Here is a 64042-nt window from a genome sequence, read left to right as displayed (position 1 = left end):
CCCAGCCCACTGGAATGTTAACCCCATGAGGCCAAGGGTTTGGCAGACGTGATTGCTGGGCAGGAGGTGCCCAGGAGCTGGCTGCGGGGCTCTCCTGGGTGGCTGCCTTCCGGCTTTCTCTGCTCTTTTTCCCAGAGTGAGGACAGATCCGGCTGTTAGGTATTGTTTTTTTCCCTTTGTTTTCCCAAATCCTGTTGGGATTTTGAACAGGGCAGCTGCTTGGGACAGTGGAGAACTGGGGGCTCATCCGGGGGACTGAGGACATTCCGCCAGGTGTGCTGGGCTGTGGCAGGAAAAGGAAAGGCAGCTGGGTATCGGGCACCTGCGTTCGCCGGGCTTCCCGAGTGCTGAGAGCCCCGTTCTCACCTCCCCCTCAGGGTCAGAGGTCACACCACCTCCGACCTGGCCAGGAAGAAGTGTGCTCATACAGGTTGGGGTTTATTACAGTGCCTGGTGCGCATGAGTCCCGAGTAAAAGCCTACCGTTAGGATTGAGTAGGTTGAGCTTCGCAATAATCCCAGTGAGGCCAGCATTATTATCTACCCATTTTACAGAAGAGAACACGGAACCCTAGAGTAGAAGAGGGATTTGCCTAAGGTTACACAGCCTGGAGTGCGAGGCCTGAACTGAAGCAGGACAGGCGTAGCCACCAGGCTGTCCCAGAGCCTAACCCATTTCCTCCCTCCCAGTGTCCCAGGGCAGTGTGCAGCGTGCAGCGTGCAGTGTGCAGCGTGCAGTGTGCAGCGTGCAGTGTGCAGGGACAGCAGCCCCCTCGTTCTCTGTCTCCTCACTGCACTAGCGAGAACATTAAACCTCCTCGTGGGACATGAAGATGATGATGGGAAGCTGATGATGCATTTAATCTTCCTGATGGAAAGAATGAATGAATGTAATGTAAGTGCCTTCCCTGTATAGACTTAAATAGACACAGGTCTTAAAGTTACACTAGGGTCTCTCTGTACAAAAGAAGAAACAGAATTACCTATCCACAGAAGAAATGTAGATTGGATGAAAAGAAGAATTCTAGAAAGCCTGGGAGATGGCCTGCCAACCTCTCTCTGCACCTTCATTTTAGCACCCCTTCTGACCCCAGGGCCTTTGCATATGCTGCTTTCTCTTGTTCAGAGCACTATTGTCTGCCCACCCTCACCCTTACCCCACCTTTCACCAGCTTTCCGTTACTGTGGCTGCTAACAAGTTACTCCAAAACTTAGTGGCTTAAGACCAAAATAACGGATTTATTATCTCTTAGGGTTTCTGTAGATCAGGAATTTGTGAGCAGCTCAGCTGGATGCATGAGGTCGCAGGCTGAGCTAGGGTCATCTGCAAGCTTCTTCATCTCACCTGCCAGCACCTGGCCATCCCCCATCACCCTCCCCCGCCCGCCCCCCGCCCATGGTTCTTCAGGCGGGTCTCCAGCATGGTGGCTGCAGGCAGCCAGGCTTCTCCCATGGCCACTCGGGGCTACAAAGGTGCCGTCCCCAGGGAGCCAGGTGGGCGTTAGATCACCTTTTATGAGCCAGCCTTAGAAGTCACTCAGTGGAACTTCTACTGCATTCCATTGGCCGGGGTCTCCCCAGGTCCGAGGCAGGGACGGGGACCCACCTCTCTACGGTCGGGCGTTATTGTCACAGGAAGCACGTGCTGGAGGGCGGCGTGCCGCTGTGACCCTCTGGGAAGTGGTGCTGGCAGGAGAAGCTCTTTGCATCTCTCACTGTTTTAGTCTGAATACTGCTGACACTTGCTCACACAGGCCCTTGGCCCTGTTCAAGTTTTAAAACACACCCTCCCCCCCCGCCCCAGTCTTTGCCCTTTATTTGAACCCTTCTCAAGGTTAACTACTTGTGTGATGACTCATCTCTCTTCTTTTGTCCCCAGCATGTGATATGCAGTTTGTTCTCAGGAAATACCTGCCAGAGGAATGAATGAATGCATGTGTGAATGAATGAATGAATGAATGCAATGCTTGAGCCAGGCCCTCCCTGCCTGGAGATGGGGACCAGGAGGGGTGCTGTGGAGTCACTAGGGGCTACACCAGTGGTCGGCAAACTGCGGTCGCGAGCCACATGCGGCTCTTTGGCCCCTTGAGTGTGGCTCTTCCACAAAATACCACGTGCGGGCGTGCACGTACAGTGTGATTGAAACTTCGTGGCCCATGTGCAGAAGTCAGTTTTAGGCTCTCAAAAGAAATTTCAGTCGTTGTACTGTGGATATTTGGCTCTGTTGACTAATGAGTTTGCCGACCACGGGGCTACACTAACAGGGCAAGCCTGGCGGACACAGACACGAGTGTGTCCGCTTTGGGCCCAGTTTCCTCCTCCTCCATTGGAGAGCGTGAATAGGCTCTATCCTCATCTCTCCCTCCCCACTCCCCCCTCCCCCGCCCCCAAGATCACACAGAGGTGAGCTGTAGAGAAGTTCATGAATTGTCAGGCTGCCGAGGACCTTTAAACACAGGCCTCTCGGCCAGTGTCCAGGCGGTTTGGGCATAAGTCCAGTCTGGAGAGGAGCTACTGAGAGGGACCTCCCAGCTCCCAGGGACACAGGGACCAGCATCACCACGAGAAGCAGCATGTGGCAAGGTGGCCGCTGGTCCGAGGAGCTGGTGGCAGGGCCCAGAGAAGGGACGGAAAGACACCATCTGGGGTCAGGCGGCAAGTTCAGGGAGCCCACGTGCCAGTGCCCAAAGGCAACATCCAATCAGCGTGCTCTGTGGGGGACCTTATCCCGACCTCGTGCCGAGCCCCACACCCAGAGTCATTTCTGTTTCCTGGACACAACCCTCAGGGCCTCAGACACGGCTCCCATGCCCTGCTCCCCTCCTGTGCCCCAAGCAAGCTTCTCCCGGGCTCTTCCAGCGCTGGTCATTGTGCAGCCTTCCCCAGGCACCTGAGGCAGGAACCTGGGAACGGGAGGAGGGTCAGCTTCTTGGGACCCAAAGGGATGGAGGGGTGGGGGGTCCTGGGAACCTGGGGGAGAGTGGCCAGAAGGGAGATGGGTGCTGATGGGCATAAAACACCTGCCCACCTGCGTCCCCATCCTGGCCACTCACCTAGTGAACCGGCTTCCCGCCCCGGCCCCGTGGAGCCCTGGCATGAGCAGGATGCCACGGGCCCTCACCTCGCATTTAGCTCGTGAGGAAGCGTACCCCGAGAAGGAGGCAGCACACCGGAATCTATGTTCCTGGGAGAACTGAGCTTTCTGCTCCTGGGAACACAGGCAGGGAAAACGGATCATTCCTGGCCAGTCGCTTGTTAATTGGGGGCTCCTCCAGTATTGGGGTCCAAAGAAGAGTTTGAAGTCACCCCGACTCCTGGCCGCATCTCCAGAGCCCAGCACTTCCCCACCCGCCTCCCTTCCCAGCTCCCTGCATTTCAGCACCCAGGGTGATACGTAAGGGTTGCAAGCCTGGCAGCTTAAAGCACACCCAACGCCTCTTGTCCTGTGCTGTTCACGTCCCTGCGGACGTGACCTGGGCATCTCTTAGGGCCCCTGATGGTGAGGTCCTGGCACGAAGCCCTGGGGCTGCTGACAACCCTGGAGATGATCTGTCAGTGTCCCCAAGAGTCGAGGGGTGAATCTGTGGAGCAAGAATCGTTGGTCCACCCCCAAGACAACAGTCTGTCAACTGTCCCCACCTCTAATCTCCACCACCCCAAACCCAAGCCACAACACAATTGATCCATCAGAAGGGACACAAAGGTGAGTTTTGAGGTCACCCCTGTGACCCAGGCCTAACGATTAAGAGCCCCAGACTTCTGGCACTGAATCTTGATTCCACTCTAGTAGGTTAGACTCGGTTTTCTTATCTATAAAACGGAGAGAACGGTCTCTCACTAGCAAGGCGTGGGGGAGGTTCTCTCAGTTACCAGAGCTAATTAACAAAGTACCCCAACACCTAACAGTTTAAAACAATGGCGACACCTATTTTGGCCAGGTTCAGTGGGGACAGCTTGACTCTGCTCCATTTGGCATCAGCTGGTGTAGCTTGAAGGCTAGTGCCCAGAACCATCCAAAAGCTCATCCATTCACATATCGGAGACCTGGGCTCAGGGTGTCAGCCAGAATGACTACATGCAGCCTCTTCATGTGGCCAGGGCTTCCTCACAGTATGGTGGCTGCATTGCAAGGGTGAGCATCTCCTGGGATAGTGGCAACATTCCAAGGGCAAAAGCATCTGCAGAGTCAGGTAGAAGGCATATGACCTTTTGTGACCTAACCTCACAAATCATGCGGGGTCAACTCTCTTATATTCTACTCATACGTGTGGTCACAGAGTCCCACCCAAGTTCAGGGAGAGGAGGAATATACTGGTACTTCTGTCAGTGGAGACCGGTGAGGTCTCAGAAGAGCATGTGAGATGGGAGATATTGTTGGAAAATATAATCGCCAAAGGAGGGGAGAATGAGAAAATGCTACGTAAGTGTTTAGCATGTAAGTGAGTGCTCAATAGTTGGTAGCTATCATTGTATCATCTGTATTGTTGGAAAGAGCGAGCATCTCTTTACGTAAAAGATGTCCTTCTGGCCCTCTGACAGCTGAAGGTGAAGCAGAAAGTGGAGTTGTTTCCGTTGATGCTGCCATAGAAATTGGCCCAGAGGTACTCTGGGGCTCGTCCAAAGTCACCCAACATACCAGCAGCCAGTCCATTATCAGCCAGCCTGGCCTCGGACACTGCTGTTGCCAATACTTGCTGCCCCTGGGGGGTACGTACCTTAGCCTCAGTTTCCCCTCTGAATAATGGGACTATCCGCCCTAGAAGCTCTGCCACCCTAGAAGCTGAGGGGATCCGGGTGGAGGGCATCTACCCTCTAGTGTTGCTCGGCCTGGGCCACCAGCCACGCCGGTTCTATCCCAGGCCTGGGAGCTCGGCTGCCTCTGAGCCCGAGCCTGGCACTCGTTCCGGGACGTGCAGCCTGAGCCTGCCAGGTCAGAGCACAGATCTATTTTGGAACCTGGGACCCCGTGGAGGCTCAGAGGAGCCTGTGACCCAGAGAACCAGCATGGCCCTCTGGATTTTGTTTGTTTTCATTAAACAAGCACAGCATGTCCCTCATAGAAAAGTCAGAAAAAAATATATTCGTAGGAGGGAAAAAATAGATGTTGCCTGTGCTCTCACCAGCCTGAGGCACAAACTAAAGCTAACGGTTTGGACTATTTTCCTCCTAATCACGTCCCTCGACATAAAGATGCATATGTTTTTGGATGGATTTTCTAGCAGAAACAAAACAAAACAAAACACAAAGAACCATTCTCTAAACTTTTAAAATTTTACATATTTTGAATTTACCCTTTTTTTTAAAAAAAAAGGGAATTAGAAAATTGTATAGAATAATATAAGCTTATTATACCCATCACTCCAAATGAGCACATGTCATTTTGCATGTTAACATTTTGCAAAGTTGTCCCAGATTTTTAAAGAAGTTAAATATTATTACAGGTAAGGTTGGTATCCCTCACATCATCCTTCCCAGTCTCATTTTCTCTCCCTCCTTGCCCATAGGCCCATATATATGTATCAATAAATAACGTACATTTTTACATGTATCCATAAATAATGTACATCAAGTATATTCAAAACTTAAATATGGGGTGTCCCAAAAAATGTATACACACACTTTGAATAACTATAAAGGCAGGGTGTATTAAAATACATTTCATTTTCAAAATTGAGCTACCAGCTGTTAAAGTTTATATACATTTTTCGGGGACACCCTATATATGCTACTAAGCTGTAAGCAATGTCCACTCGTGCAGTATGTTTTCCAGATCTACCCAAGTTCCACATGTAGATCTTGTGACCAGGGTCATGTTCTTTTCACTGCTGAGCATTGCCTCAATACCACTCTTCATTCAGCCCAGGAAGGATGGACGATTGTTCTGTAATTCCTAACGAGGCGGCTGTGGCTGTCTTATACCTGCACCCTGTGCCCATGACCTGAGGTTTCTCTAGGGTACTTATGGAGGAGCGCTTCTCCTGGGATGTGGGGTATATTCAGTGCCAGCCTGAGGACACGGCCACGTTGTGCATGAGCATTTTCGCTGCTCCGAATTCCTGCCACCCCTTAGTATTATCAGGCTTTACATTTGTGGCAATCTGATGGCTGTGAACTGGTGCATAAAAATGGTGTATCCCCCTCCTCAAATGGAAGCAGATTAAGTGGAAGTTACACTGACACTATCCCAGGACCAAACTGGGATTGCCACTAAAATATAGAAAAACCATCTCGAATAATCAACTGAAGACCAGCTGGAGAGAACCCTATAACCAAGGATGGAAAGTGGAGACCACATACTAGTAGAGCCTGGTAGGTAGGCAGTGTGGAGGTGCGAGAGGGCTGGCTGGACTCCTACAGACAGCAGCTGAAGTTCCGAAGAGATATCTCAGCCGGGGGTGGGAGGGTTGGGGGGGAGGGTCCCACTGAGAACTCTGGGGTCTAAACCCCAAGCTGGGCTCCCAGGCCCAGAGCACCAGAACTGAGAGCACAAGCTCAGGAGGCACAGAGAGTCCCAAGCAAGAAAAACCCAAAATCCAGACACATCATAATCAAAATGCCAGAAATTAAAGACAAAGAGAGGATCTTAAAGGCAGCAAGAGAAAAGCAATTTGTTACCTACAAAGGAGCTCCCATAAGGCTGTCAGCTGATTTTTCATTAGAAACTCGACAGGCCAGAAGGGAATGGCATGAAGTAGTCAAGGTAATGAAAAGCAAGGATCTGAAACCAAGACTACTCTATCCAGCAAGGCTATCATCCAAAGATGGTGAAACAAAGAGCTTCCCAAACAAAAAAATCAAGCTGAAGGAGTTTATCACCACCAAACCCGCATTACAAGAAATGTTAAAGGGACTGCTGTAATAATCAGAAGAAAGAGAGAGAGAAACATAGGTATAAAGAATTAAAATGACAATAAATAAGTACCTACCGTCAATACCCTTAAATGTAAATGGCTTAAATGCTCCAATCAAAAGACATAGGGTAGCTGAATGGGTTAAACAATGAATGGGTTACCAATGAGATCAAGAAAGAAATAAAAAACTTCCTGGAAACAAATGACAGTGAACACACAACAACCCCAAATCTATGAGACACAGCAAAGTAGTTCTGAGAGGGAAGCTCATAGCATTACAGGCTTACCTCAGAAAACAAGAAAAATTATTATTATTATTATTATTATATATATATATATATATATATATATATATATATATACACATTTATTGATTTCAGAGAGGAAGGGAGAGGGGGAGAGAGATAGAAACATCAATGATGAGAAGGGTTTGCAGAGAAAGTGCCCTCCGGGTTGCTGCTGGCCACAGGGCCACCGTGGGCCAAGCACTTCATTTACTCTTTCTCATGCCACCCCCCTCCCCCCGACCATGGAGGGTCCTTCTGTCTCCAGGGCAAGAGACACAGGTGCAACCGCCTGAGGCCACCCCCCTGCCAGGGCGATGGGGGTGGGTTTCAACTCAAACTTGATTGGCTCAGAAGTCTTACAAGGAGAGTGGGGGAGTCTGAGGAGGGAGAGGCTTGTCTTCGTTTAGGGTAGCGAGGAATGAGATGTGATAGGACAGATTCAGGCGAGGGATGGCCTGAATTAAATGGCCCTGTGCCCACTGCATTTAATGCGGGCTTGACGGCTTGTCCTTTACCCCTGTCTGGACAGTTCCGCTGAGCTATCCCCTCTTCACCTCTCCAGTAAAAAGCCTGGAGGATGAAGGAGCCAACATCTCCGCGGTCCAGGAAATGATGGGAGAAAGCTTAGGCCAAGAACACGTTGCCTCATCTCCACGGATCCTGGGGCGCGGGGAGTAGAGCCGCCGCCACTGCCCTCCTCTGCAGACCGCCCCCTGCTTTTCCACTGGAGATCCAGCCCTGCCCACCCCCAGTCTATGAGGCGGCAGCTGGAGCGGTCTCTTGGCAGGCCCCACCTCTGCTGGCCGCCGGGGTGTTGTTGGGAAGCTCTTCATTTCGCCATCTTTGAACGACAGCCTTGCTGGAAAGAGCAGTCTTGGGTTCAGCGGGGGGAACAGGGCCCCATCAGGTGACGCCTTCCCAAGGACTGCATGCGGACCGGCAGAGAGGTGCCGCCGTCAGGAATGCTTTCGGCTGCACGTAACAAGGAAACGAAGGCTGCGGTTCAAACAGTAGAGTCTTACTTTCCTCTTTCAGGAAACGTCTGAAGGGTGGTGTTCAGCGGCTTGGCAATGTCAGAGCTAATGTGGCGGTGATACCTGGGCCCTTCCCTCGGGACCGCGATGGTCCATCTCCCTGATCCTGCCTGTGCTCCAGCCGCTGCTGCCCCTGTTACCAGAGCAGCACAGCTTCCCCTCCCGCCCTCTGAGGGCGGCTCACATCTCACTGGCCATCGCTGTGCCATGTGCCCCGCAGCTGCAGGGGAGGCTGGGAAGGGGGACCCTGGCTGCACAGCCTCCACAGTGGGAGGAGCTGATGGGAATGGGCCCTGGATTAGCCAACCCCAAGGCCTGTGGTGGGACATGCTTTTTGCCTCAGGATGTGGTTCTTTGGAGAGGTGGGGAGAGAATGGTCATTACACGAGCAAATGATAATATATTACATTTAATTTATTTATTTTATATAATATTTAAAATAGAAAAATGTATTTTATAAAATACTTTTAAGGTATTTCTATATAAAAATATATAATTTATTTTATACAAAACAAAACACACATTGTTTGTTGCTTGCCCCCTTAGGCTGGACTTAATGAACTTCTTTCTCTTGGACAAGAGAGGCCTCGTGGTAGATTCTAACTCAGAGTTTGGAATCAGGCCACCTGGGTTCCAGTCCTGATTCTGCCGTGAGTTTGGGTTTGGCGGAGTCATTTCACCTCTCTGAATTCCTGCTGTTTAACCTGTAAAATTATTGTGTGGATTGGGCCAAATATGATATGTCCAAGGTTCTATCACAGAGTAGGCCCTCAACACACAGTAACTCCCTCCTCCTTCCTGTCATTCACTTCCATGAAGTTTGCGGAGCTGGAGGCGAATTTCCCAGCTCTGTTTTTTGGTGGCATTTGTCCAAACTTCTCTTTTCCCTGTAGACCAAGTCTGATGTGATTTATTCCCATATCCACAACCCATAGACCACAGGTGCTCAAGAAATGCTTGAATTCGATTAGATGGCACAATACTTTATCCATCCATTTAACAAATATTTATTGAGCGCCTGCTGTATGCTAGGTACATTGTACACCATGGGGATTCGGAAATGAATGCCTTAGATACAGTCCATGCCCTCAGGAGCTCACAATTGAATGGGGGAGATGGACAGCAAATAGGCAAATACATTTAAAACATGATGTCAGACAATAAAAACGCCACGAAGAAACCGCGGTGGGGAAAGGGATAGAGAGTGTGTTTTGTGGGGTGCCCGGGGAAGACCTCTGTGAGTGCAGATCCTTGAGCCTCGCTAGAATGATGAGAGGATACCCACAGAGAGAACAGTGTGGCCTGAAAAGACTTGTAGGGTAAACGATGGGTGGCCAGTCTGAGAGGACACCCCTGTGCATGTCAGCAAAGACAGAAGGTGGGGGCCCGGAGGACTGGAGAGCCAGCAGTGACCACACTGCTTGGTGCCGAGGCCAGACTCCGCTTGAGCCCTCCTCCTTGGCCACCAGATGGCAGCTCGTGATGTCAAGCCTGGAGCCGGGGTAAGAGACTAACAATAACAATAATGCTATATAATAAAACTCTAATATGCAAATCAACCGAATGGCAGAATGACCGGCTGCTATGACATGCACTGACCACCAGAGGGCAGACGCTCAACGCAGGAGCTGCCCCCTGGTGGTCAGTGCGCTCCTACAGCAGGAGCGCCGCTCAGCCAGAAGCCCCGCTCTCCCACCTCTGATTCAGGCGGGCAGTAAGGAGCGAGGGGTCCCAGACTGCAAGAGGGTACAGGCCGGGCCCCTCCAGTGCACGAATTTCGTGCAACAGGCCTCTAGTAATGATAATAATAATGGAAGCCACTGCCAGTATTCAAGAGTACTCACCACTCGCGGGGTACCGAGCTGATTGCTCATAGGCCTGATCTCCTTTGATCCTCATGGTGACGCAGCGAGGAGGGCACAGCGGGTGTCAGCCCAGCTTGCAGATGAGAACACAGAGGGTGTCTGAGGGTACGTCCAAAAGGCAGGACCTTTAGGTGAGCAGCACGTCCCTGAGACAAGCTTCCTTCCCAATGCGCGGCCTTTCACCGGGGCTCGTGCCTTCACTTCGTTACGTGCCAGGCCTGGTGTGTGGGGCTGAGGACGCAGCCGCGAACAAAATACTAGCAGGTGGCGATCCTGGACCTCAAGGAGCTGATATTCTAGTGGGAAAGCAGGCAATCAATACGTAAGGCAAGTCAACAAGAAGGGGCCAGATAAGGCTGAGGAGCATGAACTCATTGAGTCAGGAAGCTGCAGGTCTGCGATGGGAGGAGGTGGCGTCCTGAATGTCTAGGTGAGAGGAGACCCCTCACATTAGGCTGAGAGCAGGGATGAGCCGCATGACGTTCTGGGAAGGGGTCCCTGGCAGAGGAAACAGCGTGTGGGAGGGCAAGTGCAAAGGCCCGAGGCAAAATGAGCTCTGCGGAGTCAGGGAACAGACAGGAGGCCAGTGGCTGGAGCGCAGTGAGCTGCAGAGGAGGGTGACGAGCTGCAGAGGGTGCAGGGATGGGACAAGGGGCAAGTGTGGGTGGGCAATGGGGGGAAGGGTAGAGGGCACTCCTGAAAGGGCGCATCTGGCTGCCTGCTCTGGGGGTCCAGGCAGGGGCACCCAAAGGAGGAGAGAAGACAGGGGTCTCAGCCCAAATCTACCTCCCCTCTCCACCGGACTCTCTCTCTCTCTCTCTCTCTCTCTCTCTCGCTCTCTCGCTCGCTTCCTACAAGTGGAGGCTAGATCCCTGGGGAAAATAAGGCCCCAGCTTGAGTCCATAGGCCCTTGGAATGGCATGGTCGCATTCCTGGATCCTGGAGAGCCTGCGGCAGAAGAAAGGAAAGGGACAGACAGCCCCGAGAGTCAAGGCCTCACAGCCCTGCCCGGCCTCTGACTTGCTGTGTGACCTGGTGCTCATCACTGCCCACCCCCGGGCCTCCCTTTTCTCCTCCATCTGAGGGTGGGCTGGGCTGGCTGCGCTGTTTTCCAGCTGCTGCCCCTGGGCAAGCCATTGAACCTCCCATGCCTCAGTTTCCATGGGGATGGCCCAGCCCCCAGGGGTTATGGTGAGAATTAAAGGCACAGTGATCAGTGCTCAGTACCTGCTGGAACTAATGTTATTACGATTATTTTTCCATGCTAATGGGGATCCTTTCTGAGGCCCCTTTCCAGCTTTCAGATCGGCCTGGTTGTTGCCTACACCTCCCCCCCTCGGCCAGGGTTGAGGGGTCATGTTCACCTACATACTCTACCCGGTGCTCTGCCTGGGCCCGGGGTGGAGGACGGGGCTTGCCCTCCCCTCCACGAGATGGGCCCTACCCCCCTCCTGCTCCAGCCGTGCAGCTCTCCTGTCCAACACCCTTCTGAGGGGACCCAAGCTTCACTCCCCTGAAAAAGGTCATTTCCACCAGGAGGAGAAGTCGGGGCCAGACGTCGCCCCTGAGGCCTACATGGCTCCTCAGGAGGATCCGGAAGACCACGGTTGTTTTCCTGAGAGTCTGAAGCGAGCAGGAAGGGAGCAGGAAGGGACGAGGGAGGAAGTGGAGTCCCAAGCACTTGCTACCTTTTAAAGGAGGCTCTCCATCAGGTCCCAGGGGACAGGGTTCCCCACATTCTTCATGCTTCCCTGCCACCCTGGCTCCTGGCCCATCCACGCAGCGCTCGCCCCCCCCATTTCCTGCGGGCGTGACCCCTCTCCTCCACCCTGCCCCAGCTCCGCGGGAGACCAGCAACGTGGGCTGCTCTCCTCTCCGCGGGCCCTGCGTGATTAACATGCAGGAGGCGCCTCTGTCCAAAACACGTGGCGAGGCCCTAATCGCTCCCAGCCTTCTTGGCTGAGCGGCCGCGGCGGCTGGCTGCCCTCGCCCGACACTGGAAGGGAGTCAGGGATGCGGGAGCAGAGGCCAGAGCGGATCGCAAGCCAGCGTCAGACTCCTGCTGCAGTGCTCAGGCCGGGCGGGCAGGACCCGCTGTGAGTGGAGGGGGCTGGGCAGCTCAGCGCTCACTCCCCAGGCTTCAGTTTCTTCATCTGCACGTTTGGGGGTGAGCGTGGAAGATTTCATGCTTAGACCGATGCCCGGGCCCGTTGTAAACACTCGAGACATCCCCCTGTAGACGTTAACCCTCAGATTCCCACTGTCCCCTCAGCTCGGCTTCCCTGCCCCGCCTCTGCCACCTCCGTGAACTGCTCTCCAGGAGGCACTTGCCACCGTCCAGGGAAGGACCCCTGGCTGCCCCTTCGCAGCTCTACCCTGGCACCGAGCAGCCCCCAGGGGCTCAAAGCACCTTCGCCAACTTCGGGGGAGCCCCCTCCGTGTGCTAGACACTGCGCTCCCTGCTGCTCTCTCTCTCCCTGTTCTAATAAAGCCACGATCAGGCCTGCGAAAGAAGACCTAGAAGGCTATGCAGCCAAGAGTTAACATTGTGTCTGGGTCCCCTCCACGGCCCTCCCCCGCTCTTTACGCACGGAAAGCTCTAGAGGGACGCACCCTGACACGCGGCCTTGCAGCTCCCTTTGTCCTCTGCACAATGGGGTCTGGCGGGGGCGCCAGCTCGGGAGCCCTGCGTCAGGCTTTTTCATCACTGCATAGTTTGCCACCAAGCGGCTGGGCCACCCTGTCGGTGGAGCCAGAGGCCCTGACGGACCTCCGGGCTGTGGTTCTTTCTGTTCCTAACAGGGCCGCGGGGAGAGCCCTCATTCATGCCTCTTGGTCCACAGGGGCACGGTTTCTCTAAGCAGAACCCTGGCCCCGAGGCTGATGGACAGCACATGCGCTTTGTGTGGGGGGTGTGGGGGGGGAGGGCACCGTCAAACCTCCCCTCCCCAGAAGGCTGCTCTAGACCCGCATACCTGCTGCCTCCAGGCCATGTGTGAGGGTGCCTGTCACCCCCGGGCTCCGTCCTGGCAGTCCCCTCCCTCTCGGGTGGCTAGAGGGTTGAGCATCCTCTCAGGGCCGAGCTGTTGGTGTCCTCTCTCAGGCAAACAGCCCTGGTGGAGAGCAGTGTTGACCTCTGTCTCAGGGGACGCTGTCACAGGCACCGGCAGGAGTCAGGGGTCCGTGGGAGGAGGTTCAGATCCACGAAGGCGGTGCGGGAGAGCTTTGGACTCGGGGTTCTGGAGCCAGGTGGCCCGGGTTTGAATCCTGGCGATGCCCTTGCTGGCTGTGTGACTTTGGGCAAGTTACTCAACATCTCTGAGCCTCAGCTGGGTCATCAGAAGAGCCAATCTAGTAGGCGCATCTAGCCCCGACAGCTGTTGGGAAGTTTGAAAGAGTTAGGCCACACTCAGCGCCTCGGACAGTGCTGGCACACTCCCCGTGGGCGTGATTATGTGGGTACCTGCAGTGCTGAGACTGGGAGGGCCCTCAGGGGAGGCGCAGTAGCCGCCGCTGTTTACACTGAATGCGGACCGTGCCGAGTGCTTTGCACGAACTGGCTTATTGAATCCTTACAACCAAGGGAACCCGAAGCTCCGAGAGGTAAAGGGACGTGCCGGCCTGGATCTCAGGGCTGCTCCCCGACATGTGCCGTTGCTCAGGCCCCAGTGGGGAAGGTGCCGGGTGTGAGGGTGGCCTGGCCTGGCCGGGAAAGGGGATTTCCAGGGCTGGAGCCTGGTCCAGAGCAGGAGTGCTGATGAGGAACAGATGTACCGAGTCGGGGCTCCCACCCATCGCTCCTCCGCAGCCTGGGGTGGGGATGGCGATGGCTTCCAGATGGGCTCGGCTCGGAGCGGTACCTTAAGTGACTGTCTGGGTCCCCACAGGGCGGGCCAGGAGACCTCAGGAACGTCAGCCTTTCTCCCAGCCTCAGTTTCTCCACCCGAGAGATGGGCATTCTCCATCGAGCTGGCCTGGCAGAGCGGTCGTGTGGGGAAACCGAGGAACGTGAGGGAATCTCCCAAACTGCGGAGGCCTGTGCACACCGGACAGGTTCTCCCAGACCAGGCGCCCCTGTGGCAGTAGAGCTTTTTCATTTGGTTTTCCTTTTCTATTTGCGTTTACTTTCGGAATGTATCATACATACCCATAGCACAAAACCCCGAAGGTACGAACGGGCACGTGGGGAGAGTGAGTCTCCCACTTCCGCCTCCAGTCACTCCGACGCCCCTTCCCCCAGGCACCCCGGCACCCATTTCTCTCCCAGAGATACTTTATGAGCATCCAAGGAAATCCACACAGGAGTTTTCTACCCAGGGACGGCCAACTTCATCCACTATTTTGCTCTGTCCTTTTGTTATTCAACAAGACACTAGAGGTCTTTCTACATCACTCCGTAAAGAGCTCCGGAGTCTTTTAGACGCCTGAATAAGATGACATTCAAAACGTCACGAAAGTCTTCAGCAGGGACGCTGACCAGCCAGAAGGGGTCCAAGCAGTGCCTAGCCCGGGCAGCTGCTCGGTGCTGGGGGCCGGAGCCGGCTCTGGTCTTCTCGGTGTTTTCACTGGGTGGTGTGCCACCATTACTGTCTTCAGGTGAGGGCACGGAGGCAGTTTCCAAGGCGTTCCTTTTCCAGCCACGGTGGCAGCGAGTACCCATTTTGTACCTCTGTGGGAGGACATACGTAGGGCTATTTTCTAGAGGTAAAATTACATTCTACATTAATACATAAAAAAAATTATTTCAACCCATGCCTCATACCACATACAAAAATTAACTTGCAATGGACCACAGACCTAAATGCCAAGCTTCAACCTGGTAGACATGCAGACAGAAACACAGGAGAAAAATCTCTGTGATCCTGGGTCAGGCAAAGATGTTTTAAATGAGACACAAAATGAATGAACCATAAAATGGAAAATAAATTTGACTTAATCAAAATTTAAAACTTCTCTTCTAATGACACTGTTAAGAAAATTAAAACCACAGATCGGAAGAAAATATTTTCAAAAGTAATATCTGATTTAAAAAATTTGTACCCAGAATATATTTAAAGAACTTTCACAATTCAATAATGAGAAAACAACTAATGCAATAAAAATGGGCGAAATATTGAAAAAGATACTTTGCTAAAATACAGCTATTGATGGCAAATAACCACATCAAAAGATACACACTATTATGTGCAAACGCAAGTTAAAGCCACAGTGAGATACCACTACACTTATTAGAATAGCTGAAATTAAATAACTGATAATGCCAAGAGCTGGTGAGGGGAGATAGCAACTGGAACTGGAAAAAAAAAACAGTTTGGCAATTTTTATAAAATTAAATATATGATTTCCATATCACCCAGCTGGCAATCCCTAGCCTAGGTATTTGCCTAAGAGAAGTGGAAATGGTGGAAAAAAAAAACACACAAAAAAACAAACAAAAAACTGTACACAAGTGTTTATAGCAGCTTTTATCGCAATCAGCAAAAACATTCATCCTCCAACAGGTGAGTGGGTAAACAATGGACTACTACTCAGCAATGAAAAGGGACGAACTATTGATTTATACACCAAAAATATAGAGGAAACTCGAAGGCGTGATGACCAGACACAAGAGACTACCCACCGTATGATCCCCACATGTGCCTTACATGACCTGCTGGAAGAGGCAGAGCCACGTGTCAGAGAGCAACCTGATCAGTGTTTGTCAGGGTGGGCGGGAGGGGGGAGGACATCAACGGCCAAGGGGCCTGAACACGTTCCGCGTGATGGAACTGTTCCAGATCATGGCCGTGGCCCTGGCCACACGACCGTACCTATTTGTCAAAATGCAATGAACTTCACCGTTCCCAGGGGTGCATTTTATTTACTGTAGTAAATTATGTTTCAATAAACCTGATATTTAAGCCATACCTACGTTGATAAATTTGATAACTGCTTCCAGCTGCCCACAGGGATAGAGGCTGCACCCATTTATTGTTCACGCTCATAGTGTGAGAGTGAGGGCAGGACTTCGGAGGGTGAATAGGAAGTGAAGAGCGGGGGTTCGATGACCAGATTGGAGGCTGTTTGCTGAGACCTTGGGGTGGGGGCTCGATTCTGATCCGCTGCAGCCTGTGGATGTCATGGGCAGTGGCTGCTGCTTGACGGGTAACAGGATATCTCATTCCGGCCTAGAGCCGCATTGGGGTCATTCATTCATTCATTCATTCATCCCTTCAACTGTGTCCCACCCTGTGCCAGATTGGGACTGGGCACAGGGACCCAGAGAGGAGTCAGACCCAGGCCTTACCCTCATGGGGCTCCCAGTCTAGGGACAGTACAGGCCTGTCATGCAGCGCTAATGAGAGCGGCACCTAACCTACCTTAGGGGGTGTCTGGGAAGGCTTCCGGGGGGAAACAGAGTCAGAGCTGAAACCAATAAAATGATCAAGGAGACCTCATCTCCCCTGGACATTTAGGATGTTGCAGGTTTTTGTGACCACAGGTAGGCTGCAGAGAACAGCCCTGTACAAAGCACACCTGTCATTATGCATGTGGGCAAGGCGAATTAGAGGCTAAATCCCTAGAACGGATTGCTGGGTCAGGGGTCATGTGCATGATAATGTTGATAGATGTTGTCAGTTCGCCGTCCATAGAGGCTGGGCCATGTCCCTTCCCCTAGGAAGGTAGGAGAAAAAACCGGCTCACCTACAACCCACCCGAGGCCCCGTGGTTTCAAATTTGGGCTCCTTGCCCATCAGATAGGTGAGAAATGGTACTTCTGTGTGACTTTATTGTCGTTTAATTGGAGCGAGGTTGGCAGTCTTTTCCGGTGTGTGGGTCAGAGTCGTTTAGGGTTCCTTCTCCAGACGCTGAGGGGAAGACGACAGTGGAGCTCTGGACGCATTTCCTCCCGGGATGCTCACCTCCCTGGGCTGAGTGGGATGTGCCCCGTGGGTGCCTGTGCATGGAGCGCCCCCTGGTGGAGGACAAGGTTTTGAGTTCTCATTCACTACTTAATTTCTGAGTCTCAGATTCTTCTGTAAAAAGTAGGAATAATAATAAAATCTACTTCAGAGGGCTCTGGGGAGGATGGATTTAAGTTTTCAATCTTAAGTGCCTGGTATGGTTCCTGGTCAGACTTAGTGCTTAAGAAATGGTTGTTGGGCCCTAACCGGTTTGGCTCAGTGGGATAGAGCATCGGCCTGCGGACTCAAGGGTCCCAGGTTTGATTCTGGTCAAGGGCATGTACCTTGGTTGCCGGCACATCCCCAGTAGGAGGTGTGCAGGAGGCAGCTGATCGATGTTTCTCTCTCATCGATGTTTCTGGCTCTCTATCCCTCTCCCTTCCTCTCTGTAAAAAATCAATAAAATATATTTTTAAAAAGAGAAATGGTTGTTGAATGAATAAATGAAATATATGTTGTAATAAAAACTTTTATTATTTAAACCTCACAGTGACACCATGTGGGATAGTCACTATCCCCTTTCACAGATGAGGAAACTGAGGCAGAAAGAAGTACAGGATCTTGCTTGAGGGCCCCTAGCTGGCCAGAGGTGGAGATGGGATCTGTGGCCTTGCTGTCTGGCTCTTACCTGCCCCACTGCCCTAGGAGAGCAGTGCTGTTCCAGTTGTCCGTTGTTGGACACAAACCTCCCCAACCTGAGAGGCATGAAGCATCAACCATTTTTTTGTGCTCCTGGGTTCTGAGGGTCAGGGGTTCAGACAGGACAGAGTGGGGCCAGGGTCTCTCTGCCGGGGTCCTCGCTGGGAAGACTATGCCTGGGGCTGGAGCGGCTGGGGCTGGGGGCTCCCTTCGGAGATGGCTTCTTCAGTTGCAGGTCTGGCTGCACCTATTCCACCTTGTGGCTGGCAGGTTTCATGAAAGACTATCGGTGAGTCTAGGAGCCATGGAGGGGGTGTGGCTGTGGGGATGGAGGAGCCAGCAGTCCCCAGGGCTGAGTCCCTGTGTTCCAGCGTCTGACAGCCCAGGGGGGTTCTGGGGCTGGCACCCCATTAGGAGCTTCTTCTCCAGGCCTTGGCATGTGCTGTGTCCTGAGCTGGGACCCCTCCCCCATCCCATCAACGCCCCCTCCTTCTCCAGTTCTCAGCCTGGTTATCTGGTCTGAGAGGAGGAGCTCCCGGAGCCCTGTAAGCTGTGGGTGGGTGTGCTGTCCCTCCCCCTGGACCCTGTCCTCTGAGGAGGGCCTTTGTAACTGACTTGTCCACAGACTGAGAGCTACAGCGACAAGGCCTGGGGCACACCTGCTGGGCACACAGCAGGCACTTTGGTATATTTATTGGACGGATGGATAATGGAGACTGATGAATTTTGAATGACTTTCACTTGAGCCTCAGTTTCCTCTTCGAGAAGTTAGCTTGCGGGGTTTCTGTGAGGGTGGCAGGAGATGAGGGCGTGAAAAATGTCCGCACAGGAAAGCAAATGAGTCAAATGGGAGTTACTGTGATCTTTATTGAGGAGAGGAAATGAAATACTGCCCCAAAAGCACTTCACTGTCTGACACATACAAATAAGACATTGCTCTTATTAATCATTATCATGATTACTATTTTCCCCCAAATATTTTATTGATTTTTAGAGAGAGAGTGAGGGAGAGGGAGAAAGAGAAACACTGATCAGCTGCCTCCGGAGACCGAGCCTGCAACCCAGGCATATGTCCTGACCAGGAATCGAACCAGCAACCTTTGGGTGCATGGGATGATGCCCAACCAACTGAGCTACACTGGCCAGGGCGTCGTGATCACTATTATTTATGTTATTATAAGAATGCATATTTCCTGAGTCAACAGGACCACACAAGAAAGTTTGAAATGTTCCCATTGGTGAAAATGGAGACATAGAACACTGCTCCCCGTCCCTGGCTGTCTTAGCAGGAGGCCAGGAACTGCCAGTCATGATTACTGGCTGTGGGATATTGGGCTCGGGTCTTCCTCTGAATGTCACTCAGGTCACCACGGCAACGCTGGTCCTCCGGCCTGAGGCAGGAGGCAGCCTCCCCGCCCCTCCCCAGGTGTAGCTAGGAGAGAAAAGCAACACCTCCTTCCTATTTCAGAAAAACGTTGTAATTAGGGCTGTTGCTCTATTTCTGGTTCGGCTGCGCCCTCTAGTGACAGGAGGTGGGAATGAGAGGCCGGGCCTCGGTGCAGCATCAGGCAGGGATGGGGACCTTCGGAGAGGGCCCAGGTGTCCGGGCGGGAGGAGCAGGGCAGGAAACCTCCAGCTCCGGCCAAATCTTTGTCCTCTCCCACTGGAGGGGCCGCACCATCCTCTGGGCTCCGCCCGCGGCCTGGCCAGGTTCTGAGTTTATCTCTGAGCCTCACAGGTGAGAGACAGTGACTCGGGAAGCTGTCCTTCCCAGCAAAGCGCTCCAATCCTCAGAAGAATGCGGGAGAGGCTGGGAGTGTAAAGAATTAAGAGCTGGAGGGGAGGGCAGGTCTGAGCTCCAAAGGTCCCAGGAGTGGCTTAGGCACTGAAACATCTAGCTTCTCATTTGAAACGTCAGAAACAACCTTGACCACAGACCCCAGCTGGGGACAGAAAACCAGCTCCCGTGAGGGAGAGAACACGGCCCGGGGATTGCCGGAAGGGAAACTTCTACTCCTCTCTGGGTCTCTTAAAGTTGTGGGTTTTAGAAAAGTCAGCATCCTCGCATTTGCATCTTATCAGAAAACTCTGTATTTAGACCCCCGCTGGCGGTCCCGGCGAGCTGCCCTCGCACTGAGCTTGTCCTGGAATACCCATCGCAGAGTTGGCTCTCACTGTCTGCTCCCGAACTCGTCCACAGGTGGGACCCGGACATGGGAATTTTTTAAAAGCACCCAGAGGATGCTGCCAGGCCACCAGGTTTGGGCACTGGATTAAATCCAGTCACACCTTCTCTTCGTCTACCAAAGGGGGAAGCAGGCCCAGAAAAGGGAGATGATTTGGCCTTGGCCCCACAGACCGCTGACAGGCTGGGGCTCGAACCCGTGCCTCCCAGTGCTGAGGCCACCTCACCGACAGTGCAGGCGTTACATGGCTCTGTGGGATTGTCATACCTCCCTGGCCCCTTGCACGTCATACAGAGCGCAGATAGGTCCGGGGCCACTTCTGTGGTCATGGGGCTAAAGGCACCGGGGTGGTGGGACCATGGTGCTCTCTTCTGTTTCTGGCTGACCCCCTTCTCGTGGGGCCTGGCGGGTCTGAGGGCCAAAGCCCAGCCCCAGGCGCCACTGACACGCCGGGCTCCCTCAGCCCCGAGCATTCCCGTGCAAACAACCCACATGGTTCCATTTCGGCTACCCAAGCCCAAGAAGCATTTGCAAGTTCCTTTTTCCTTTTCCCTTTATTAAAAAAAAATGTTGGGGTCTTGAAACAACAAAGAGCATTTCAGAAGCACAAACTTTTGCAGAATAGAAGCTGGTGGTTTGGCCAGGTGAGGAGGGGGGAGGGGTCTAGCTGTCCCCAGGGAGGTGAGAGGGAGGGTGGGCCTTAGGGGTCAGGGGCTCCCCTTGTGCCAAGTGGAGGACGGGGAGGAGGGCCCGAGGCTGGGCACTCTCTTGGAGTGGGGGGAGTGATGGGATTTCGTCACCTTCAGCCTGCCCCAGCCTGCTGACACCCCCTTTCCCAGGTGCCCCATCCCACCCCGGGCCCCTCAGGTCAGAGTCTTCCTCTCTTAGCTGCTGAGCCCTCTGAGTTCAGATCAGCCAGTAATGCCGTTGCAAATGGGGAGTGCCCCTTCCTGGGGGTTCGGGGAACAGAGGGGGAAGGGGTGCCGTGCGGTGGAGTGACAAGCAGTGAGAGCAAACCTACTTCTGAGCTGGGCCTAGCCTGCGACTCCCCCTGGGCTTCTTGCCTGGCGTGTGGGGGTCACAGTGAAACACAGCGCTCGTGGTGGTGTGGGCGTGGGGCGTCTGCTCCTGCTCCTGAGCACCGTGCCCTTCATTCCCCTCAAAGGCCCGAAGTCCTCCAGCTGTGGACGTGCTGAGCAGGGCAGCCAACGGGTGGGAGGCACAGCCCCTGGGTTCCCTGAGGCCTAGGCAAGTCCCTTTCTCCGCAGGCCTCAGTTTCCCCAGGTGGGGGAGCAGAGTAGCCCGGATTTGCTCCAAGTTCCTTTCAGCTTCGACGGCCTCGTGTGGGCTGAGCCGGCTCCAGCTCCCTGATGGAGTGCTTGGATCCCTGAAGGACAGGGACCACAGCGCCGTGGGAAGAGGGCGGACTCTGCTGCCACGGGCGGGCACAGGGCTGCGGGTCCGGCCTGAGGCCGCACTGTGGCGCCTCCACGCTAGCTGGGCATAGGGAGCCTGTTCCGGAGCCTTCCTGGCGGAGCCGTGGCCCGGGGCGGTGGAAAAGGCCTCTAGGGGTTGGCCAGAGCAGGAGGCACGGGCAGCTGGGGTCTGGGGTCTCCGCTGGAGCAGAAGCAGGGCTCCCGGGACTCAGGAGCATGCCTGTGCTGTGTCCCTGGCCCACCCCTCCTCTGAAAAGGCGGGTCAGGACCGGGAAAGGCCTAGAAAAAGATATTTACTTTCTTTAAGGAGTAGATAGAAAGAGGTGGGCGGGGGGAGGGGGCAGGGCAAAGGCAAGGCACAGGCATTTGGTCTCTCAAAGTGTGTGTGTGTGTGTGTGTGTGTGTGTGTGTGTGTGTGAATGTGTGTGTGTGTGTGTGAGAGAGAGAGAGAGGGAGAGAGAGAGAGAGGACACAATGGAGAAATGATAAACAGGAAGAAAAATGGGAGGAAAGGAAAAGAAAGGCAGACAGATAAAAGGAAAGAGAAGAGAAGGGGAAAGAGGGAGGGAGGACAGGAAGAAAAGATGGAGAGGAAAGTGGACATGGAAGAAATACAGGAAAGAAAGGGAAGAAAAACAGAAAGGCAGCTTGACACGGAAACCAGAAACCAGGGGAAGAAAGATAAAAGGGAAAAGAAAAAAAGCAGCAGCAGCAGCAGCAGCAAGAAAGCCAAAGGGTGAGGATGAAACACGTGGCCTGGAGGAGGGTGGTCAGGCGCAGCCGCCCGCTCCTCAGGCCTGCGGCCGGCGGGGCCTCACGTCCAGCTGGCGGTCCATCTTCCTGTCCTTGCGCGGGCGCCGGTCTCTCCGGCCCTTCTTCGGGCTGGGGCTTCTCTCTGCAGCGGGAGCACAGGCTGCTGTTTCTGAGGCCAGCGGGGTCCTGGAAGACCCTCAGTCTGGAAGATGAGGGTGCCCCCTCCCCCCCACCTCCCAGCAGGGCCCAGAGTAGCATTTGGGCGCTGACCTGGCAACCACTCCTTTTGGAGTCTGGACTGTGGGAAAACGTACCCCAAACTGAACACTTCTCTCAGTTCCTTGGGGGCAGGGAGGGGTGCTCACTTGCTGGGCCCTCCCCAGGCCTGGAGATTCATACAGGGCCCCCCTAGGACTAAGGGTGGCCTGGTGGGGGTGCCCAGGAGCCTTCCATGGACACGCACTCCATGGCTTACAGGGATCTTTGCTGGAGGGAACACATTTACCCGCTCACCTTGGGGCCCCAGTGATGCCACGTGAAACAACGACAATCAAAAGAGCAGCAACAGCACAGAGCATTCAGCCAGTGGCCCCGCATGGCGGCCATGCTCCAAACGCTCTGTGTTAGACTGAGGGGAGCCGTGGGGGCAGGCACTGACAGGCAGCCCCGGGCCTGTACCTCACCCAGTGCCCCTGTGGGAGGGCTGGGCTGGGATGCAAACCCAGCCTAACTCAGAATCTTGACCCCATTGTGCCCCGACCCCTGTGGAGCTGGGGTGAGTTTTTTTTTTTAAAAATATATCTTACTGATTTTTACAGAGAGGAAGGGAGAGGGACAGAGAGTTAGAAACATCGATGAGAGAGGAACATCAATCAGCTGCCTCTTGCACACCTCCTACTGGGGGTGTGCCCGCAACCAAGGTACATGCCTTTGACCGGAATTGAACCTGGGACCCTTCAGTCCGCAGGCCGACGCTCTATCCACTGAGCCAAACCAGTCAGGGCGTGTTTCTGACACAAATATCAGATGAGTCCCACACCTCAGATGAGATGACTGAGACCCAGCGAGAGGCCTTGCTTGCTCAGTGGCACAGCCTGGGCTGCAGTTCCTGGTGTCACTTTCAAGTGGCTCCCAGCTCACGTGGCCAGGGGTGTCCCCGGGTTCAAGTCTTGGCTCCCCCATGTCCCAGGTGCCCGAGCTCCAGGTCGCTCATCCTTAAACACAACTTGGGATCCCTCTTTGCACACAGACCTACATTGGAATTCCAGGTCCATACTTCCCTAGCGGTGTGAGCCTTGGGCAAATGAGTTAACCTCTCTGGACCTCAATCTTCTCATGTGTAAAATGGGTGTAATAAGAATACCTACCTCATAGTGTCATTGTGCAGATTAAATGACTTAATGAGTCTAGAGAATTAGCATAGTGCCCAGCACATAGGAAGTGCACAGTTAACATGAGCTAATTCCATATTATTACTATTCACCATTCACATCTTACCTACCACACTCTGCAGTCCCTCTTTTCCACATTAATCGTTCTTAAGCACCCTCGGGGAATATTTCGGATATCTGTGTGGTGATCTTGGTTGTCACAAAGAAGGGGGTCTCAGAGGCATTCAGTGGACAGGGATCGGAGGTGGGACAGTCCCTCACCATAAAGAGTTGTCCCCATCCCATCCAGCTCTCACGTAGCTGAAAAATCTGCTTGCTCAGAGCCAAATTCCATCTTGCGCGTGAATGCCAAGGGTGTTTGAACACTTTCCCCATTCACTGACTAGTCCAGGGTGGCCAGGGCGGTGCTAATCAAGTGGCCAGACAGTTTTGTTGACATTATGAAGAGCTGGTCACCATTAGGGAAGTTGCATCTCTGATGGCAACACAAACGTGCCCTTGAGCCCTGACCTTGGCCATCACTTGGCCATCATTCTACTTCACTGAGCATTCTCGGGGGTGTTGGGCCCGAGCATTGCCATCATGAGGTTTCTTTTGTTAATTACATCGCGTTAGGGCACTATGCTGATCTTTTTAAATGACGGATGCAAGTGGGTTCCATTATCCATGAGTTTCATGTCAGAATATCAAAGAGCGTGTTCCAAAACCTTGTGATGAAAGGGAGGTGGCCAGTCTGAAAGTGCTGGGAAGCCTTGATGTCGAGGACAAGCTTGATCTTCCTAATGACCTGGGCCTGACCCCAGGAGGGAAGACCCTCCTTTGAAGGGACACGGGGAGGGCAGTGCTTACCCACATGAAGTCGCGGCTAATGGTGGACGCTGAGGTCCCGACACGTACTCTTTGGGAGACCAGTGTCCCAAGGCCGCTCAGGGTGACCCTGGGCCCTCCCCGCTGTAGCCCTGTGGGCCTGGCCTGGAGCTCACCTCCTGGGCAGGGCCTCCGGATGGCACATTTCCTCGACTCGGACTGCACCTGGCAGGTGGCTGCTTCCTCCTGTTCGGCGTGGCCGGCTTCTCGTACCCGGGTTTCCAGGCCCCAGGCTGAGCCGCAGGTCTTCCCGCGATGCATGCAGGGGCTCCAGCTGCCCCAGGGGCCCAGCTCACACTCCTCTGTGGGGTGGAGGGAAAGACAGACAGACAGACAGACAGACGGAGTCAGCTGGCAGGGAGTGTCCTTCAGATCCGAGGGCAAGGTGAGAGCGGTTCAGTTGCCTGAGGCCCCATCTCTACATGCCGGACTCAGGCTGCACGGGAGCAGAGGGAGACATCTGAATCGCAGCTTCTGAGAGCCTGGGACGAGGGCTCTTCTGCAGCGTGCGCAGGCCGCGTGGGCCAGAAGCCAGCGTGGCCAACTGTCTGGCTTTAAAGGGGAAGGCTTCCGCGAGGGGGTGACACAGAAGCTAAGGGGCGACCGTGGTTCATGGGGTAGAGATGGAAGCGAGCACACGCCTGGCTCCATACACGGCCCCAGGGCCTGGACAACCATGTTTGAGGGACAGAGCAGCGAGAGTGGGGGCGCAGTGAGGGTCTGGGAGGGGAGGGGCAGAAGAAGAGGCCAGAAGGTTGGCTGAATGGCCCTCAGGGCCAGGACATGGGTTTTGAACTTGATCACGTGTCTTTGATCAGCTGTAGAAGGTGGAAGCTACGCAGTGCTGTTGGAGGGAAAATGAAGTCATGGACATAAAGGTCTTAGTAGGGAGTAATTTAAAAATATATATATAAGCAGACAAATTCTTTCACATTTGGTGCTTTTCAGAGTCCTTGAGAGGTAGCAGAGAATGGGGGAGCTCTTAGGACACTGAGGCTCAGAGCAGGGAAGGGCTGGCTAAGGGAGGAGAGAAGGGTCTCGCACGAGAGAACCCAGGAGGTTTAAGATCCTGTTGGGCCCAGAACCAGGTCTCCAGACCTTAGAACAATGTCCTTCTGCTGGACGTACGCATTTGACTGGCAAAGACTGAGCGCCTACGGCCTGCCAGGGGCTGTGCTGGGTGCAGAGGCGCAGCAGGAACAAGGCGCAGCTGGGTCTGCCTCCTGGCCTTCGCTGTCCGGAGAAGTCGGGCTGGAAGGACAGGGTGCTCACGGGAGGAGCCCAGGAAGCTGTGGGAGCTCAGAGGAGGCGCAGGCCCAGCCTGGGGGACTGGGAAGGCCTCCTGAAGCAGGAGACTCGGACCCGGGTCTTACGGGGGGGGGGGGGGGGGGGGGGGAGGTTAGCCAGGCTCAGGGAGCGGCAGGAGAAAGAAGTGCTCCGGGTGGAAGGAATAACCCTGCAGATCTGCAGGACTCAGCCTGGACGCCAGCCCGGAACGGGGGAAGCTGAGGTATAAACTCAAGTGGAGAGAAACAGTGATGGGGTGGAGAGGCTGGCCGATGGGACCAGACTGCACAGGGCCTGGGCGGGCTCTCCCTGAGGACAGTGGGAGCCACAGAAGGGCCTTGAGCAGAAGGGAAGCCTGATCATATTGCCATTTTGAAATAATCTCTCTGGCTGCCCGGACGAGAGCCAGCAGGGGCTGGAGGCAGGGAGACCTGAGGCAGGCAGACAGGCAGGAGGCGGTGGCCACGATCCCAGTGATGGGCAGAGTGTGGGGAGAAGAGGGTTGGGAGGGGTAGGATGGTTGGGGACCTTTATTCTGCTTCATTTTCCCGCCAAAGTTTTGTGTGGTTTTTTTTTGCCACCTGACGTCTGTATTTATTCTTGTGCGACTCTTCTGTCTCCCAGCACAATGTTACGTGCACGAGGGCAGAGGCGTTGTCTGTTTTGTTCACTAACATGTCCCCAGCACCTCGGAAGTGCCTGGCACATAGCAGATACCCTAGTAAATATTTCCTGGCAAACGAATGAGCAGATCGGATTGGATGTAGGATGAGAGAGCAGAGTCACCAGTGATGCCCGTATCTCCAGCGTGGCCAGCATGGGCCGTGGAGCTGGTTATGGACAGAGAAAGCACCAGGCTGGGGATGGGGAAGGAGGGGAGGAGACACGCAGAGGGCAGGTGCGGATGTGGCCTGATGCTCAGGGAGGGATGTGGCCAGGGACAGTGAGCCAGGAGCCAGCAGCTTTTGGAATGACTGTGAACAGGAGCCCAGAGGGAATGTGTGGGCGGAGATATGAGATTCAGGTGAGAGCACTGGGAACAACCCGGCTCAAGTAAGGACAGATCACAGAAGAAGAGCTCATAAAGGAGCCTGAAAAGGAGCAGCGGGGAAAACAGCAGTAATCATAATGACATGTATTGAGCACTTACTGTATACTTACTAGTCACTCTATTAAGTGCTTCAAATTTTATTGATTAATTTAATCCTTATAACAATCCTCTCCCATGAAGTAGGCTGTATGTTCTATGGTAATTTTTTTTTAATGTTTGAAGAAATTGAGGGATAGAGAGCTTAAATAACTTGCTCAAGGTCACAAATGGGTAAATTTTAGAGTTAGGATTTGAACCCAGGTCTGTCTTATTTCAAAACCCGTGCTCTTCTGTACGCAGCTGCCTCCCTTGGAAATAATAATGATGCTGACGTTGGTAGCAATAATCATCACCATAATGGTGGTTTTAGCATATTAAGTGACTCCTGTGTATACCTGACTTGGTGTGTTGGGCCTGCCACCCACGTGACATTGTTTCCAGGTCTCCTGACACCCTCACCAGCCTCTGCTGCAGGGCGGAAGGGGAACGGGCAGGATGAGGAGGCCCCCACTCACCCTGGCACTCCCGCGTGCTCTGCTGGGCTGCAGTGCCCAGTGGGCAGGTGGGCAGACACTTCCCCTTGTACAGGTAAAACCGCCTCTTGCACTGGATGCAGAAGTCCTGGCTGAAGCAGCTCTCGCACGTGGTCCCACATTCTGTAATAGAGCCAGGGCCACCCCCGGTGAGGGAAGCTGCCCAGGAAGCAGGCATTCTGGGACTGCCTGAGGTGGGAGGGCCTCTGAGCATCCCCAGGCCCTGCAGCACTGGGTCAGGATTCAGTGTCTCCTTTGAAGCCCAGACTTGTCCAAGGTCAAACTGGGTTGCATTCAAGGAGAACTCCCTTTCTCATTTGAACTGAGGCTCGGCAGGGGCAGGTAACATGTCCAAGGTAGCATGGTTATTTGTGTTTAAAGCTCAAGGTTCCCTTTCTCATTGGAGCCAAGAAAAGGCAAATGACAGCAAATCTGGGCTAGGAGTGAGGACTCCCCACTCCATTTCCATCAAGGCTCAGAGATGGTCATGATTATCCCAGGCCACAGCAAAAAGAGAGTTAGGAGCTAGGATGTCTTTTCTCATTTGAGCTAGGCTCAGAGGGAGAGTAACATGCCCAGGCCACACAGCAAACTAGGGTAGAGAGGAAGGTGCCCTGCTTATACCAGAGAAGGCACTGGCTTGCCTAGGGCAGTGGTCCGCAAACTGCGGCTCTCGAGCCACATGCGGCTCTTTGGCCCCTTGAGTGTGGCTCTTACACAAAATACCACGTGCGGGCGTGCACGTACAGTGTGATTGAAACTTCGTGGCCCATGCGCAGAAGTCAGTTTTCGGCTCTCAAAAAATTTCAATCGTTGTACTGTTGATATTTGGCTCTGTTGACTAATGAGTTTGTCGACCACTGGCCTAGGGCTTTAGAGCCAGCCTGAAACCAAGCAAGTATCTGAGTCTGGGTTCAGGCCTACACCGACTTCCCCTGTGGCCATGTCGGGGTGCCAGATAGGATATGAGCCAGAGGTGCCCAGGAGCCCAACACTAGCACAGGACAGGGGAGGAGCCACGTACTTTTGCACCTGTTCACCTCCTGGCCACGGACGCCGAAATAGCCGTGGGGACAGTCATGCACACACTTGCCGTACTGGCGGATACCTTCTCGGCGGATGAACAGGAAGAGCCTCTGCTGGCAGGTGGAGCAGCCGTTCTCCTCTGAGCAGATGACACAGCCTGTGCAGTTGCCCCCCAGACCAGTGCCCACTGCCATCCAGACCAGGGTGGAGGGTGAGGGAAAGGGAGAGAGATGGTCAAACCATATATGTTGTCTCATTGGGATATTAACTAAGCACATAGCTACCAGACAAATGACTACACTTCCCAGCTTCCCTTGCGACTAGATATGGTCATGTGACCAAAAGCAGCTCTTTGGACTCTGGGAGCCCACACATCCTGCTGATAACTCCATTGCTGTTGCTTACATCTGAGACCCCTGACTGACCCAGCGGGCTCATATGGAGGTACACATACTGATGCCCTGAGTGACCCAGCGGGCTCATATGGAGGTACACATACTGATGCTCCTGAGAAGAGAAACTGCCACAAGTAAAGGTTTGGGTGTTTCCAAAACTATCGACCTGGAGGGACCTGAGGGCAGAGAGAAAGTGTGATGTTGTAAGAGGAACTTCCAGGGCAGGGAGAGGACAACTGAGAAGTGAACAGTGCCCAGCCCTCCCACACAATAGGCAAAGATCATCAGAATGACACCAAGGGCTAGCAAGGATGAGAGGAAACTTCCATCCTTTGGAGAAAAATCTAGCAGCATCTAGTAAATCTGAGGAAGTGCTTCTGCTATAGAACCTGGAGCAGTTGTTCTCAAACTCGAGCAGGCACCAGCATCTCTTAGAGGGCTTGTTAGAACACAGACCGCTGGGTTCCACCCTGCAATGTCTGACTCCATAGGTCTGAGGTGGTGCCTGAGAGTCTGCATTTCCAACAGGTACCCAGGTGATGCTAATACCGCTGGTCCAGGGACCACACTCTCAGAACCACTGACTTAGAGAAACTCGTGTGTGTGCACAAAGAGACATGTACAAAGATGTTTATTACAACATTATTTAATAGCAAACAATTGCAAAGACCTAACCATTTATCAAAATATAGAAACGCACTGTGGTATAGACATATGCCACAGCCATAAACCGCATATATGGTTTTTAACTAGTTTCATCACATCTGTATAACTAGTTAAAAATGAGGTCATGATGAACGACAGAGGTAGAGTTACAGTCTTTTCGTGGCTACTTCTCAAAGAAAGTGCTGAGAGCAAAAAAGCAAGTTGCACAATGAATCATATAGTAAGAAGCTATTTACATCAAGTTCAAAACCTGCAAAACAATATTTTGTAACATTTATTATACATACGTTTGTATTAAAAGACAGAAGGGACCGATAAACACTGAATTCAGGACGTAACACCTCTGAGGTGAGAAGTGGGAAAAGAGATTGGCAAGAAAACTGGGGACTTCACTTGCATCTGTAACATTTAATATCCTAAAATCTAAAGCAACTATGAAAATGGCAAGATTTGATAAAAGTGGCTGCCCAGTACACAAATCCTCACCATATTGTCTTTTATTCTCAACTGTAGGTTGGGAATATTTCATCATAAAGTATATTTTTTTAAAAAGAAGAGTTTAGCCTCTATTTTGTCCTGGGGGTGTGGGGAGGGGCAGAGAACTATATTCTTTCTATTTCTCCTCCTCCCATCTCCCTTCCCCCAAGCACTGGCCCATCCTCAAGCTGAGATCTTGAGCAAGGGGAGGTAACAGAAACTCTGAGAGCAGTGGAGACCTGCGCCTCTGAGCACTATGCTACCTGTCCCCCTGTCCATTCTCCCCCTCCTCCTCAGTAATGGAACCCTGATTTTTAGCAGAATTTATGTCTTCCAAGAATAAAGACTACATTTCCCAGACTCCTTTGCAGCTGTGTGTGGTCATGTGTCTAAGTTCTGGCCAATGGACTTTACGTGGGAATGTCCTGTGCCACACCCAGGAAATGCCCTTTAAAGGAAGGGCAGGGCTAGTCTTCCCTTCTTCCTTCCTCCCTCAAGGCTGAGAGAGAACGAGGTTGCTGGAACCTTAGCAAAGGCAGGTGACAGAGGGACCTGACAGAGAGACACCGTGGCTGAGCCAGACCAACCCCGGGACTGTCTACTCAGCTGCTTTTATAGGAGAGGGAGGAAAGTGTGGTCCCTCCTGTTGAGGCCTCGGTTCTGTCAGATACAGAGAACTAATGATAATGGCTGATGATGTCAGGTCTTTAGCCACACTGGTGGGCACAGAGTGATGTCAGGGGACACCGGGGTGCCCCTCCTCAGTGCCTTGGCATTGTATAAGCCCCCTGGACCTGAGATGCCACCCCACCAACAAAGGGCAAAGGGACCCTCAATTGGCTTGAGATGATCTCTGCCATTTGGCAGGAAAGGAGTTTAAATGAGAAATTATGTTCAGTTACAGAAAATCAAAATGGCATTTCCTGCAAAATGAGTTTGTGAACCGAGACTCATGCTCTGATAGGGGTGTTGTTACCCATTTTGCAGCTGAGAAAACAGAGGTGCAAAGCGGTGCAGTGACACGCCAGGGTCCCATAGAGCCGGTTGGGGCAGGGATCACGTCAGTAGGCCGTCCACTGCTCACGTGGAGCATTCGTTCAGGGCCTGGGCCTCAGCGGTGACCCACATGTGGCCCAACCATTACAGGACCTCGTGGCAGAACTGAAGCCTGCAGAGGTGACTGATAGCAGCACAGATGGGGACTAGGCAGCCCTCTGAATAACCACTGTCTCTCGGGAAGGTTGAGGGTGACTCAGCCCGGCCCCTGCAGTTTCGCCGAGGACCTGAGGCCAGAGGAATGGAACCTTCCCCAAAGTCAGGCAGCCAACAGCAAAGACGCCCCAATTAGAGCTACAGCACTAATATTTGTAGGGTGATATTTCAACTTTCTGAAGGCAAATGAACCCCACAAGGACCCTCCCCTTGACCTCAGATAGTGTCAGTCTCTGTGAGTGTGTGTGTGTGTGTGTGTGTGTGTGTGTGTGTGTGTGTACAAGAACGCACTATGGATCTCAACTAGCCTCTTTCAACCCCAGGTCTTTGAAGAGAGGTGGCTCTGCGTTGGTCCTGGCGTTTGGCTAGGGTGCCCTCTAGTGCCTCTATGCTGTAATAGCACCTCTGACGGTGAATTCTGATGGTCTTACTCAGGGTTTTCATCACATCTGTATAACTAGCTAAAAGCAGCAATGCTCTTTTCCTCCTTGCCCAAGGTCACAGTTGCGGAGAGTTAAATGCCAATTTTATGACTAACAAGTGATGACAACTACAGTTTGTATAATGCTGCTTTAGAAAGATCCAAACTTGATGGCTCTTAAATTTGACTGTGCATAAGAATCCCCAGGGAATGTAAACCCGGGAATGTACATTTCAACAAGTCTGAAATAAGAGTGCTAGGCGTTTTGGAAGTGTCCTTCTTGCTCACAACCTCCTTCCCCTCAGAAATGGCCCGGGCAGCCGCACTTGTACTGCATGAGCCTGTTCCCTGGTGGATACTGAACCAGGGACCAACAGCTCATCAGGCTGGGCTGCATCGCTTGAGAACTTTGACTTGGGGTTGACGGACAATGGTCTGGGCTGGCCTGCTGACCTAAGAACATTTGCAGGAGGGCAGAGTGCCCTGTTCTGGTGCGCGTGTGTGACGAGCTCCGGTGGGCAATCGCCTCTGTGGCCCCCCTCTGCTAACAGAGGCCCCATGCCTCTGACTCTCCAAGACTCGGAAAAGCTTGTTCTCCCAGACAGGTTCACCTCCTCAGCAGCCCGCAGCGAATGTGTCCCCGAAAAAGCCTCAATACCCAAGTGAAGAACTCCAGCCCCACACTTCAAAACAAAACAAAACAGAAAACAGCCCCCGCCCAATAATTCGAATAGATTACCAACACTTGAAAAATCAAATTTCACATTAAAAAAAACACCTAAAACTGGAATCTGGGTTTCTCTATAAAAAGTCAGAATTCCTGCCAATGCTGGGCCTGCAATGCTGCAAGGCAATCATTGGAGTTACGTAGATGGAGCGTATACACTCCAGTTTGCTGCAGTCCCCACCACTCCCTATTATACCTGGCACTGAGGGCAAAGGTCAGCTGCTATGTATTGTCATCCTGGAGCTGCTGTTTCTCTTACACCCACTTCACTCCCTCAGATTAGAAGACCCTGTAGAGCAGGGGTTCTCACACCAGGGCACACAGCAGACTCACCTGGAGGGCTTGTTAACACAGAGAGGCTGGGCTGTTAACACAGGGGAGCTGAGAGCTGTTGATTCAGTAAGTCTGGGCAGCGTGTGAGAATGTCTAATGCCAACAGGTTCCCAGATGAGGCTGATGCTGCTGGTCCTGGGACCACACTTTAAGAGTGGAGTCACGCCCTAACAGGTTTGGCTCAGTGGATAGAGCGTCGGTCTGCAGACTGAAAGGTCCCAGGTTCGATTCCGGTCAAGGGCATGTACCTTGGTTGCGGGCACATCCCCAGTAGGAGGTGTGCAGGAGGCAGCTGATCGATGTTTCTCTCTCATCGATGTTTCTGACTCTATTCCTCTCCCTTCCTCTCTGTAAAAAATCAATAAAATATATATTTTTAAAAAGAGTGGAGTCTGGTTAAGAGCTAGACTGCTTGGGTTTAAATCCCAGCTCTGCCCCTTCTCCTTGCCCAGGTAACCTTGAACTTAACCTCTTTGTGCTTCAGTTTCCTCATTTATAAAACAGGAACCGTATTGGCTGACCTAACAGATAATGCTGTGGGGACCTGAGCGAGCCCGACACTTACGAGGTCTCAGGGATATTACCACCCCACCTGCCGTGCCTCCGTGGGGGTTTGCAATCCTGGACTTGCCTTGGCAGTCAGTGCAGAGCTCTTCATGTTGATGTCAACATTTTGGGGATAGAGTTTCTTCATAATTGGGGTGTGCCCAGGGAAGTGTGTCTTGCATGAGAACATCATGTGTCATGGTGGACTGAGGATTTAACACAGCTGTCCTGAAGGACCCCCTGGGGGCTGAGAAGGACTAGGAAAGAGAGACCACTACCCCCCTCGCCACCCCCACCCCGGCCCCAAGGCTGTGCAACCTGCAGAGGGACAGGTCCTGCTCTGTCCTTGGGAAGGATCCAGAACTATGTAGGGGGGCCACATGCAGGGAGTGCTGGGCACTCCCTAACCCCTGCCTGGCATCGGGGGATGCTGTCACCAATGACCAGAGGAAATGAACAACATCTGGGCTCCCTCCTGCCTCCTCAGCCGCCACATGTGGGAGGCAGTCACTACCACTGGAGAATGGGGCTTTCCTGCCTGGGGGCAGATTGCATCATCCCCAGTAAGGGCTGGGCCCTGGAGTTACTCCTGGCTCCCAGGGCATCTGGGATTAGAGGTGTCCAGCCCACCGCACTCTTCTGAGTCCTCAGGAGGGAGCCTCGAGGGTCTCGCGTTCGCGGCATGTTTAGGTGGTCTTGACTTTGGGGCCTGAAAAACCACCACTTCCAGGCTGGGAGCTCTAAGGCAAGTGCCTTCACTACTCTGAACCTCAGTCTTCTCTTCTGCAAAATGGGAACAATAGTAGCAATCACCTCCCAGGCACTTGTGAAGATGATGTGCACTCATCCATGCAAAGTGTTCCGCACAGCTCATGGCAGATGCATAAGCACTGTTTCATTACTTGATTCATGGGGGGTCAATGGGAGGCATCCGAAGGCGCTCCCTCGAGGGCTGGGGCCCAGCTTGGCTTGCTGTCCTTCCAATATCCACAGCCTTGCACATTGTAGGTACCTACAAGCTATTTCTTAAATGAAAGAATGAATGATGGCTTAATAAATGTTCTCAAAAACTGTTCTCAGGGAGCCTGCAGTCTGGTTGGGAGGACCAGGATCAGAGAGTGCAAAGAAAGCTGATGCTGTCCGCCCAGCGGAGCTCAGAGCCGAGTGAGGGACCCAGGCAGGCAGGGCTGGGCTCAGAGACTGGAGCCAGGAGGGATGGTTTTGTGGAGGGGCAGGTGTGGAGACAGAAGCAGGACACGTTTGTGTAGGAGGAGGAAAGGATTTTAAGAGAGGCGAGTACAGGGTGGTATGTGAGTTGGTGGCAGGGAAAGAGCTTGGGCAAGGAGCAGATAGCAAATGCCTGCTAAGGCGTCAATACTTGACCCCTAAGGGGTGAATGGACAAGACCCTCAGAATATAATAATAATAATGCCCTCCACACTTGTATCTCCCACCTAGCCTAGTCAATGGCTACTCTACTCAGCCAAAAACTGTAGAGTCATCTCACCTCTTCTCTTCCCTCATATCTTACATGCAATCTACCGGAAATCAGTCAGTTCCACCTCTGAAACGTGTCCAGGATCTGACCACTTCTCTTTGCTCCCCTGTTGTCTCTTAACACCCCGCCCCGGACCCACAAGATGCATTGTGCCCCCCATTAGTCACTCATTAAGAGCAGTCACATTTGTGTTCCTGGTGGGAGCTCTGGGGGCACCGAGCAGCCCAGAATGGCCACCAGTGACCTTCAGGAAATCATCATTTTTTTAGAAAGGATTGCTGCTGGATCCCGCCTCCCTGGGCAGGCTAACGCTGGGGGCAGGGCAGCTGGCGGAGGCCAGGACCAGGGCAGGCAGTCACACCCACCGCGGACTTCCCCGGGACCCATCTCCCCAGAGCTCAGCACCTGGTATCCGTGAACACAGAATTGTCATGAAGCTGCCCTGAGTGTGAAGCTGTCAAAAAATCAGTCTGTCTTGGAAATTGTCATGAAACTGTCTTGTGTGTGAACATGTCATAAGGTTGTTAAGTATGTGAAATTGTGTAAGAAATTGCCTTAAAGTTGTCCTACGTGTGAAACTGTCATGAAACTGGGGTGTGTGAGGTTGCCATCCTTTTGAAAAAACATTGAGAGGACAGTTTTCTTCTTTTCATGTTATAGGGGTACGTTTGCTGCGTGTGTGGCCTTAAAATACTTGGTGCCTCCAATACTTCTTCTGTACCTAGTTCACAGGGTTATTTTGAGGACCAAATGCAGCATGCTCAAAACAGTGCTAGGCACATAGTAGGTGCCCAAGAGAACTCACTATCTATGTGACCCCTCACCCCCAAATGGCATCTCCCGGAGGCAGGCCTGTTTCTGTTTGCTCGTGGCTGCGGCCCCAGAGCCTGGTAGAGTAAGCAAGTGCCTGGTACACAGTAGGAGGTTCTCGATGAGACCCTGTGGGCTGGGGAAGGGACTCAGGTTCCTGCTCCTTCCAGTCTTGGCTCTTTCCACAGTGGGATGGTCTGACTGTGTGACCTTGGACAGTCAGTCATCTCTGATCATCTCTGAGCCTCCCTTAGTTGCTGTAAAGTGCCCCGAGAGCTGTGTATGAAGTGCCTGGCAAGACTGGGCGGGGGGAGGGCAATAAACGCTGGCTGCTAGTCCCTTCCCTCCCCTGGGGAGGGAGGTTATAATTCCTCGTCAGGGGTGCATTGCCTCTCGTGGCTCTTTGGGGGGCTGTACATGCCTCAGCTTTGGCTGAGTGGGAGGGCATCTGCAGCAGTTAGGATGGGGGGAGGAGGGAGACACATCCAGCCCATCTGGAGACCCACTGCCACGCCTGGGGGCAGGGGCGATGCCCGCTGTCCAAACCAGGAGGCCCCCACGAGCCGGGGGCGGAAGTGAGTGCTGGGATTTAGGAAGGTGGTGGGGGTGGGAGTGGGCCTTTTAAGAAGGACTGGAAAGCCTGTGACCCCTAAGATTAACCTGACTGAGGAAGACACCACACTTTGCAGTCTGCTCCACAAATGACCTCTTTTACTCTGTCACATCGAAGTCCTTGGCCTAAGAACTAGGAAGGACCATGGCTCCTGTCTTGGCTTGGACTTAGACTCATTGTGTGCCCTTGCCCTTGGCAGAGTCCCTCATCGCCGCATGCCTCGGTTTCCCCAACAGAAAGACAAAGGCTTGGTCTTGATAGAGGGCTTTCGAGCTTTCTTCAGCCAAGGAAGCCTCGTTCTTCCTGAGACGAGATGGGATATGGGAGCTCAACTAATAATGAGGCTTGAAAGCCTAGGCCTCTGGGTTCCCTTTGCCCGGGGCCTGGATAATCTCTAAGCCCCTCGAGTCCCACAGGCCCCCCGTGCTGACGGCAGGAGGAGAGGTGGGGGAGCCCTGGCTCTGGAAACAGACAGCCTGGGTTCAAATCCCAACCTAACCTTTCGGGGCCACAGTTCCCCCACCTGTAAAAGGGCAGTAACGGTCCTCATACATTGCTGTGAAGGCGCAGGAAATTGGCATGTGTGACATGAGCAGAACGAGGTTTGGCAGATGATGGGATAGCCGTGAGCAGTGTGGAGCTCTTACACGGCTAGGCTGCTGTGACAACCCCATAAGGTATCATGATCTCCTCTTACAGACAAGGAAGTTAAAGCACAGAGAAGGCAAGTAAGCTGCCCAGGATCCCACAGCTGGTAAGTGGCAAGGTGGGATTTAAAGTCAGGCAGTCTTATTAACGAGCAGTTACTATTATATAGTGGAGGAAGCCTGCCCCTCAAAATAGGCCCAACACAAACACTCCCCTCACCTCATAAAAGTAAGCCCTAAGGAAGATTTAGGTACACGATCAGCTCCCAGTGCAGAGGGTACCTGGGTCATACTGCCAGTTAGCCTCAGGGAAGGCAGCTGGGTCTAAAAGTCAGGGCTGGCGGAGACAGGCCTGAATCTGGCCCTCAGACCACACCCTGTTGGCATTCCAGGGACAGCCCTGGCCCCCTCAGTCAGCACCCAAGGGACCTGGAGGTCCTAAGGGGTGACAAGAGAGTCAGAAATCCAGTTTGGGCCTCCAGCCACACCAGGCACAGGGTGAGTGCATCTTCAGGGACCCTTTTCTGAGCCTGGCCTCTCCACACAGGCGCACCCCCCTCTCAAATCCTAGTAGAAGGGAGAGAGCCCTGATGTGAACTCATTCCTGCTCTGTGAGTCCTCAGCAAGTCTCTCCCTGTCTCTGGGCCTCAGTTTCTCTGTCTGTCAAATGGATGGTTAAAGACAGTGTTTATAAGGGTCTCATCCATCCATCCACTCATCCACCCATCCATCCATCCATCCATCCATCCATCCATCCATCCATCCATTCATCATCCATCTATCCATCCATCCGGCAGGTATTTCTTGAATGCCTACAATGTTTCAGGCCCTTTTCTAAACTCCAGGAATATAAGGGTGAAAGCATTTCAGAAATACGTGCAGAATGACAGTGGATTGTGAAGGTCAGTTCCCCAGGCCTTTGCGCCATGCCCAGTGCCAGGTACACCGCGTGCTCTGCGGACGTTTGTTGACTGACTGAATGGACAGGGCTCACCTTACTGCGCCATAACTTGTGACTAAGAGTGAAACAAAGCCTGGGTCCTCCCCGCCCCCAATCACCATGTTCGAAGAGAGCTGACTCATGAGGGTGGAACTGGGGCCAGACACCCGCTCTGGGACTCAGTGAGTGGGGCCAACTGTCTCTGTGCCCTCTACTGCCCCACTGCCTCCCCAGCCCATGTAAGCACATGTCTGAAGAAAATCCAAGAAGGACTGCCCTGCCCCCAGGGGCTGGGGCAGAGCAGAGTACTTCCCTGCCTCCCTAAACCCCGATGCGGTGGCAAGAGAATCCTCATAGTTTGGAGGGGACTTGATGGCCATGGAGATGGGCATCTCATCCTCTGACTGGACACACACCTGCTGATCCCCCCCCCACGGCTATGGGGGGAGAGGGGAGAATAATGAGAGATGCAGAGGGGCAGGGGCAGTCTGGGAACCCTGCACAGCCACCATTTGGTCAATTCTCTGTCCGGGTCAAGTGGACACTGAAGGAGGCAGTTGAGCTTGAACCAAACTGCAGATCCCCAACCCAAAAGAGGCTGGGGGGTGGGGGGAGACCACAGTGAGGGAGCTAGGAAGGTCCGAAGAGGTCAAGCCCATGCTCCTGCCCCATGTCACCCCCATGCCACAGTTAGGGCACCTGCCACACACGGAGGGCATGGAGGGAGGCAGAGGGGCATTTAGACCTGCCCCTGCTGCTCACTGATGGTGGGGCCCTGAGTTTTCTCTGTGCTCAGAGCTGTGAGGTCACCAGAGTATCAGAGAAGTAAGAGACAGCTGTCCCTGTCCCATCCTTTCTTCTGCTCCCAACACACAAGGGAGAGAGGGAGGGAGGGAGGGAGCAGGACACATCTCCCCACAGAGAAGATAACTGGAATCAGTGGTGGGAAAGGAGAGAGCTTTGAATGAGACACATGATTTTAAAATGTAGCACTTGACTGGGCTTTTTAGTACCAGGAAGCTCTGAGATCTGCCCAAACTTATTAAGAATTGAGTTTTAGAGACGTAATAGAAAAAAAAAGTACACATGTCATGTTTATAAGCTTCTATTATATGTTCAATCTAATCATTAAGCCAATAACACACAAACTAGGCTAAGGATTACCACCCTCAATATACAAAGAGCTCCCAGAAATCAATAGGAACAATAGGAAGAAAAAAAGACCAATGGGCTAAGTCACCACATGAAGAACTGTCCTACCTCACTAATAACTTTCAAAATGATGATTAAAACAAGAATGAATTATTACTTATGACTACCAGACAGGCAAACTATAAAAGACTGACAGCACCCAGCGCTCCCGTTGAGGAAGGAATTTGGGCAGCGTCTATTCAAGCTGAAAACCGGCAGTAATACCACTTGAGAGATGGTGCCCTGCCTGAGGCTCAGAGAGGGGCCGGCACTTGTTTAGAGCCACACAGTGGCCGCTGGGGGGCAGGCTGGGACCCTGGTCTCAGAATGGGTGCCTTTGGTCCTTCCCACCTGGCCTTGTGCACAGCCTGGCCCTTGGCCCCTGACTGGGAAGGCCAGGCCCGTGATGCCGCTGCTGCACCTGCTCTGGGGCTCAGGGTGGCTGGGGCCTTGCTGTTTTAGGGGACGCTCTCCTGTTGTCACCCCTTCCCACCACAGGCCAGGCTCCCAATCAGCCCTGCTCGGCAGCGAGATGTGGAGCGTAGAGGTGGCAGTGGGTCTCATCTGCCAAAGGGGGACCATATCCTTCTCGCCCAGTTAAAACCAAGGCTGAGAGCTGGAGCCGAGACGGGCCGCTGCGGCTGCACACGCGGGTCTGAGTTCTGGCAGATCCTCAAAGGGACCAGGACTGCAAACGGGCAGCAGCAGGCGGACGCTGGCTGAGCAGCTGCCACCCGCAGGGCTCCATGCTGCTCAGGTCCTCGTGTGGAATCATCTCACACCCACCACAGCCCGACAAAGCTGGGGCCACACCTACCCCCAACCTCATGGGTGAGAAAACTGAGGCTGAAAGGTGAAGCGTTGACCTAAGAACCCACAGTGAGGAGGCAGGGGGGAGGCAAACCTGAGCCCAAGCCCCTAACTGCTCCCGTGTGCCCTGCCAGCCCCTCCCGGCTGACTCCTGCCCATTGTCTCTCCAAAAGCAGGGAAATGCCATTGGAAGCCATACACCTCTCAGGGCCCAAGGCCCGTCAGAGAGGGCCCCGAGCCGTTTGTGAGGACAGACAGAAGCAGAGGAGTTACCCCAGACAGGAGGGCAGAGGAGGCTGTAGGACCAGCACAGCCCCTGTCCACCTGGAACCGCCCGCACTGTGGGACGAGCCCTTAGCAGCTCTCCCCAGACCTCCAGGAAAGTCTGCTTTATGCACCAATGTCCTGAGCGTCCTCTTTCTTTTCCTGGGTGTTGTTGATGCAGGAGAATGAGATGATCCACACAGTGAAGCCGTTGAGCCAAAGCAGCCCTGGGAAATGTCTGCCGTTGGCCAGGGATGCTCAGCTTTGGGGGGACTTCAAGCCAACCTCACGGGCCCCGGGGCAGGGCTCCAGCTGACCTCCCTCCTACTCTTACATTAAGACTCGCTCGGTGGGACTGCCTCCTCCACCAGTCTGGCCCCTGAGGACGGGGTCCGGCCGACGGCAAGTGTTCAACAGATGTGTGCTGACTGCAGTGCAGAGGCTCAGCACACCCAGGGGCGACAGTGAACAGGAAGTGTCCTCGGGAGGGGCCGAGCGCTACTGCCTCAGGACTATCCACACGTGTGACGGAAGAATCGCTCCCGGGAAGGTGGTCCCTGAATGTGGCGCCAAGTGTCTGCTCCAGGACATAGAATTGAGGGTTCATCCCCTCTTATGAGCCCTTCATAGAGGACGTTTTGTAAACTCAAAAAGGCCAGACCATGAGGCAGAAGGAACCCCTCCTCCTTCAAGAGATCTGACCACATAGACAGTATCATCATACGTGATTTCCGTTCTCCAGAGGACACACCAAGTTAACAGGTAAGAGTCAGACTGAAGAAAGATATCGCCCATGTCCAAATCGACTGGGGACATTAATGTGGGTAATACAAGGAAGTCCTGTAAATTGGGTAGGGGCTGGGAGGAGAGGGGTAAAGGGGAGGAAAATGGGAGATATCTGTAATGCTATCAACAATAAAAAGCATATTTTAAAAAATCCAGGAAACCCAATTAAAAAGTGGGAAAAATAAAAATACGAAAATAATTTAAAAATGAAAAACACTAAAAAGTAAAATAAAAAATTTAATATAAGCGGAATAAAACTGAATAAAATTATTTAAATTTATTAAAAATTTTAAAAATATATATTTTATTGATTTTTTTACAGAGAGGAAGGGAGAGGGATAGAGAGTTAGAAACATCGATGAGAGAGAAACATCAATCAGCTGTCTCCTGCACACCTCCTACTGGGGATGTGCCTGCAACCAAGGTACATGCCCCTGACCAGAATCGAACCTGGGACCCTTCAGTCCACAGGCCGACGCTCTATCCACTGAGCCAAACCGGTTAGGGCTAAATTTATTAAAATTTTAAAAATAAAATAGCATTTTAGAACAAAATTAGATGATAAAATTAATATAAAATGAAAAACAAATAAACTAAGAAAAAATTAAAAAGTGTAAATTTAAATAAATTACATTAAAATTAAAAATAAAAACTTTAAAATGAAATTAGCATGTTAAAATAAAAAATAAAACATTTTAAAAATGAAATAAATGTTAAATGTAAAAATCAGCAATTTGTAACAATTGAAAAGGAAAAGGAAAAGGAAAACGCAAGCAAGCAGGGTCTCGCAGGACCGGTGCTGATAATGTGCTGTGAATTAGGAGTCTGAGGGACTCCAAGCTGCCAGAAGCGGGGCAAGAGGCGGGAGGAAGAAAACATGTCTGCAAGGCGGCATCTGACTGGGTTTTTCCAGCCTGCTGCAGGCAGGGGGTAGGCTGACAGGCCCCACCATGGCTTCATCCACAAATAGCCATCACATTATTTAAACATTCATAAGGTGCCAGCACCACACACACACACACACACACACACACACACACACACACACACTTCCATCCTTGCTGCTGTCCTCTGAGGTCTGACTTCATAGAGGAGTGAACAGAAACTCAGAGAAGGTGAGTCACTATGCCACAGACACACAGCACGGAGGACCACCCTACCCTCTGAATCTGGGCTCCTCAAAGTAACCTTCCTGCAATGGGTAGGTCTGCTGAGGACTTTCAAATAGAGGCAGAGGCATATCTGACATCAGGCTGGAAATTCTGAACACTGGAAAGAGCCAAGCTCCCGGGAATCAGGACTGTTACCACCATTCACTGCGCACCTGCTGTCTCCCAGGGGGGTTACATGCAGAATCGTGATCTTTGAGACACCTATATGATGTAGATGCTATTACCGTTTCCATTATACTGGTGGAGACACCGGGACGCAGGAGGGAAGTATTTTCACCCAAGCATGGCAGTAGCAGAGCTGGGAGCGGAGCCCAGGCCTGCCAAGCCCACATCCCACCCCCCTGACTGCTTTGGACACTCGTCATGGTCACTCACTGAGCACCCCTTATGTGCCAGGAACGCACTGCATGCCCCTCTGTCACATTAGCCAACGGAGGAACAGAGGAGAGCGATGACCTGCCCGAGGCCACTCAGGTAGTGAGCGGCAGAGCCCACGGCCTTCGTGCCAGCCTGCCAGCCTCCGCTCCGCGACTTGCTAGAGACAGCTGTGCCCACTTGCCAAACCCAGCGCAGGCTCCGGAAGGGCAGTTGTGACATTCCTTCTCCGCGCGTCTCCACCCCTGCGGATGTGGGCACGGCTGTCAGGATTCAGGGAAAGTGGAGGCTTCTGGCGAAAGGGAGTGGTTTCTGCATGCGGTCTGGGTCCCCCAGGCTTGGGGATGCCTTTCTTTTGAGCTGGTGACACAGAACCCGCCACCCGCAATGGCACCATGGAGCCCCCACCACGGGCCACAAAGCGGGCCCTGTGAATCATGTGGCATTGCTACAAGAAATCATTCCACTGCGGGCGGTGGTGGCCCGGCCTGAGGCAGCAGTGCCCAAGAGGCGTTAGCTTCACCCATCCATGGGAATCAGACCATTCCCTGTGGGATCTGGAGGAATCTCCCAGGATGGGGCCGAGGGCATGTGTCTTAGATGGCGCTGACTGTTGCACAGGGCTAAGAAAGGAGGCTCTGGCCATGGAGACCTGGGGGCACCTCCCCTCCTCTCCCCACCCTGGCTGTGTGCCCTTGGCAAATTGATTGCCCTCTCTGAGCATGGAGGGCCTCGTCTGTAGAATAACAAGATCAAACGAACTCATGGGCTGTTATGTGGATGAACTGGGAGGAGGCCTGGCAGGGTGGCTATGCACCCAAGCTTTGGAATCAATTATCTAGGTTTACATTCTGGCTTTGCCAAATTCACTTGCCAAGCTGTTGGACTCAACCATACGAAATTGCTAATATGTGGCTGTATTCTACCAACAAAAATGGCCATTTCATATACTCCAATTAATGCTCCTGTCTCTTAAGGCAGTTTTCTTCTCTGTAAGATGTGGGTAACAGTCCTCTGACAAGTTGCTGTGAGGATGAATTAAGGCTGGGAGGCTACTGAGCTCAGCAGTTGGAGCTTGGGGTCTGGGACCAGGCAGGATTTGAACCTTGGCTGTGTGACCGTGTCATCTGTAAAATAAGGAGAACGGTACCCACCTCAACGGTTTATTAGGAGGATGTAATCGGTTCATATGTATAAAGTACTTAGAACAGTGCCTGACGTTGTTGAATAAAACCATACGGGTAACATCTGGCATAGAGTAAATGCTCAACCAGAAAACCAGATCCAAAAGAGACTTTTCTAAACCTTTGATGCCACTGGAAATTAAGGATTCTTAAAGAAACAATATATGTTTGAAGGAACGTATATGGGTGTAGATCTATAGGCGAGGAGCATGCTCTGGGTGTCCCACAAGCCCAGGGCCATTGTGTGTCCTGGCAATGTCCACAGCTCAAGGCTCTGAGGCCTCCGCCAGGCCCCTTTCCGGCCACAGACCCAATGGGGCACTCAGGTAACCCTGGAGGCCCTAATGAGGCTCCTGACCCCAGACTGGCCTCTGGTTATTAAGAAACCTCTGCAGGCGGCCCTCAAGCTGTGAACGGCCTCTTGGGTCCATCTGCTCATCTGACATTTATCCTTAGACCAGGGAGAAAGGCAAAGCAGAGAGGGCATGCCCAAGTCACACGGAGGGAAACTGAGGCTCTGAGAAGCTCTAAATCAGACTTTCCAACTCTGGAACAAGCTGCCGTCCTCTACCTAACCAAAGCCACCCTCACTCCGATCTCTCCTGAACCCCCACTTTCACCCCCATCTTGGGGACCTCGGCTGAACAGCTTCCCCGCTGGAGGTTCCATTTTTACAAGTGTTGGTCTCAAAGGTCTCAATTGGCCTTTTCAGCCCTAACATTCCGTTATTCATAACCCTTCTCCGGGACTCTGGAGAGAAAATGAAGGTTGAACCGTTCTGCTAACTGTAAAGTGCTGTCTAAATGAGAGGGTGGTTAACAGCAGCATTAAATGGGTTTTCTGGAAAAGGCAGGATTTGCTCCTGTGGATCTGGAACCAGGAAAGCCCAGGTCACACTCACAGGTGCTAGATGACCTCGGACAAGCCAGTTCCCCTCTCTGAACCAGCCTTCCTTCCCTGTAAGGGGAGAGGGGCAGCCAGGCCACCGGCAGGGTTAGCGTGAGGAGCACGCAGTGGCTGGTGCTCACTGGTGGCTCAGGGATGTCTGATGCAGAGCGACCTTTAGGCCCTGATGGATCCTCCTACCTTCCAAGGCTAAAATCTACCCAGCTTGGGAAGGACACGGCTGCCAGACTCAGGGCCGTTAGAAACAAGCATATGTACCGTACTAAGGATCCGCAAAACGCCTCACGGCAGTCACTGCTTATTAAGGCAATTCGGTGTCACGTTCGGAGCTCCGGGCCGGACTCTCTGGTTCCCATGTCTGTGTGATCCACTAGGCCTTAGTCTCCCATCTGCATATCGGGATCTTCCTAGATCCTGCCTCCAAGAGATGTCATGAGGACTGCGCTGATCCATTCTTGTGTGTGTGTGTGTGTGTGTGTGTGTGTGTGTGTGTGTGTGTGTAATAAATATGTTTTTATTGATTTTGGAGAGGAAAGGAGAGGGAGAGAGGGATAGAAACCTCAATGATGAGAGAGAATCATTGGTCAGCTGCCTCCTACATGCCCCCTACTGGGGATCAAGCCCAGGCATGTTCCCTGACCAGGAATCGAACCAGTGACCGCCTGGTTCATGGGTCGACGCTCAACTACTGAGCCATGCCAGCCGGGCTGGTCCATGCTTTTTGACAACGGTTAAGTTGCATTTTTATATAAGTTCACACAGTACACAGAATACACACACACACACTCATTCACACATGCCAACACCCATGTGCACACACACCCACACTCGCACACACATGTGCATGCACACTCACCACTTGCACACACATTCACATGTATACGAGAACCCTAACACATTTTCAAAATAATGATTCATCTTAACACTTGCAATGCACTCTGTTATTTTCTAAAAAGGAGGTTGGCAAACTATAGCCCATGGGCCAAATCTGGCGCTCAGCTTGTTTTCTGTATGGCCTGTAAGCTAAGAATGGCTTCATATTTTTAAAGCATCGTAAAAAACCCACCACCACAACAAAGAAGAGAATGTGGCAGATCACACATGGCTGCAAAGCTGACAATATTCAGTATCTGGCCCTTTACAAACATATTTGCCGACCCCGCATGTTTTATTTTATTCTATTCCGTTCCACTCCATTTCATTAAAAATGCTGGCTGTGCTTTGCTAAATGTTTTGCCTGACCTGCTGTTGGGTTGCCAACCTCAGTTTGAAAACCTTTTAATTAATGTGAGCCTCAGTTTTTTTTCACTAGATGGGAGGACAAAAAGATGGATGAATAAACAGTGGACTGAGAGGCAAGAAGAGGGAGGGGAACGAAATGAATAGGGTCGCCTTACCCATGTGACATCTAAGGCAAGCCAAGTCCATTGTGGAGTCTCAGATTCCTCAGCTGAGAGTGGGACCACCACGGACCTGCCTCCCAAGGCTGGGTGAGGAGCAGCGGGACCCTTCTATGTCATTCCTTCCGAGGGACCCGTTCCTAGCATCTCAAGGAGATGCTGGGCCCTCTGACAGCAGAGACCGTAGAGCGCATCTCTGCTGTCCTCGTCAACACCTAGTCCAGGGCCTGGCCCAGAGGAAGGGCTCAATAAATATTTCTTTGTGACTATGGTGACAGGCGAGTGGCATCCGAGGCCATCCATGACTGACTCTGGCCCTGTCTGCAATCTGACCTTCACTTCCTCTGGCCACAGCTCCTCGGACCCTTTCCACCTAGACACAACCTTCTCTCCTCTTGCCAGGGTCCCCAGCCCCTCCCCTGCTGCCACGCCTGCCTGACAAAACCCTAAATCTACCCCTCTGACGAGGCTCCTCTCAGGTGCCTCTGCCGGGCAGTCCTGGGCGAGTCACGAACAGGATTCACTTCTATTTCTAGGCACAGGCCTTGGAGCCTCCAAAGCTCTGCATCCCGGCTCAGCTGCTGGAAGTTCCTAGCCAGGTCACTGTCCCTTTCTGAGCCTCAGCTCCCTGTCTGAGAGATGGCAGGGCCATGGTGAGGATCCACGGCCCATACGCACAGCTCCCGCACGGGGCCAGCCTCACTAAGTGGTCTCAGGGCCTCCTTTTGAGTCTGGGTGGAGGTTGGGGGGCTCCCATCCACTGGGGAGGGAAGTGGGTTCCCCTGGGGGATGAGAGCCATGTGAGGTGAAAACAGCATCTCATTTGAGCCCCAAGTTTGGCTTCAAAACTGGCTTCAGAAGAGGAGGGCGGGTGAGCAGGGCTTGGTTTATTGAGCACCTACTCTGTGCCAAGTCTCCTGTTTCCCTTTTCTCAACCAGCCCGTTTTATGAGGAAAACCATGATCCGGAGGGGCAGAAGGACTCGCCCAAGATAGCATTCTACTGGCCCACAGGGCCATTCCCCGAGGGCTACCCCTGCAGGCATCACCCTCGCTCTGCCCTTCAGGGGTCCTGTGTCCCCGCCAGCTCTGCCCCTGACGTGCATCTTCACCCGGTTTCACCTGGACGCTAGCGTTTAGGGGGCTGCACCTTGTTCTGTGCCTAGTCGTGGCCCTGAACTGCAGACGAGAAATCTGGGTCCTCCCCCATCACGCCTTGGGCACCTGCTTGCGGGGTCTCAGCTTCTCTGTCTGTGCACGGGGCAGTGCTGCCTGCCGGCTGCCCACGGGGCTGTGCTGTTTACAGAGAATTGTTACATTCAGTCCACCTAACAAGCCTTTGGAGTGGGCGCTGGCACGGTCCTTCTACAAATGAAGGAAAAGAGGCTCAGAGGGGCCAACAAAGGTGAGTTCAACCCAGCGAGTCTCACCTCCCCCAGTCCGGGAGTATTCCACCCTGCTGTAAAGTGGGAGGGGAAGTGGTTGAGTTCATCCTGCTGTATGCCTTTGGGCACCTTCCCTCTGGGACTGTAGCGGATCTTCCCAACGTCCCACGAGGTAGGAGTAGGTACAATTGTTCCCGTTTCACAGATGTGAAGCCCTGGGTCAGAGAAGGCACGTGGCCTGTCCACGATGTCACATTAGGGCAGGAGAAGCCTTAGGATTTGAACCCAGGGCTGTCAGTATTCCAGAGCTCCTCCCTCGGCCCTTTACTGCCTCAGGTCTAGAAGGATGGAAAAGCACCATAAGAATGTGGGGGACTCTTGCCTCTGCTGAGCCCCCTCCCCAGCGTCCTTGGATGGCCCGGAAAGTCAGTCACAGCCTGTCTTCTCCTCATTGCCTAATGAATCTCTGTGTTGGGGGGCGGGGGCGGGGGTGATGCAGATCAGAGCCCCCTCACTTTGTCCAAGTGTCCCATTGCCAGGACACCCCAGCGTGTTTTAAGAGAAATATCCCCATCTGGTTGTGATTCATTTATATTTAATTAATCAAAATGTTGTTTTGTAATAGACACGAGATCCAAAAACCTTTCTCAAGCCTTTTCTTTCATTCTTTCTTGTCTTAGAAACAGAAAAACTAAGTTTCATCAAGAAACAGTGACGCTGGAGCCCGAGGAAGCCCAGGTCTGTGGGAGCCAGGCCCCGGGGGTGATGGGTCAGACTGGGCGGCTGCTGGTCAGAGTCATTCCTCCTGATCTCGCAGAGTAGGCCGAAGGCTGGAGCCAAGGACTGGGCATGGAGGGGAGGCTGGGGCGGGTCAGAGGAGGGGCATGCCTCCACACTGGCAGCTCCTCAAGGGCAGGCCCCAGGTCTGTTCACCTTGGCATCCTTGAGGGTCCCAACACAGAGCCTGGCACAGACGCTGCCCTGTAACATTTGCTGAATGAACACCCAAATGAATAAATGGATGGATGGATGGATGAATGGATGGATGGATGAATGAATGAATGAATGAATGAAGCACTGCCAATACCCAAGTGCCTTCAGGACACATTCTCCTGCCAAAGTTAGACCAGAATGTCAAAGCTAGTAAGACCCTCAGAAATCTCGTATGGAATTTTCCAAACAGCTGTCTTATGAAAAAATGGACTCTGAGGTGTAATTAGTTTGGGAAAGGTCCTACTCTCCATCCTCACCTCTTCACCATGAATGCTCTGGTAAGTCCTGCAGTCAATACGTCTATTAAACCCAGCATTTCCCAAACCTATTTGGCCAGGGATCCTCTGACTACGCTGCAGAATATGCTAAAGGAAGAGTGTTCCTACACCCCCTCCAACACCCACCCACTCCAGTACCAATGGGGAAGCCAAGGCTGTGGGTGGGAAGAGGGGATAATCCACTTACTCAAAGTCACCCCCTACAAAGGTGTCGGGAGTGGGACTGAAACCCAAAGCTGTCTCTATTGCACCTGGCTGATGGACGGAGCCACAGCCTTTCTCTGAAGATGCTGGGCTGGGTGGACATGTATGTGCCCAAATGCAACCGATCAACTACCATGGGGAGGGGTGCCGAGACCCCCCTCACCAAACCGGGGCAGCCATGCCTGACCTCCTCACTGAGCAACTGGGAATGGAATTTTTCTTCTTTCTTCTGTGTGTGTGTGTGTGTGTGTGTGTGTGTCTTTTTACAACGTAGAAACAAACATCTTAAACATCTTTTAAAACAGCTCCTCTTCAGGTGGGGACACCGAAGCTCTGAGAAGGGAAGACCAGCTCAGCTCAGGAGACACCTGTACCCTGTAGAGGCATGGGGATGCCAGCCTGCTTTGCGACTCACCTGCTGGGCAACCTTGGACAACCAGTTTCCCGCCCTGAGACTCCGGTTCCTCATGCAATAATGAGCACCCCTGCTCGGCGGTTGTGAGTAGCCAAGAACACCACGGACAGGAAATAAGAATGACTAATACTTACAAGTGCCCACTAGTAGCGTGTGCACTCGGCTACTCACTTGACGTACCCATTAACCCATTCAGTCTTATTCACACGTCAGATGATTATTCCTATTTTATAGAGGAGTCAGTGAGAACAACGTCTTTTTGGTCTTTTCTAGGACGGATGAAGAGTCTAGAGATCCTCTAAAGGATCCCCAGAAGGGTAAACTAAGGCAAAGTGACTTCCCCAAGGTCACTCAGCTAGTAACTGAGGAAGAGAGGGTTTGAGCCCAGGCAGGCTGGTTCCAGAGCCTATGCACTTAACCACCACATCAGGGCCATTCACCGAGGAGGGTCCCTCTCCCTCCCTCCCCCCGCTGAGTGAAAGCCCACCCACCTCTCTGTTCCCTGGGTCCTTCTATCCCCACGCACCAGGGCTTGGAGCCCTTGGGCCACATTTCCCTGCCCCCCACCAACCCTCCCTCCCAGTTCTCCACGGCCCCTTTCTGCTTCCTGCTCCACTCTAGCAGGGATCGTGCTCACATGTAGGGCTGTTCACTCAAACGGACTAGAAGTCCCCAGAGGGCAGACTCTGGTTCCCATGCCCTTGTAGCCTTGCTCAGCCCTGACACCACACCTGGAAAGGAAGAAGCCACCAGTCTTCCGTTCACCTGCTGGACAACTTGCCAAGTCACTTAACCTGTCTGCCACTTGGCATCCAGCTATGTCGTGAGGAGGTAGCGGGGATTCCCTTCGTATGTGAAAACCCCAGGCACAGTGGCGGCCATTTGACTGTCGATTCTCAGATTGGCACCCAGAGGTTGAAGGGCTGCCCGGCTTAGGCGGAAACTTGCTCGCTCTCCTCCGCCCATGGGCTCTGCCAACTCCAGTTCTGTGGGGACAGCCTCAAACGCCCCTCCGGAGGATGCTCTGACTCTCCCAGCAAGGGGAATGGCATAGGACCCTGCGGTGAGGGTGCCAGCTGCCCCTGGCTTTGTGCCCCCGGTTATGGTCTGAACCTTGGGCCATCTTCCTCGTGGCCCCAGGAGGTCAAGATGAAAAAAAAAAACGGAGGCTCTTGGAGGGGCTGGACTTCTTCCAGGTCATTCCCAGAAGAAACAGACCCAAACACGGGTCTGAGGTCTCCCTGAGCTCCTGCAGCTCATGCCCTCACCCCAAGGGGGGCCGCCGAAGATCCCTGACTTCTCGGGAGTGACACGGTGAGTCAGGGAGGTGACGGGATTGGGCAGCCCACAGCGCTTTGTGTCACCTCCTGGCCTATCACGGGTGTTTAGGATGCCTTCTAGGCCACCAGCTCCGTCCCCTAGTCCCAGAGCCCTGCAGCCTTGCACCTGAGGCTTCCTGTCTGTGCACCGAGCCACCCTCCTTCCTCCTGGCACTGATGCTGCTCTAGGGAGTGGGGGCACTGAGCCCTGCCCGTCCCTTCCTCTCCTCCTAGAGCCTCCTGGGTCCAGCTGGCGAAGCGGGTGCCATGGGCCTCAGTCTCCCCATCTGTAAAGTGGGACTGGCACCTACCTGGAGGAGCCAATAGCCCAGGGCACCGGGCAGATGCCCCAAGGGCCATCCCCGTGGGCCCTGCTGTGCCCGCCTGGCCACCCCGCCCGGCTGCCCCTCGTACCTTGCTTTCTCCTTCTGTTCAGGGGGAGCATGTCCGCGGCGTGGGCGACGAGCAGCAACAGGCAGAGTGGCACCCGCATCTGGGCAGCCTGGTCCGGGCGGGTGTGCGGGTCTCCTGGCACCCAGGCGGCGCCAGCGGGGACTCCCGGGAGGCCTAATTGCCGGCGGCAACCCGACGGGACGGCGGGGCGGCGCAGCGGGCGCGGGGCTTGCTCCGGGCTCTCCGGACCCGCCGTCCGTCCGCCAAAGGACCCGCCACAGGGTCGAGTGAGGGCGTCTGCGGAGCGGGGACACTGCCCGGGCGGGCGGGGAGGAGCCGGCCGGCGGGGCGGCGCGTTCACCCACTCTGGGCGGTGCGCGAGGTCGGAGGTGGGGCCGAGGGGGTCGCCCGGCCAGGGACCAAGCGGCCGGACTGTCCCGCCCTCCCCGGGGTCTGGCATCGTTTCCGCCCCCTACAGTGTCCTACTCAGGTATGTACTGTCAGCCAGACGCAGGCACACACACACACACACACACACACACACACACACACACACACACACACGCCCAGGGACCCCATCCCTCGGTTCCCAGCACCTCCTGCTACCCGCCTCCTGCCTCTGATGTTCTGTTTCTTTCTCCCCGCGCCTTCCTCTGTTCTTCTCTTTCTGTCTCTGTGGTCCTCCTCTGCTATCTCTTCCCCGGACACCCACTGCACCTTCTTAATTTCTCGCTTGCCCATCTTCTCCTTCGCCCTGGGTCCCTGTCCCTGGGTCCCCACCTGGCTGGCCCCCTGGCCCACCTCTCTGCTCTCCATCTACTGGGTGGGGTGTATGCCCTACGCCCTGCTGCCTGCCTCTGTTTCTCGCTGCTCTGGTTCTTACAAGAGTCCTAAGTCCTTTCTGGCCACTGACCCTGAATTTTTCCTGCACCGCCTGGCGGAAGCCCCTAATCTTTGACTCAAAGTAACCAGCACCTCATAAATTCTGTCGTGAAGGGGCAGGGGACCTGGACTGTTTCTCCAACCTTATCTGTGGGACTGGGAGCAGCTGGTTTGAATTTTAACCCTTTCAGGGCCAAATCCCTTCTCCCACCCAAACAAACAGCACACTTTTGCCCCCTGTTGCCTTACACACTAAAAACAATAACAACAACAATAATGCTAACTATCATTTTTGAGGTTGTTGTGCTAAGGACTTTACACATAATATAATCTTCAAAACAAACCAGCGAAGCTCTATTCTGATTAGCTCCATTTTACAGGGGAGGAAAGGGAAGTTCAGAGAGGCCTAGTGAGTTGCCTAAAGCCACACAGCAGGTGAGTCGGCTGTCTGGGCTCAGTGCCTGTCTTCTTAGCAACTACTTGGGACACAGAGGAACTTACCTTTGACATGTTCTTGATGAACAATTGTCCTTCCTTTTTCTTATGTATGTGGTTTGATCTAGAAGAAAAGGAAGGTAAAGGCTGATGTCTCCTCTGTAGCCCCATTTTCCCATCCTTAGGGGGTCCCCCAGGGCAGTGAGGGCATTTGAAGACATGTCAGGGGGAGGGATACACACAGAGAGTGAGGCAGCTCTGGCTTGACCATCCTTCTGGGGATTCCATGAACCCTGGCAGACAACATTCTAAGGATCTTGGCGGACTGTCAAAGTCATCCCACCCAAATGGCTCCATTTCCCAGGTGAGGCCACTGAGGCCTCTGGACTGGGGGTGCCTATCCTAAGTAGCTCAGTGATTCTAGAACAGAGCTGGGACGTGCAACCAGGTGTCCCAGCAGGGTCCCCTCCACCATGCCCTTCAAGGCCTTCATGTTCTGACTTTTCTGATCTCAGTTTTCCCCACAACCCCCACCCCTCACCCCTATAATCCTAGAGAACTCAACTCTTGTAGTATTTCACAGACGTCTCCAGGCCTCTCATACCTCTGAGCCTTTCATGTGTGGCCTCCCCATGGAATGCTGGTCTGCATCCCATCCCCCTGCTCCACTGACTCATTCAGGACCCAGCCCTGGGTATGCCCTAATCCAGGAAGCCTCCCCTGATTATCAGTTCAGGCTCAGTGCTGCTTTATCACAGCTTTGATCACACCAGGTGTGACCCCGTCCGCTAAATTCTCAACTCTCTCAGATCAGAGATGAGGTCGTATCTGGGGCCCTGGAGCCCAGCACATGCCAGACATAGGGGCTTGGCATGTTTGTAGAATGAGTGAATGAGTTCTTCAGATGCAGACGTCTCCCAGCTTATATATGAAATTCAGGTACCTGGAGAAGTGAAGTGACCCTAGAAGGTCAAGCGCTAGAAAGTTGGAAAGTCAGTTTCTACCCAACCACTCCCAGTCCTGGAGTCTCCAAAGTCCGGAGCAGGACAGCCCCCAGGTAAGCAGAGGTAGGCAGGAGCAATGTGCACAGGAGTCACACGCCCCCAGTGTGACTGCAGGCTACAGCCTCTTACCCTTCACCCCCCTTTCCCTTTGCTCAAGCTAATCAGCCCTCCTCCTGTTTCTCAAACTCTGTCAGTCATGTGTCCTTCGAAGGGTTTTTGCTGTCCCCTCTGTCTGGAAAAGTCTTCTTCAGATACCCTCAGGGCCTGTCTTAGCTCAGGGCTACCTTCTCAGAGGGCTCTCTGACCACTCAGATAAAATAGAGCAGCCGTTACATGTCACCCTAGATAGAAACATCAATGATGAGAGAGAATCATTGATCGGCTGCCTCCTGCACACCTCCAACTGGGGATTGACTGCAGAAATCTTCTATTTTATCCTGTGCCAACACACAAAGTGCTTAAATATGTGTGGAATGAATAAATGAGTAAATAAATGAGCATTCACTCATTCCTCAATTCTTTGTGGCACCTCAAGTACCTCCTGCTCTCATGGCCTCAGTTTCTCCACGTGTCCAATAGCTCAGCTGAGATTCTGTGTTCTCTCAGAGCTCTTCCAGACTTTTCAGAATTTGATATTTCTAGGATTCTAATACCCAAAACTCAGGTCCCCGTGTCACCTCGAGATACTCAGAGGACCTTGGATTCTCTAGTTTTTAGGGGGCCATCTGAGAATCCCAGTTTGTTCCGATCCTCCTCCCCGAATATAGGCACCAAGGAAGGACATTGAGGCCAGTGGTGCTAATGACATCCCCAGTGGGTGTGAACTTCACACCAGAGGCATCGTTAAGGAACCATTGGAAACTGTTATAAATAGATGGAAACGGGTATAATGGCTGAAACACATTATGGTCACAGTTTGTGTCCCTGACCCGCAAATCCTTCTCAGTGGGATAGCGGGGACTTAGGTCCCTTGCAGCTGATACTCTTGAGTTCTTCAGTACATGGAGTAAAGCTCACTGTGGCTCTGGCTGGTTTGGCTCAGTGGATAGAGCGTCAGCCTACGGAATGAAGGGTCCCAGGTTCAATTCTGGTCAAGGAAACATGCTCAGGTTGTGGGGCTCGATCCACAGTTAGGGGCATGCATTGATGTTTCTATCTCCCTTTCCCTCTCCCTTCCTCTCTGAAATTTAAAAAAAAAAAAAGCTCACTGTGGATGGGACAGGGCATGGAGGACCACCTACATATAGAAGGGGCAAAGCATGTCCCCCACATCCCATTGGTCAGAACGCAGACACATGGCTCACCTATCTAGAAGCACTCCTGAGAAATACCCGTCTAGCCATGTGCTCCAGAGGAAAACCAAAGAGTTTGGTGAACATCTGGCCAGTCTGCCACATGGGGCCACTCTTGCAGTAGCTCCAGTGAGGCGGTAGCTCCTATCTGTGCTGGCTCTGACACCTACAAGCTCTTCTTTCTAAGCAGCTCTTTCTAAGGGCTCGGAGAGAACACAAAATCTCAGCTGAGGACTTACATTTTTTCTAGGTGAAGCCCAAACTCCTCAGAGTTGCAAGTGTTGCAAGATGGTCCCTGCTAGAGTGACCAACTGTCCTGGTTTGCTAGTTTTCTGGGATGCAATGATTTTTGAATATATATTTTTATCGATTTCAGAGAGGAAGGGAGAGATAGAAACATCAATGATGAGAGTGAATCATTGGTCGGCTGCCTCCTGTACAAGACTGGGGATCAAACCCCATCTGTGGCTTGTGCCCTGACCAGGAATTGAACCAGCCACCATCTGGTGCATAGGTCAATGCTCAACCACTGAGCAACACCAGCCAGGCTGGGATGCAATTTTTATCTCATGTATAACTTTGTGTAATCAATGCTACATTAAAATACCTAACTGGATCATCACAAGACTCCCTCATACTACCCCTTTATGATTTCACCCACACCTTCTCCTCCACCCTAACCCCTGCAAGCATTAATCTGTTCTCCATCTCCATAATTATGTTGTTACACAAACATTATATAATGGAATCATGCAGTATGCATACTTTTGAAATTATCTTTCTTTACTCAGCACAATTTCCTTGAGATTCGTCCAAGTTGATGTATGTATTAACAGTTGCTTTCCACTGCTGAGTAATATTCCATGGTATGGATGTACAATAATTTGTTTAGTCGTTTATCCATTGAAAGACATTTGGATACCTTCTAGCTTTGAGCCATTAAGAATAAAGCTACTATGGACATTTGTGTACAAATTTCTATATATCCTGGTTGGCAAAGTGTCTGTGCATGTCTTTTGCACATTCTCAGTTGGATATTTTTGTCTTACTGTTGCATTTTAAGAGTTGTTTATTCTATACAGAAGTCTTTTATTGCATATGTTATTTTCTAATATTGTCTCCTAGTCCATACTTTGTCCTTTCAGCCTCTTATCAGCATCTTTCACAGAGCAAATGTTTTTAATTTTGATGATGTCCACTTTATACATTTTTCCCTTTATGCATAATGTTTTGGGTGTTAAGTTTGAGAACATTTGCCTAGACCTAAGTCTCAAAGATTTTCTCTTATTTTCTTTCTGGAAGTAATATAGCTTTATATTCAAGTCCATAATCCATTTTTGTATTAATTTTATATAAAGGCTCAGGTTTAGGTCAAGGTTTGTTTATTGCTTATTAATGTCCTGTGATTTGTTGAAAAAACTGTCCTACCTCTATGGAACAGCTTTTGCTCTTTTGTCAAATATTAATTGGTCATATTTTTGTGCATCTATTTCTGGGTTATCTATTCTGCTCCATAGACTATGTGTTGTTCTGTTTGCTAATACCACATGGTCTTAATTACTGTAGCTTTATAATCAATCTTGAAATTGGGTAGACTGATTCTAACCATTTTATTTTTTTCAAAATTGTTTTAGCTATTCTAGTTTCTTTGCCTTTTAATATAAATTTTATAATAATTTTGTCTATATCTAAACAAATCGTTCTGGGAATTTAATCAGAATTACATTAAATGTGTATATTAATTTTGGGAAAAATTACACATTAACTATAGGATGTCCTAAAAATATATACACATAATTAGAATAATTATAAAGGCAGTGCATATTAAAATACATTTCATTTTCAAAATTGAGCGATCAGCTGTTAAAGTGTGCATATATTTTTGGGGGTACCCTGTATATTGAGAGCTTCCAATCCATGAACATGGTATGCCTCTCTATTTATTTAGGTCTTCTTTGATTTTTTTAAAATCAGTGTTTTGTTATTTTCAGCATATAAATCCTGTATATGTCTTATTAGATTTACGCCTAGTATTATTTTCTTAAGCAATTGTAAATGGTATTGTATTTTTAATTTTGCTGCCCATATGTTTATTCCTAGTATGTAGGAATATAACTATTTTATGTATTAATCCTATATCCTGCCACCTTGCTGAATCCACTTATTCGTTCAAGGAGTATTTTTATAGATTTCTAGGGTTTTTCAACATAGCCCATCATATGTCTGAAGATAGGGACAGTTTTATTTCTTTCTTCTGATTTATGTGTGTTTTGTTTCCTTTTCCTGCCCTATTACATTGGTTAGAACTTCCAGCACTATGCTGGATAAGAATGATGTAAGCAGATATCCTTACCTTGTTCTCACTCTTAGTGGGAAAGCATCCATTCTTTTGTCATTAAGTAGAATGTTAACTGAAGGTGTTTTGCCCTTGATCAAGTGGAAGCAGTTCCTCTCTATTGTGATTTTTCTGAGTTTTTTTTTTTTTAAATCATGAACAAGTGTTGAGTTTTGTCATATCTCCCCCCCACACCTACATCTATTGATATAATCATGCAATTTTTCTTCGTTAGCCCATTGATATAATGCATTCCATTGATTGATTTTCAAATATTGAGCTAGAGTTCCCTCCATGGAATAAGTACCGTTTTGCCATGGTGTATAATTCTTTTTGTATATTGTGAATTTTACTTGCTAATATTTTGTTAAGTGTTTTGCATCTAAATTGATGAAATATATTGGTCTCTCTATGTTTTTTGTACTGCCTTTGTCTGGTTTAGGTATAATGATAAAAAGACTCCTAGTAGAACTAGAACAAAGGAGACCAAAATAGCATTGCAAAGACTCTGGAAATTAAACTGTCATTGCAACTATAGCCACCCAAAGTAGGTGAGACACTACCTGCCACACCTAAACAGTGACGCTACCTGCTAAAACAAAGGATTTAAATAGGATCTGGAGTTTCCCAATATAATGGCCCAAATGTAGAGAATATATAGAAAATCACCTGTCATACCAAGAACCAGAAAACCATAATTTTGATGAGAAGAGACGATATCAAGGTGGTTCAGATGTTGAAATTATCTGACAAGGCTTTTAAAGCAGCCATCATAAAAATGCTTTGACAAGAAATTACAAATTCTCTTAAAACAAATGAAAACAGAACATCTCAGCAAAGAAATACAAGTTATAAAATCCCACAAAGAATTATAAAACTGAATAATGCAATAATTAAGACAACAACTTACTGATGGACTCAATAGTAGAGTGAAGATATTCAATGACGGACAAATACCCCAACTCCCTCCTTCAACCAGTGGGAGAGTCTGAGGCAGGGTCTACTCTGTCTCCCAGGACTCCCCAGCAGGGCTGAGCTTCAGTGTCCCCAGTGGTAACTGTCCCAAAAGACCCACCCTCGGTGGCTGCCTTCACATCCCGTTTCACTCCATATTCTCAGCCTCATGTTTCCCAAGATCAATCCTTAAGTAACCTTCTTGAAGTTAAATCTTTATCTCAGGGTCTGCTTCTTGGCAACCTCAAACAAAGACAATATTTTCTTAGTTCTCATAACCCCCTATGACAGTGGTCGGCAAACTCATTAGTCAACAGAGCCAAATATCAACAGTACAACGATTGAAATTTCTTTTGAGAGCCGAAAACCGACTTCTGCGCATGGGCCACAAAGTTTCAATTGCACTGTACGTGAGCGCCCGCATGTGGTATTTTGTGGAAGAGCCACACTCCAGGGGCCAAAGAGCCGCATGTGGCTCGCGAGCTGCAGTTTGCCGACCACTGCCCTATGAGGTTGTGCAGGTAAAAAAAAGCAATGCTTAATCCAGAGTAAGTTCTCACGAGTGATTTTCATAATCTGTGCTGCATTTTCATCATCTAGAAAAGGGAGGAACTGAGCCCCCACCGTTCTCCACTGGGCTTCATCTTATTCTCCCCTTCAAGCACACCCTCTGCCACCCTCTCTACTCTTTGCTTGGTCTGGTTTTTCCCAGGGGAAGCCAGCAGCCTTGTCCCTCGGGTGCTCAGGCAAACAAAGAAGCTGCTTCAAGCCAACCACCCTCCCTTGCCAACCACAGTGGAATCCCAGCCTCCATGGTGGGTTGGGTTATTGTTTTTAATACCAGTGTGAAATAAATTGAAAAATTACCCATAAAATACAGGTTTTCAGCAGCTGGCCTGAGATTTCTTTCCATAAACAAACAAGTTTAAAGAGATGCCTTCATGCCACCCGCCAGCTCCTCCCGCAGCCTTCTATGCCCACCCCCGGGTGGGAGTGGGGTCCACGGAGAGACTCGGCCTCCTGGGCAAGGCAGGCTGCTGGGCCCATCGCTGGCTTGCTCCTTTAACCCCATTTGTCTGCTCCAGGAAGAATCCCCCACCCCAGTTCCTACACTCGGCGTAGACTTGGGAGCCAAACTGCCTGGATTTGAATCAGAGATGTCCTACATACCGAGTGTGTCTTGAAGCAAATTACTTAACCAAACTGTGCCTCAGTTTCCCCCTCTGAAAACAGGGGTAATATTAGTACTTACTTCATGCGGTTGTTTGGGGATTAAATTAAATTTACATGACGCTCTTAGAACGGTGCCTGGCAGAAGGCCATGCTGTGTAACTGTCGGCTATTATTAGCTTTACCGCGGAAGAGATACTAGGGTAGAAGTTGGAGTAGGAGCTCAGTGGCATTTGGATTTCTCCACAAGGAGCCTTCTTTGGGGTTTTCGTGGAGGGTTTATATAAACGTCTGTCTCACACTCTACAGTTTGCAAAGCTTGCTGATATCCGTATTTCTTTGGCCTGACATTGAACCCTGGAAGGATTTGGGACAAGGACTATGATTATCCCCAGCTCCCAGAAGAGAAACTGAGGCCTAGAAGGTGAACGGGTCTCTCTCAGGAAATGGTAGACTCCTTTTTAGTCATGTGACTATCCAGAATGAATCCTGATCGTGGTAACAAACTGAACCCTAACTCCTCATAGATGGAGTCCTGCTCCGTCATCACACTGAAACTTGAGCCTGACTATTTAATAAAGTCTTTTCTGGTTTTATATTCGTGGTCCTGGTTGACTGGGGTAGGCTTTTTCTTCCCTATGTGATTGAACTGGTAACATTCTTTCAAACAAAGGAAAACATTTAAAAACAGCAGTAAAAATATTTTCAAAATATGTTCACCATCACGTTGATCTCTCGGTAATTGGCTGGGGGAGAGAAGGGAAGGACCAAAAGAGTTTCCATAGTGAGAGGATACCAGGTGGGCTAGGGGTAGGGGTGTGGGGGTGTGGGGATCAGCCTGGGCTCTGGGTGGCAGAGGAATTGGGGAGATGGAGAAGCATTGAGTGCCTGAAGGTAGAGGAGAAAAGCCAAGGTTAAGATCTCTAAAGGTTTCTGCTCTGGAAGGAGCTGAGACCTGGAGCCTCTTACTTGCTGTGTGCCTTTAACTCTGAGCCTCACTTTTCTCATCTGTCAAATGGAGACAATAACACCTGCCCAAGGAGGACTCTGGCGATCAAAAGACAGAGGGACTGCAAAGCACCCAGCACAAGGCCTGACATTGAGCAGGTGCAAATAATAGTAGTTGCTGCCATTGTTATTAGTTGTATCCATGTTTGTCATCTGAGAGGCAGCAGAGTTTGCTGGTACATGGAGGCCAGAGTCAGACTGCCTGGGTTCAAGCCCTGGTCCTACCACCTACTACCCTGGTTTTTCCTCTTACTATGTGACCTCAGGCAAGTTGCTGAACCCTCTGAGCCTCAATTTCCTCATCTGTAAAATGGGAATGGTAATCAAGTTATTGTGAAGATTGAATGAGTTAATACATGCAAAGCACTTAGAACTGTGCCTGGCACATAGTAGGCTCTAATAGGTGTTAGCTATTCTTATTTGTTCAAAAAAATATTTCACGCATCTCTACTATGTGCAGGTTGCAGGAGAGGAAAAGTACTTCACCCTAGGCCCCCAGATTTTCTTGCCCCCACGTCCCCACCCCAATGCTGGCTACTAGCTGTTGATTAACTGATTGGCCCACTGATTCATTCGTTACCAATCACCAGCTGTGTGGCAGGGAGTGGTGAGAGTTAAAGACATGGAGGAGACAGAAGGAAAGCAGGAGATCACAACATAATCGGATACATTCTAAAATCCAGGCTTTAAGGAAGGTTTGTAGGAGTTGAGGGGAGGTGCTGGAGAGAGGCCTACAGGAGCTGATGTCTGAGCTGAGTCCTGAAGGGCTCATGGGAGTTAAACATTCATTCATTCATTCACTCAACACATATTTATTAGGCTCTGGTTTACACACGGAGGACTCAACCAACAACACAGCAGGCTCAGGTTGAGACACGTGCCCATAGAATATGACTCTGGTGATGGTGAGTGCTATGAAGAGAACGAGAGTTGGGTGAGGGGTTAGAGAATGAAGAGGGGGCTCAGGGAAGGCTTCTATGAAAGGTGACGCTGAACAGAGACCTGAGGGAGCAAGTGGAGTGGAGATCAGGGGCGGGCATGTCAGGCAGAGGGCACAGCAAATGCAGAGGCCTGGAGGTAGTAATGAACTTGGGGTCGTGGCAAGGTCGAGTGGCTAGAGTGGAGAAAGTGAGGAGGGTTGTGAGAAGGCGAGCAGAGCAATCACCGGGGTGGTGTGGATGGGGCACACGGGGCCTTGTCATGAGATCTACTTTTCCTCTGCCACTTCCCCGTGGCCCTCTGTCCTGCTGGACACCCTTCCTGATGACCCGTGTGACCCTTCCCCGCCCACTGGAAACAAAGAACATGGGCTTTGCAGTCAGGCAGAACAGGAGCAAGGTTGCTTCACCTCTCTGAGCCTCAATGGCCTCATCTATAAAATGAGCTTAAGAGCATCCATGAACTCATTAATCAAAATTTTATTTGCAGTCATGACATATCCAACATTTAAATAAGCCCATATAGCCCTAACTGGTTTGGCTCAGTGATAGAGCCGATGCCTACGGACTGAAGGGTCCTAGGTTTGATTCCGGTTAAGGGTATGTGCCTCAGTTGTGGGAACATCCCCAGTGGGGGGGTGTGCAGGAGGCGGCTGGTCAATGTTTCTCTCTCATCGATGTTTCTGGCTCTCTGTCCCTCTCCCTTCCTCTCTGTAAAAAATCAATAAAATATATATTTTTTAAAATAAGCCCATATAAATGCATTTGAAAGGCTGATAACCAAGCAAATGTACTGCCACCAAGTGTGCTAAGCTCTTCACACGCATCAGCTCAGAAATGCTGCCCCTTCCACTGCACTCTTTCCTCCTTCGCTAACGCCTCTCGCTCCTCCTCAGTCCTGGATGCAGTCCTGAGCCAGTTTCAGCTCAGCTCTCCTCTCTCCATCTCCGCAGCTTTCCGGACCATTTCCCAGCTCTGCCGTGACTCATCGTCTATCTACCTGGCTGCACAGCTCGGCTTGACGTCCATCGGGCATCTCAAACCCAAGGTGACTAGAACTGAACTCAGCCTCTTCTCCTCCTGGCTTCCGACCTTGGGAAGGACCCAGCCACCGACTCCCTGGGTCTGTGGAGCCAGACTGGCCCTCAGTGCCCCTTCTTTATGCCCTGGCCCCAGCCGGTCTGGCCTCAGGATCTGCAGCAGCCACTTCCCTGGGTCTTAGACTCTGACTTCTCATCTTCCTGTCCATGCCCATCCTGCCCCACAGCTGCTCAATTACTCTTCCTAACACACTCTTTTATATGTGTCATCCCCACCTATAGCACACGTGGTCACTGCCCGACTATGTCCCCTCGCACTCGTCTTTCCCCCAAACACCTGCAACTCTGCCTGAGGCCAGAGGTGCTGGAGAACTACAAAGTAAGCATGCCTTTGCAGTGACTGATGGGAGTTGGTGGGTGAGTCCCAGCTCCTTGCCCTCAGCTGGGAGGCCTCTGTGGTGTGGTCTCCACTGTCTCCTGGAAGTCGCCCGCTGAGATCCAGTTGGCACTGAGCTCCTCTCCCAATCAGCAGTTTGCTTGATTACACACCTTTATTTTAAATCCTCACCTGAGGATATTTTTTCCATTAATCCTTAGAGCAGAAGGGGAGAGAGAGAGAGAGAGAGAGAGAGAGAGATGAGAGACACACATCTTGATTGGTTGCTTTCTGCACCTCCACCCCCACCCCAACCGGAGCCTGGGATCAAACCCATAACCCAGGTACATGTCCTTGATTGGAAATCGAACTTGCGACCCTTCAGTGTGCAGGCCCATGCTCTGACTGCTGAGCAACACCGGCCAGAGTTTGATTACACATCATTCTGACAGTCTTTCCTTCCACGCCTCCCCTCCCCCTCTTTACAGTGTTTCCTGGAATCACCTCCTAAATTAACCATCTGCTTGGTTCCTCATCTCAGTGTCTACTTTGTGGCGAACCTGAACCAAGACACTTTCTTCTTCTGTTTAAAATACAACACAAATTTGAGTGGCGTCAGTGGCTTACTGCTGAACGCTAAAGCACACATCAGTTAGCATCCAAGAGAGACATTGGAAGGCCAATGGACTTTGATATTCAGCCCTGCTTACCCCAGTGTCTTCACTGTCTCTCGGTCACAGCCGCTCTCCCGAGCTCATCTGTGAAGCCCTTTGCCTCTGTTTGAGAAGCCCAGGTGTCCAAGATGACATCCAAGCCCCTTACCTGACATTAGGCTCTCAGCATGCAGACTCCATCACCATGTATCTGCCCTTCCACATTTTGCTCATGTTGCTCCCTCTGGTCTGGACTGATTGTCCCTTTGCTTAATGCTCACCTGAGTGCACTTACCGTTCAAGATTCAGCTCAAGTTCATTTCCTCCAGGAAGCCTTCCAGATCATATTAATCCTTGGCATCTTCCCACAGCCCTAAGAATCCGCTCCCCACTTGGGGCACAAATAGTATCTTGAGTTTTATTTGGTTTGTTCTCCGGCACCTAGTCAGGTTAGCATTTTCTCTGTGCATGGCTCCGAGAGCTGGGAGAGCTGAAACATGGAGGTGCATCAACACAGACCCTGCCCTGAGGTCTGAGCAATTCAATGGGGAAGATGCACAGGAGATGGAGTTAGCATTCCAGGAGTTAGCATTCAACTCCATGAAGAAAGGGACCATTTTTATACACTGTGAGACATGCATGAATCATTTATTTTAGTGGCTTAAAACAGGGTTGGCAAACTTTGGGCCAGAGACCAAGTCAGGCCTGTCATTTGTTTTTGTAAAAAAGTTTTACTGAAACACAGCCACCTTTACTCATGTGTTGTCTTTGGCTGGTTTGCACAACAATGGCAGAGCAGTTGTGACAGAGACCACGTGACTTGCAATGATAGCAATGATCACTCTCTGAACTTTTACAGAAAAAGTTCACTGACCTCAGGCTAAAAACACCAATAATTATTTATTATTTCACACAGTTGCCAAGGAACAGGAAGCTAGGTCTCTGGCGTGGGGTCTTTCTGAACATTGCAATGTAGTTGTCAGCTCTCAGGGACTGTACACATCCGAAGATTGGCTGGGACTGGAAGATATGTCACCACTCACATGGCCAGCAGGCTCGAGCTGGCTGTTGGCTGGGGATCTCAGTTCCTTTCCACATGTGCCTCCACTTGGCTGCTTGAGTCTCCTCACAACATGGCATCTCAGTGAGAGTACCATGATAATCCCTTTATATAGAGCTTTGTATAATCCTTACAACACCCTTAAGGGACAGAAATGATTATTATCTACATTTCTTAACTGAGGAAACCAGAGCTCAGAGAAAAGAAAGCAACTTGCCCAAGTCAGGGACAGAACTAGGGCTCGACTTCCGGTCCATCCGGTAAAAAGCCTAGGTCTGTCTGATTCCAAATCCAGTGCTCTTTCTACTCTATCCATTGATCTATCAACCCATTGGTTCATCGGTCCAT

At 51.7% G+C, this 64042-nt stretch overlaps 1 protein-coding gene across 1 annotated transcript; it reads right to left on the bottom strand.

Annotated features, from left to right (window-relative positions):
* Positions 1-22032: 22032 nt before the first annotated feature.
* Positions 22033-50647, bottom strand: RSPO4 (R-spondin 4). The gene is made up of 5 exons (XM_028144595.2): positions 50569-50647; positions 28187-28375; positions 27145-27285; positions 24369-24554; positions 22033-22136 (listed from the first exon to the last, which is right to left on the bottom strand). The coding sequence occupies exons 1-5, from the start codon at positions 50645-50647 to the stop codon at positions 22033-22035; spliced, it is 699 nt and encodes a 232-aa protein (XP_028000396.2).
* Positions 50648-64042: the final 13395 nt, after the last annotated feature.

Source organism: Eptesicus fuscus, chromosome 12, assembly GCF_027574615.1.
Source record: "Eptesicus fuscus isolate TK198812 chromosome 12, DD_ASM_mEF_20220401, whole genome shotgun sequence".
Lineage (NCBI taxonomy): Eukaryota > Metazoa > Chordata > Mammalia > Chiroptera > Vespertilionidae > Eptesicus > Eptesicus fuscus.
This window is presented reverse-complemented; position numbering and strand designations above follow the sequence as displayed.

What these genes read in the sequence shown, in the direction of transcription:
- RSPO4 (XM_028144595.2), bottom strand. Translation starts at nt 50,647, where the DNA reads ATGCGGGTGCCACTCTGCCTGTTGCTGCTCGTCGCCCACGCCGCGGAC. An exon ending in GAACAGAAGGAGAAAGCAAG is followed by an intron (nt 28,376 to 50,568) that starts GTACGAGGGGCA and finishes TCTGGATGGCAG; the next exon opens with TGGGCACTGGTCTGGGGGGC. An exon ending in CCGGAGGCCCTGCCCAGGAG is followed by an intron (nt 22,137 to 24,368) that starts GTGAGCTCCAGG and finishes CTCCCGCTGCAG; the next exon opens with AGAGAAGCCCCAGCCCGAAG.